Source organism: Curcuma longa, chromosome 3 (assembly GCF_044706935.1).
Source record: "Curcuma longa cultivar G26 ecotype Majalengka, Jawa Barat chromosome 3, ITB_CL_G26_1.1, whole genome shotgun sequence".
In the NCBI taxonomy this organism is placed as follows: Eukaryota; Viridiplantae; Streptophyta; class Magnoliopsida; order Zingiberales; family Zingiberaceae; genus Curcuma; species Curcuma longa.
Genome location: NC_133863.1, coordinates 1,895,088 through 1,958,171, shown reverse-complemented (window position 1 = coordinate 1,958,171; position 63,084 = coordinate 1,895,088). Strand labels below are relative to the sequence as shown.

At 36.6% G+C, this 63,084-nt stretch overlaps 6 protein-coding genes and 2 pseudogenes across 14 annotated transcripts; 3 read left to right on the top strand and 5 right to left on the bottom strand.

Moving 5' to 3' along the window:
- Window positions 1–7,344: 7,344 nt before the first annotated feature.
- On the bottom strand, window positions 7,345–25,083 carry LOC141824464 (ATP-dependent RNA helicase SUV3, mitochondrial). 3 transcript variants are annotated; one of them, XR_012601438.1, is made up of 18 exons: window positions 24,930–25,081; window positions 20,855–20,972; window positions 20,377–20,498; window positions 20,058–20,248; window positions 19,080–19,220; window positions 18,235–18,357; window positions 16,778–16,855; window positions 15,500–15,668; window positions 14,102–14,214; window positions 12,293–12,373; window positions 10,905–10,970; window positions 9,995–10,059; window positions 9,862–9,907; window positions 9,662–9,778; window positions 8,959–9,050; window positions 8,772–8,876; window positions 7,767–7,945; window positions 7,345–7,668 (listed from the first exon to the last, which is right to left on the bottom strand). XR_012601438.1 is itself a non-coding variant. In XM_074711759.1 (17 exons), the coding sequence occupies exons 1-17, from the start codon at window positions 24,985–24,987 to the stop codon at window positions 7,979–7,981; spliced, it is 1,743 nt and encodes a 580-aa protein (XP_074567860.1). In that variant the 5' UTR covers window positions 24,988–25,083; the 3' UTR covers window positions 7,796–7,978. The 3 variants fall into 3 exon arrangements, 1 of the variants encoding a protein (XP_074567860.1); XR_012601439.1 differs by lacking the exon at window positions 19,080–19,220 and having other exon boundaries at window positions 24,930–25,083; XM_074711759.1 differs by lacking the exon at window positions 7,345–7,668 and having other exon boundaries at window positions 7,796–8,036; window positions 24,930–25,083.
- Window positions 25,084–25,837: 754 nt separating this feature from the next.
- Window positions 25,838–27,999, bottom strand: LOC141824703 (uncharacterized). The gene is made up of 4 exons (XM_074712033.1): window positions 27,740–27,999; window positions 27,521–27,645; window positions 26,190–27,398; window positions 25,838–26,109 (listed from the first exon to the last, which is right to left on the bottom strand). Exon 3 carries the CDS (start codon window positions 27,343–27,345, stop codon window positions 26,797–26,799), a length of 549 nt encoding a protein of 182 aa, XP_074568134.1. The 5' UTR covers window positions 27,346–27,398; window positions 27,521–27,645; window positions 27,740–27,999; the 3' UTR covers window positions 25,838–26,109; window positions 26,190–26,796.
- Window positions 28,000–28,679: 680 nt separating this feature from the next.
- LOC141825600 (uncharacterized) lies at window positions 28,680–34,280 on the bottom strand. Of its 6 annotated transcripts, none has more exons than XM_074712981.1 (6): window positions 33,828–34,280; window positions 33,605–33,724; window positions 32,755–33,158; window positions 31,975–32,540; window positions 31,797–31,863; window positions 28,680–29,491 (listed from the first exon to the last, which is right to left on the bottom strand). In XM_074712981.1, the coding sequence occupies exons 3-6, from the start codon at window positions 33,134–33,136 to the stop codon at window positions 28,980–28,982; spliced, it is 1,527 nt and encodes a 508-aa protein (XP_074569082.1). In that variant the 5' UTR covers window positions 33,137–33,158; window positions 33,605–33,724; window positions 33,828–34,280; the 3' UTR covers window positions 28,680–28,979. The 6 variants fall into 6 exon arrangements, with proteins under 6 accessions (XP_074569082.1, XP_074569083.1, XP_074569081.1 ...); XM_074712982.1 differs by having other exon boundaries at window positions 33,974–34,280; XM_074712980.1 differs by having other exon boundaries at window positions 32,755–33,532; window positions 33,605–34,280.
- A 2,922-nt stretch (window positions 34,281–37,202) lies between these two features.
- Window positions 37,203–44,677, top strand: LOC141824034 (E3 ubiquitin ligase PARAQUAT TOLERANCE 3-like). Its single transcript, XM_074711267.1, has 15 exons — window positions 37,203–38,189; window positions 38,454–38,553; window positions 38,849–38,930; window positions 39,111–39,277; window positions 39,420–39,496; window positions 39,743–39,808; window positions 39,890–40,046; window positions 40,122–40,270; window positions 40,384–40,548; window positions 40,637–40,933; window positions 41,189–41,230; window positions 41,396–41,651; window positions 41,898–42,026; window positions 43,235–43,307; window positions 43,899–44,677. Exons 1-15 carry the CDS (start codon window positions 38,024–38,026, stop codon window positions 44,514–44,516), a joined length of 2,544 nt encoding a protein of 847 aa, XP_074567368.1. The 5' UTR covers window positions 37,203–38,023; the 3' UTR covers window positions 44,517–44,677.
- A 1,997-nt stretch (window positions 44,678–46,674) lies between these two features.
- Window positions 46,675–51,390, top strand: LOC141823342 (cysteine synthase). Its single transcript, XM_074710614.1, has 11 exons — window positions 46,675–46,817; window positions 47,897–47,949; window positions 48,053–48,162; window positions 48,277–48,334; window positions 48,729–48,992; window positions 49,071–49,208; window positions 49,331–49,382; window positions 50,038–50,117; window positions 50,413–50,472; window positions 50,586–50,666; window positions 51,098–51,390. The coding sequence occupies exons 2-11, from the start codon at window positions 47,908–47,910 to the stop codon at window positions 51,188–51,190; spliced, it is 978 nt and encodes a 325-aa protein (XP_074566715.1). The 5' UTR covers window positions 46,675–46,817; window positions 47,897–47,907; the 3' UTR covers window positions 51,191–51,390.
- A 1,495-nt stretch (window positions 51,391–52,885) lies between these two features.
- Window positions 52,886–55,027, bottom strand: LOC141823558 (putative serine/threonine-protein kinase PBL16; annotated as a pseudogene).
- A 510-nt stretch (window positions 55,028–55,537) lies between these two features.
- Window positions 55,538–59,605, top strand: LOC141823005 (YTH domain-containing protein ECT4-like; annotated as a pseudogene).
- Window positions 59,606–60,482: 877 nt separating this feature from the next.
- LOC141823527 (putative NAD(P)H dehydrogenase (quinone) FQR1-like 2) lies at window positions 60,483–62,660 on the bottom strand. Of its 2 annotated transcripts, none has more exons than XM_074710825.1 (3): window positions 62,388–62,660; window positions 61,565–62,307; window positions 60,483–60,881 (listed from the first exon to the last, which is right to left on the bottom strand). In XM_074710825.1, the coding sequence occupies exons 2-3, from the start codon at window positions 62,089–62,091 to the stop codon at window positions 60,653–60,655; spliced, it is 756 nt and encodes a 251-aa protein (XP_074566926.1). In that variant the 5' UTR covers window positions 62,092–62,307; window positions 62,388–62,660; the 3' UTR covers window positions 60,483–60,652. The 2 variants fall into 2 exon arrangements, with proteins under 2 accessions (XP_074566926.1, XP_074566927.1); XM_074710826.1 differs by having other exon boundaries at window positions 61,565–62,279.
- Between the last annotated feature and the right edge of the window lie 424 nt (window positions 62,661–63,084).

Sequence of the window (63,084 nt, the reverse complement as noted above, 5' to 3'; positions counted from 1 at the left end):
GTAGAAGAATTCATAGAAGTGAATATTAGGGATGACAATTTTCTCTGTGATACCCAACATGAATGAGGAGGATATAGAGGGATTTTTTTTTGGACTCGATTAAATCCCTAATGTCTTCAATGAATATGTCGTAACTTACCATTGTACATGCTATTTTTGTACCGTTACAATTGCCGATTAATTATCACAATATATAATTATGGTAGACATTGAATTTTCTCAACATGGGATATCTTTGAAGAAGTTATGAAGTCATTTAACTTCTTTTGCGGCTTTCTCACTATATAAACTCGATTTCATAGTTGAACGAGCTATATATACATGTTTGTTTCATAAATTTCCATAACACCACTCCACCACCGACGATGTATACATATCCACTAATGAACTTGGAGTATTTTGTGTTAAGTTTCCAATTTGCATCACAATAACGTTTTAGTATCATTGAATATCCCATATATATAACAGTTTCCAATGGTCATCATTTAAATTACTTGTAAATCTACTTAATTTGTTGATTGCATAAGTAATATCCGAACGTGTGCAATTAGTGATATACATCAAACTATCAATTATTCTCAAATACTTTAATTGGGATATGGGTTCACTATGGTTATTAGTCAAATGCAAGCTTAAGTCCATCGGTGTTTTTACAAAGGATAGATCATATACATTAAATTTTCTTAGAACTGTCTCAATATAAATGAGATTGCGAAAGGATAATTCCTTTTAATATCTTAGTGATCTTAATCTTGAGTATAACATCCGCTATACTAGATCTTTCATATCAAAGTTCTTAGTCAACATCTTTTTAGTAATCATAATTACTTTGTATGATGAGCATATTGTCTACATATAGACAGATTCTTACAAACGAATCAGATGTGTCTTTGATATATATGCATTTGTTGCACTCGTTGATTTTAAATCCATTTGACATCGTAGTTTTGTCAAATTTCTTGTGTCATTGTTTTAGTGATTGTTTTAACTCATATAGTGATTTCAGGAGTCTGCACATCTTATTTTCTTATCCTGGAGTCATAAATCTTTCAGGTTGCTCAATATATATTTTTCTTCTAATTCACCATTTGGGAAGGATGTTTTCACATCTATTTGATGTATCTCAAAGTTATGTATTGCAGCAATAGCAATGAGAACTTGAATGGATGTTATCCTTATCACTAGTGAATATGTATCAAGGAAGTTAAGATCTTCCTTTTGTTTGAATCCCTTTGCCACAAGTTTTGCCTTGTACTTGTCAATAATTCCATCAGTCTTATATTTCTTCTTTATGATCCATTTATATCTTAAAGGCTTGATTCCAAGTGGAATTTCCATCAATTCTCATTTCTCAAGTATAATTTTGCATGATGAAAATTAGTTCGTTATTGATAACTTCTTTCCAAAAAAGAGCCTCAGGACTTGATAAGGCTTTGCTTATTGTCATTGGTTCAGTTTCCAACATATAAGATATGAAATCAAGAACAAATATTTTTACTATTTTGGTCTCATTACTGTGTATGATTCTTCATTATTTCTAAGATTATTCATATTCATAGTTTCATGAGTTCTTTTATTTGAACTTTCTTCCTCTTTTTGCAAGGAAAGATACCTTCAAAAAATACAATATTTATTGATTCTATTGTTGTTCAAACACGTACGTCAAGAATTACTGATTTGTGCATAAAAAATTGATATGCACTACTATTATTATGTATCCAATAAAAATGCAATCGATTGTCTTTGGTCTTATCTTGCTTTGCTTTAATTTAGGCACTTTCATCTTAGCCAAACAACCCCCACACTTTCATATATCTATAAAAGACTTATGATCTTTATAACTCATAAAGATTTTTATCTTTCTTTTTGTGTGAGATTTTATTGAGAATATGATTTATCGATAAAATTGCCTCCCCCAACACAAATTCTGGGATAAGCCCGAACTTATCAACATATCATTCATCATTTCTTTAAGAGTTTGATTTTTACGCTTGGCAATGTCATTTGATTGATAAGAGTAAGGTATTGTCATTTAATGAATAATGTCATATTCTACATAAAATTCATTAAATGGAGCATTATATTTTCCTCCTTAATCACTTCAAATTATTTCAATTCGTTAACCAAGTTGATTCTCAAATTCAATCTTATAATGTTTGATTGTGTCTAAGATTTCATCTTTGCCTTTCAATAGATACATATAATAGTATTTAGTGCAATTATCAATAAAAGTAACAAAGAACTTTTTGCCTCATCTTGTATGCATAAATTTTAAATCACACATGTTATTGTGATTATAGAAGGGTCGTGCTTCTTTCCACCGAATGGAAAGGTAACTTTATCATTTTAGTTTCAACACATATTTCACATTTATGTGTTGGATCAACATTAAATGTTGACAATAAATTCAAATTCATAAGTTGTTACAAAGTGTTATAATTTATATGTCCAATCCTAACATATCATAAATTAAAACACTCGATCAAATAAGCAGAATTTATAATTTTATTGTCATTGAAATCATGGTGTACAACTATTACATTTATTTTGAATAGATCGTTCTCCATGTACCCTCTGCCTATGAATTGATCATTTTTTATTAATACATATTTATTAGACTCAAAAACTAGCTTGAAACCAGCTTTGATAAGAGCTGACCCTGACACTAGATTCTTTCGAATGTCATGAATATAAAGTACATCAATTAGTGTCACTTTTTTACTCTGAAGAATTGATTAAGAAAAATAAATAAATATCGATCCATCTAGAAGAATTGATTAAGAAATCACATTAAATTGCGTTGATCGTTGACCGTTGTCGGGCAGTATGCATGGCTTCTTGTGTACAATATTCATTTAGAAAAAGGAAGAGAGTTTATGTTGAAAAATTGGTTTTACTAATCGATAAATTGAATAGCAATATAATGACATTTCATAAATTAATAAATCATCATAAATCGATTTCTTAAATGAATGAAAAATTAATGTATGAGATTATATTTGAGTAACGAAGGACTCATTTACTCTGATCAAACAAAAATATTAACTCTTATAAGAGTTGAGTTCGTAGAAGTGAATATTAGGGATGATAATTTTCTCTGCGATACCCAACTTGAATGAGGAGGATATGGAGGGATTTTTTTTGGACTCGATTAAATCTCTAATGGTATTGTGTCTTCAATAAATATGTCATGATTTACCATTGTATCTGTGATTTTTTACCCTTGCAATTGCTGATTGATTATCACAATGTATAATGACGGCAGACATTGAATTTTCTCAACATGGGATATCTTTTAAGAAGTTATGAAGTCATTTAACTTCTTTTGCGGCTTTCTCTAAAGTTATAAACTTGAATTTCATAGTTGAACGAGCTATATATACATATTTGTTTCATAAATTTCCATAACACCACCACCACCGACAATGTATACATATCCACTAATGAACTTGGAGTCTTTTGTGTCAAATTTTCAATTTGCATCACAATAACCTTTTAGTATCATTGGATATCCCATATAATAGTTTCCAATGGTTATCATTTAAATTACTTGTAAATCTACTTAATTTGTTGATAGCATAAGTAATATTCGAACGTGTGCAATTAGTGACATACATCAAACTATCAATTATTCTCAAATATTTTAATTGGGATATGGGTTCATTATGGTTATTAGTCAAATGCAAGCTTAAGTCCATCGGTGTTTTTACAAGGGAAAGATCATATACATTAAATTTCCTTAGAACTGTCTCAATATAATGAGATTGCGAAAGGATAATTCCTTTTAATATCTTAGTGATCTTAATCTTGAGTATAACATCCGCTATACCTAGATCTTTCATATCAAAGTTCTTAGTCAACATCTTCTTAGTAATCATAAATATTTTTCTTCTAATTCACTATTTGGGAAGGATGTTTTCATATCTATTTGATGAATCTCAAAGTTATGTATTGCAGCAATAGCAATGAGAACTTGAATGGATGTTATCCTTATCACTGGTGAATATGTATCAAGGAAGTCAAGATCTTTTTTTTGTTTGAATCCTTTTGCCACAAGTCTTGCCTTGTACTTGTCAATAGTTCCATCAGTCTTATATTTTTTCTTTATGACCCATTTATATCCTAAAGGTTTAATTCCAAGTAGAATATCCATCAATTCTCAAGTATGATTCTGCACGATGGAATTTATTTCACTATTGATGACTTCTTTCCAAAAAAAAAGAACCTCAGGACTTGATAAGGCTTTGCTTATTATCATTGTTTCATTTTTCCAACATATAAGACATGAAATCAGGACCAAATGATTTTACTATTTTGGTCCCATTACTACGTCGTGATTCTTCATTATTTCTAAGATTATCTATATTCACATTTTCATGAGTTATTTTATATGAACTTTCTTTTTTTCTCTCTTTGTAAGGAAAGATATCTTCAAAAAATACAACATTCATTGATTCTATTGTTGTTCCAACATGTACATCAAGAATTACTGATTTGTGCATCAAAAATTGATATGCACTACTATTATTGTGTATCCAATAAAAATGCAATTTGATTGCCTTTGGTCCTATCTTGTTTTGCTTTAACTTAGGCACTTTCATCTTAGCCAAATAACCCCACACTTTCAGATATCTATAGGAAGACTTATGATCCTTCTATAACTCATAGAGTTTTATCTTTCTTTTTGTGTGGGATTTTATTGACAATATGATTTGTCGATAAAATTGCCTCCCCCAACACAAATTCTGGGATAAGCCCGAACTTATCAACATATCATTTATCATTTCTTTAAGAGTTTGATTTTTACGCTTGGCAATATTATTTAATTGAGGAGAGTAAGGTGTTGTCATTTGATGAATAATGTTAGATTCTATATAAAATTCATTAAATGGAGCATCATATTTTCCTCCTTAATCACTTCGAATTATTTCAATTCATTGACCAAATTGATTCTCAACTTCATTCTTATAATGTTTGATTGTGTCTAAGGCTTCATCTTTGCCTTTCAATAGATACATATAATAGTATTTAGTGCAATCATCAATAAAAGTAACAAAGTACTTTTTGCCTCCTCTAGTATGCACAAATTTTAAATCCCACATGTTACTGTGAATTAACTATAGAGGGGTCGTGCTTCTTTCCACTGAATGGAAAAGTAACTTTGTCATTTTAGTTTCAACACATATTTCACATTTATGTGTTGGATCAACATTAAATGTTGACAATAAATTCAAATTCATAAGTTGTTACAAAGTGTTATAATTTACATGTCCAACTCTAACATATCATAAATTAAAACACTCAATCAAATAAGCAGAATTTATAATTTTATTGTCATTGAAATCATGGTGTACAACCATTACATTCATTTTGAATAGACCATTCTCCATGTATCCTTTGTCTATGAATTGATCATTTTTTGTTAATACATATTTATTGGACTCAAACATTAGTGTGAAACCAGCTTTGACAAGAGCTGGCCTTGACACTATATTCTTTCAAATGTCATGAACATGAAGTACATCAATTAGTGTCACTTCTTTGCTTGACGTCATCTTCCGTACCACCTTGCCAAGACCAACAATATTAAGAGTTGTAGAATTATCCATGATTAACTTTCTCCCACTAATAGGGGTATAATTAAGTTGAAAACTAGATCTAGTCAGAGCCAATGTGTCGTGTAACACTAGTATCGATCAACAACTATCTTGGATTGTCCACCAAGTTGGCTTTAGATACAATGGCAGTCAAGTCCAATTCTGACATGTCTATTAGCACTGACTTATCTTCGGTCGTGTGCACTTGAGTGATTTTCTTTGGACGTCGATAGTCTTTAGCCTTATGATTCGGTTTGCCACAGTTGTGGCATGTTCCTTGGAACTTTTTGACCTTCCCTTAGCTCTGCCCTTTGCCAAGATACTTTCTTTTCTTACAGTGTTTGGTTTCATCAGATTTGTCTTAGCATACATAAATATTTTTATTATTTTTGATTGTTTGTGATTATCTTCTTCAATCCACAACCTACAATCAGATCCTCAAGATCTATCTCCTTTTACTTGTGCTTTAAATAAATTTTGAATTTCCTCTATGAATGTGGGAGTTTCTTGATTATCGCAGCAACTTGAAATGACTCATTCATTGTCATGCCCTCAGCATGCAGATTATATAGGATCAACTACAACTGTTGGACTTGAGTCATCATAATTTTGGAATCAATCATCTTGAAGTCTATGAATTTACCGACAATGAATTTTTTTAGTCCGACATCTTCTATTTTATACTTCCTTTCAAGAGATTATCATAATTCCTTTAGATATTAGACTATACACGTTGTATAACATGTTGTCCAAGTCATTGAGGATATAGTTTCGACATAAGAAGTCTTTGTGTCCCCAAGCATCACATGCCACCCTCTTCTCTTTGTTAGTCTCACCATGATATATCGAGGGGGCATCTTCACGTAGGAACATTGCAAGGTTCAACGTGGTTAGGTAAAACAACATCTTTTGCTACTACCTCTTGAAATTAGTACTTGTAAACTTTTTCGATTTCTCTCCATGTGCTGATGGAGCAGGAGCCATCGATGATGAATCCATCAAGATTGTACGAAAATTAATTTTAAACTATTGGATCTGATGGTGGTGGTGCAATCTAAGTATAGGTAGAATAACAGTATAATATTGTTTAGGCGAAATCGAAACTAGAGTTAGACTCTATTTCTTGATGAATTTTCCCCGCACACGGTGCTCATAGAATCCGACAATTGTCTCCTAAGATATAATGACTTTATCTTATGATAACAGCACCACAAATCACAAGATCTCCGAATCAAAGAAACTTCTTGAATTCTCCAAATGCAAATTTATATTTTGTGAAGGAGTAAAAAATCCTCTTAGTTCAATCAAAACTCATTCATCGAATTTGAATTGGATGATCTAGATCACATCCCTTCCTAAAGAATACAATATCCATTCATGAAAGAACACAATGTCCCTTCACTTGGATTTTATTTGAGATAGTATTTTGTCTCTTCATTTGAATGCATCCATTTTGAATTCAATAGTTGAGATTGACACTTTGATCTTCTGGTCCACTTCAGGATTTTGCTCCCCCATGCATGTCGTAATACTCCATGCCCATTATTCCATCTCCACAGTAACAGATTTGAATTGAGTTCTTGGAGCAAAGCTCAAAGAAGATGAATACCAAAGGACAAAGAAATAGCTTTCAGTTTTGTGAATTTGTTTCTCTGTTACTCTCTTAATGGCTGCTTCTACCAAACAGCCAATGACCGTTCTAACATCAAGATTCACTCTGGAACTTGGCAAAGCTTCATTTATACGACCAGCGGCAGAATTTATGGATGAATCAATAATCATATGATCGAGCAGAAAAAAAGGGCTTCTCCTTAAGTTGACCATCAAAATTTTCAGGAAATGAATTATGCACATGCCAGCCACAATGAGATTAACTGATATACAAACATATTTGTCTGAAAAAAATTAAAATTGGGCATGATGTTCACAAATAAGAGGTATCATTTCCTACATTGATGACTTTGTATTGCACAATAATGGGGATTTTGAAAGTCCCTATCCAATTGGCAAATCACATTTTAGTTAAAAGCTGATATAGCGCCTGGTTGTTCTCTTGTAACCCTTCTATAACCTGGAGGCAACAAACATAACCATTTTCCAAACGAGGAAAAAAGTTAGAAATGTGTAGGAGACAATTAGTAAGATGTTTCCAGCAGATATTAAGCATACCTAATTGCATTCAGAACTTTGTTGGATGATTTCCTTGCTACACAGCATAGAGGAGTGGTCAATTTGATAGTTGGAGGGAAAAAATTGGTCTGTAGCAACATGATTTGAATGCATCTAGAACTTGATTGGGCTCATTCTTGCTGAAGCCCAAGCAAAATGATTTTCGACTGTGGTTAGAGCTGCAGGAGCCAACATGAGGCAATGAGATAGTTTCAATCTTTAGCTGATTCCAACTGAGATTCTGCCTCTAGTCGTGGAAAGTACTTGCTCCTGTTAAAACATTGTAATAACAGTTTGAAATATAAAGATACATGGTCATTACAACTGAACATGGGGAAACTTGTTATCACGAAAACAATCCGTCTCAGATTATACATATCACAGTCAATTAAAAGTAGTCTATAACAACATGCCAAAAAATTCTTAACATAGTTCTCTTGGTAAATAAATAATGTACAGTTTGGTGGAAGTAGGAATGACTCGAAAGATCTTGCTAAAGCAATACAAAATGAATGTTTCATAAGTCAAAGATTAAACAAGAGACTCTCATATAAATTGAAAAGGTATTGATCATATGTATACATGCAGCCTAAGGCTTGAAAGGGAATGACGTTTTCATACTCCATTCAAGCATGGAGAAACTTCCACTGACAAGGCATATGGTTCTCTTTATCCACTAGCTTCCTGTCTGATCTTATGAAGGGAAAATATATGCAATCTTTAGCCCTTCTTGCCAGGCTGTATATATGTCAACTTATGTATGTCCATAAGGCTTGCCTTAAAATATTAAAGAATGTAATGCCTAAAAGAGAATTACTATGCATCGGAAATCATTTGAAATATAAAAGATGATGAGATGGAAATTAGTATAAAAATCTGGAATATCCAAACTACATCTATGGCTGTATAGTAAAACACGTACATATATAAGCAACAAGAGCATAAAAAACAATGTAAACTGAATGAGAATGAACAATTCTTCAATGACACAAACAATCATCTTACAGCATGGCCAACTGAGCATTTTTTTGCAGAGAAAGTGATCTCCCCGGAAACTTTCCTCTTAGCATCCTATGAAATCCAAGTCTCTCCAGAAATTCTTCAATTAACCTTAAAGTATCAAACACAGAAAACTCTATCACAACCATAAAGAGACAATTTCATCAAACTTCAATGCTTGAACAACACTCACAAACTACAAATAGCCTTCTGAGAGGAAGCCAATTCCCGGTCTGGAAATGAATCTTCAAGTCGAAAACTCAACCAAACATACAGTTCCAGCACCTAGCATTACAATGGAGTATTTGTTTTATTTCAAAGAATATGATTCTGCTGAATGGCAATGCAGATACTATTTACTAGATGTTAAGTTGGTTGGCTATCCACTTATTCCAAAGCTAAAGGTTAGGAAAGGCCCAATCTATACTTTCATGTTAGTGCATATTGTAATGGGCTTGTCCAAGCTAAGCATGTGAAATGAATAACTTAATTTGGGGCATATCCTTTTATTTACTGCTACTAGCAAGTATAGAAAATAGACCTGTTAGCTCTACTACAATGTTCTTCCAGAACACTTCTGCAATTAAAAGGATAATCTATATTTCTATATTATTAACAATGTCTACTAAACCGTTTCATATCTTTTTATAGAAGAAACAAACATTCAGTCCTAAAGGATTTAGGATTCATGATTTTTGAAATAACTACTGTAGTTTAACTATTACTTCCTTATAGTGAAATAAATCAACATTCAAAATATCAAACTACATTATGCATGAAGAAATGACATAAACAAATATTCAAAGCTATTATGCTGTTAATTAGTTAGCCAATAGATTGACCGCTCTGGGGAAAGGTGTCAGGTAGCATCTGAGAAAAATGTCAATTGCACTAACCTTGTGAACAGATTCAAGTTCCTTCAATGCAGTTTGTGATTTAGGCACCTGCAGTGTTCCAGGTGTAAATATCTCCTTGAGACGCACAACACCCTTTTTTGCATAATTTACAGCAAACTATTTTTTCCAAGAATATTCCAAATGTCAGTTTTCTGTTATCTAATTAAGGCGGTATTAAGAGAAAGGGGAAGTATCATTACCTGTGTTAAACCCTGGGCTGCAATCTCATCATTCATGTCGGCTGGACTGCAAAAGAAGTACAATCATTAAGAATGACATAAACTATATGTAAAGCATAATGTGCAGTACGGGCACAATTCCTAAAAAGTATACCTGATACAAAATAAATATTTCTCATATAATCCAAGGGGCAACTTGTCGACAACAGCTGCAACTTTCTGTTGCCAGATAAATGGTTTCACAGTGTCAAGCAAGTTGACAAAAAAACTCTTAGTAAACTTGAAACTACACGCCTTTAAATGGAACTGCTTAAACTGAGTGCCAGAAAATAATATAAGATTGGACAGCAGACTAGATGTTTGCATAAAAGGAATTCAAATGTGCATTTAAGTTGACTCAAATGTTAAAACTAGATTTATATGACCCGAAAACTAAAAAAGTTTAGGATGACCTTGGTGCGCCTAAAGACAGCCATAGACAGAATTTAATGAAGGAGAAGACCCAAGTAGCTATTGTATTTCTCCAATAAACAGTTGAAATGTAGGGTAATTGATGGCTTGATGGATAGATGAGAAAAAGTTCTGCTTCCTTGCTCCTCGTAGTGAATGAAAAAGACTTCAACTCATTCCAATGAAGAAAATGGAGGGAATCATATTGAAGTTGTTCCGATGAGAACAATGAATCATAGAAATCATTTTTCTTAATGTAGACAGAAAGATATATAGAAACAGAAAAAGGAAAAGTAGAAATCAAGAAAAAATTTCTTCTTGTTATTGTTGTGGATGAATATGCTAACAAATTGTTTACCTCACAATTCTGGTATCCAGTCTCAAAATTATGGTAACAACAATTGTAGCAACAAATATGAATTATATGGTAATCCTGATTGAAAACAATATAATTTGATCCTGACTACTACTTTTGTTGTCATTAAGTTATACTAAACCAAGCCTATGGTTCATGGATCAGTTCCTTTCTATCACATTGAAATTCTACATACAGTTCAAATTATGGATGATCCATATGAAAGGACTTCGCAATGCTCTTACAAAAGGCTACTTACTAGCATTTCTTCACAATCAGCAATAAAGTAATCTGAAGAGATTTTTGCCTTTTCCAAGAATTGCTCCTGCATTAAAAAATGTAGAATTTAAAACCATAATACATATGATAGGCTTAGTATCTAATCTTATGCTAATTTTAGAAACCATGGGAAATGGTATCTCTATAGTATCTTAAAAACTGAAAACAAGGACACTAGGATGATTCAACGACAACGACAACCAATTCTTTATCTCATGAAGTGGGGTTGTCTATATGGATCCTTTTACGGCATTGGATTTGATCCCTTATTATATCATTATCTATATTTAAATGAAGTTTATCCTTCAGATGATTCAGAAGCTAAATTTCATTTACTTCTGTAGACAAACAAGAGTCACTGTAATCTTATTTCATAGTAACCATAATAACAGAAATAATTCATATATCAAATGATCAAGATATTATTATATAATAGTTTTTTTTGTATCTACATTCAGCTCATACCTATACCTCTAGTTGATTCAACTTGTTTGACTATAACATCTATAAGACATTCTTTAACATATTCACAACAACTTAACCCATAAATTCCATTGTATATTTTTTTACAGAGTATTTCTTGTGCCCAACACTCTAACCCATAAAGCATAATAGATATTTTACTAGTCATATATGTATTTTTTCCATTAGCTTAAAGGACATGGAAATTTCACAAAACTTTAGAATATTGTCCCAAGGTATTGTGATATCCTTAGTTTCACAATTTGTTCTTTATTATTTTTTTAAAAAGTACTTTGATGGTAACAGACCATGAGTAACAAGATTTTTATTGAGTTTAGAAAGTCATGTAACTACACTGGTCAAAATTTGATTGGCAAGAATACCATTACCACCATGATCATTATTGGGCTTATTGTGCTACATCCAAAGAATGCATCATGCAGGTGATATAAGACATGAAATCAATTCAGATATGAAGTGTGTATACTTCAAACCCAATTAGGTATAGATCCTTAAGATAGCTTGTTCCTGCTTGCTGATAATTACCCTTAAAACCTATCTAAATATCTAAATTTATATCTTGATAGAAATCATGGTTAAATTAAGTTAGCAACCCTCCTTGTTTAAGAATAACTCAATTTTAGACCACATTATAATAAAGCTAGCACCTGATTCACATATACTAGAATGGAATTTTCATTGAGAACCACTAGAGACAATTGGCGCATACAGAAGTTTCATTGGTTGCACCTTGCATTATGATGGTATAAGAATTTCCTAACAAAAAAGATATAGATGCATTCCTATGATGCCAAAGGCACAAAAAGCTCAATCATAACACAATTCTCCAAACCATTCATAGAAACACATGATGAAAATGCTGAAGAAAACAAGAACTTTACCCACCAATATATCATGCAATCCAGCATTTGAATGCAATTGTGAGTATAAAGACAAAAGATCAAATGTTGGAAACAATCCAGCACGCTGCAGAACAAAAGAAAATATATAGTTAAACAATCAACCATAACTATAATATCACATTCAAAATGACCCAATGATGATTTGTTACTAGTAGTTTTTTTTCTAGCCATTTTTACATCCATCAGACTTTTTTGGTTTCTCCTCAAACATCCTTGGCCTTTTAGGTTAGTGAAAGGAAGACAAATTAAATTCACAGGAAATGAAGAATACTACATGATAACATAGTTTCTGCAGATATGATTTAGAAAGAAAGTTTAAATTAGTCAAATGAAATAATGAATGCATAACAATCACATGGAATCAACATGTTTATAAATCTTTTTACCTTGTGAATAATTTGAAAAGAAATTCACATCTAGTCGATGGATGCAAATTTGTAAAAACAGAACAGAGTTAGTCATGTACACAAGAATGCATTCTTTTGCAAATCTGTGAAGCAATCCTCAAGTTTGGCCCAGAACAGTGGTTAATCTAAACAGTTAAAAATTTTAGTTAGCTCACAAATAAATAGAACACTCAGAATACCTATGCAGATCTGCAAGCAGGTTAAAGTGATTAAGCATACTACAAGGCCAGAACATAGCTATGTTTTCTTTCCTTTCTGACCCATCAGACTAATTAACATTATAAAGTAGTTTTATTTCAAGAAACCATGATAACCTTCAGGCAGATTCATTTCAACGTGGAACCTCTTGAATTCATCCTATGATCCAAGCCAGCCAGCTGGCCTTTCTACCTTTTGTCTAGCTTTATTGTTATTGACACCATTGTACTCATGCTCATGATGCAACTTAGCATAGTAGAAGTACCCAAGGTTTAAAATATCGAGCCGTGCCGAGGTTTCGGTTCCGGACCGGAACGATACAGTTTCGGTACCATATCGTACCATGCCGGTATAATTTCGATATTTTTAAAATATAAAATATATTAACTAAAATAAAAAATTTAATCTAAATATTTAAAAATAAAAAATAAAATATTTTTAAAAAAATAATAGGATAATTTTATGAGATTTTAATAAAGCCTATTTAAATTATCCCCAACTATACTAAGAATTGATTATTAAAATCTTATTAAACCTAAATTAAAAAAAAAAAAAAGAACCACGACTAGCCACGCGCGCGATCGGGGGCGCACGCATCGGGGGCGTGCGCAAGGCATCGCCGGGCCCGCTGACACCTCTGGTGGCGTTGCCGGGCCCGCGCGACGCCTCTAGTGGGCCCGCGCGATGCCTGTGGTGTTGCCGAGGCCGCACAACGCCTCCGGAGACGTTGTCAAGGCCGCGCGACGCCTCCGGAGGCGTCTTCCGGCCGGAACGCCTGTGTCGGTGCTGGTCTGTCGGTGGAACAAAATTTTTCGCCGATATCGAGCGATACGGCTCGAGATTTCAATCCATGGAAATACCCACTATAAATGGCCTTATGGTCCTTAATTTATCATCGAAACACTAGAAATGTAGACTTACAACCCCTACATAAAAGAATCAACATTACCATAATGAAAGAAAACAGTGATTCCACTATGGCTGATTTTGCAGGTAGTTCAACATAGAAGACAATTATCACACTATCAGCTTCTCTGAAAATAAATGATATTAGGAGGAACAGTGATAATATATTTTATGCATGCATATACATTAGGTTCAAAAGCCAAATATTCTTAAAAGCTGATATTGCCCCTTGAATCTCCAGATAAATTTGGCTAATTTGACAAGTATAGCCAATAAATTACCTCAATTAGAGGAGATGAAGATTCCAATGAGGAATGGAGCAAAGGTAGATCTTCAGCATCAATGCAAGTTACTTCACCAGTGGAAAATTTAGATCCATACCTCCCGGCCCTTCCTAAAACAAGATCCTCAACATACTATGAGATGCACAGGGTAAATTAAATATAGGAGGTGCAATAATGTAATATCAAATAACTCAAAAAATAGGAAACTGAATTTTTTTTGGCATATTCGTCCAAGAGAACAATCGATTAGGAAGAGATCTGAAAGCACACAATCCAGAAAATTTCTATCTATATGGTAAGGAGGTCAACTTCAAGAGTGACATGTCAAATTCATCTGTCGAGACCTATTTGAAATTTCTATCACAAGGAATTGAACGTATACATTCAAGTAACCTTGCTGGAATATTGGATCACCTGAATGCAGCAGATGTAAGTAATCAAGCTGGAGCCTGTTATATCACACAACTTCTGGATCTTCTAGTTAACTTGAGTAAGACAAAGCACATATTTAACAAGAATAGAAGCAAATGCATGATACTTTTAGCATACCATTTTTTTCCATCAGTCAACTTTAGTGGCATCAACATTGGAATGTGTGCTCCCTTCCTCGGAGTTAAGATATTCATATGACTAGCCATTTTTAGAAGTTCATGTAGATATCTTTGTGAATTCTTGGCCAAGCATAGACATTTTCTACTATGTAGAAGCATTAATGAGACCATTAATTGTCTTTGCCAAGTGTAGGGTTACTAAAAAGAATTTATACCAACAGTTCATACAAGTCAACTTACTCCCTAATAATAAAGATTCAAGACAATAAAATGTTTGAGAATTATAGTTAGAATGGCCTGCTGCTGCTGCCACAACATGCTCTTGTTGGAGACCATCAAACTCTCAGAAGCAAGACCACCTCCAAAGTAGGTGTGCAAACTATCCAGATGATGAAGGATTTCCAGAGAATTGAGGACCTAATCAACAATGCTATATTCCTCAAAAGTTAAATCCCTTTTTATGTTTGCCACTTACCAACTTTCTTTCCAATTGTATGTGCCCCTCTAACTCCCTTGATTAGAATCTAGCTGATTCTTTGGTTAGATAAGATGAGATAAGGCATTTCAAGTCAATTTATTTACTTTCATTTACTAAATCTACAAGAAGCTGTAGAAAAAATTAAGATGGTGAAAATGTATCGCACAACTTTTTCCTAGCATGGATGGTAGGGTTCCCAATGGCTGCTACACAGTATCTACTTAACTACAGTTCAAAATGATTATAGACCTTCAATCAATAGTGAGTCACCATTCTAATCTTGATCTATTATCAAGCTTCAAGACATAAGTATGATCATCATTCTCTCAGAAATAGAAATCACGAGACCTAGAAACCATGTGATACCTGCAATCTGCTTGATTTCCGACACTGTGAGATCTCTAGTGCACACACCATCAAACTTTTTGAGCGTTGAAAATATTATTCTAGATATGTTGAGATTGAGGCCCATCCCAATTGCATCACTTGCTACAAGAACATCAAACTCACTGCTCTCATCATTAAACATTTTAGCCTGCAAGATTCAGAATTTCAATTGGCTGATAAACAGGAAGGACCAATACCAAAAACTCAAGATGTCAACACACTTTTCAAGTGGCTTATGCTTGCTGTAGTCATACTAGAAATGCACAAGACTTCAACATTAATGGTCACACTCTTGAAAATTGATGTCATTGCCACTTGCAAACATAAATATATGAAAAGAAAACTAGCATCAATCGCACAATTTTCTGGTTCACTTGAAGAAAGCAAGTTCTGTTTTATATAGGAAATTTGTGTTGTATCATTTTGTATCAATATAAGATATCACAGTATCAAACTAGTTAAGATGTTCAGGGGAAAACTATTTGATGTAAAGTTAGTTAACCTTTTTTAGGGAAATCCAATTTATATAATGAAAAAAACAAGCAGAAATCTTTTATGAATAATTTATTGACTATATGACCTAAGGTGTGTCATTCCTCATATTTGTGTGGCGTTGTGAATTTTGTTACTATAACTTGTGTTCCATAGCATTGCTGTGTTTGTCTTGTTTATATACGTTCTTCTGTATAATATTGCCGGACTTAATTCTACAGATTGTAATTCCTGAATGCTAAAAGACTTTGTATTTTCCTTTGCGTGATAATGATGCCATGGGATGGGAAACTTAAATTATGGTATAAATTTCATTACAGATACACACTGTAAGAACAAAACAACTTTTTGCTGTTGAGTAAATCATATCATACAGGCCATTATCAAACAGATTGATGTATCAAGTTACTGGTTCCAAATTTCCATCTTGTCATCCACTGATCTGCTCAACTATGAGCTGAAAGGCATGCTAGCTAAGTAATGCATCTGCAGTTGCAACTGGCCTTATGAGTTATGAGCAGAGACATGGGGATATGGATCCCTGGTTCATGTTAATAAAATTTGCATAATTCACTTCCAGTTTCAAATTCATAAGGTTATACATTATAAAAAAAGGAAAGAAACTGAGAAGGTTAAGTCAACTTCTGATAAAACAATAACAGAAAAGTTGGAAAATTAGGTTTGACTTTTGAGTGTATGCACCATTGAATTCAGCATGGAACACTTTTTACATAAGGTTGATAGTTAGAGCTAAGGAAAGTGCACCTGTTTTGTTCTAGTCTCTGGTGGCAATGAACCATAGACTACTGAGCAAAGATGTTTCCCTCCAGCCTCAACTCTCTTCTGCAGACCCATAAAAGATGAAAGTTGAGATAATGTGATACGACAATAACAACCAAGTCTTATCCCTCTAGGTGGGGTCAGGTAACATGTTTATATAGATAGCTGTAAGATATATATCAGACTCTCATAGTAATGAAAGATGAAAAAGGAAATGATCAGCATGCTGCAGAGTGTTCCTCTAGTAGATCTCTCTACAATAAAGTACAAGTACTAAATAAAACAATAACAGTTCATCTTTCTCTGTGATGGTAACATACATACGCATCTGGTAAATAGAAGATGTCCTATTAGAGAACAAATTCCAATAACGCTTGTTGATAAGTGAAATTGCCCTGTGTAGTTTAGAAACTCTACCATGTATTGGAGATTATGTACCAGTTCAACTAGGGATTACCTTGTGTTCCCTTATCAACACCACACTACGCCCCGAAGCATCCCAGGGATATTTCATGGAGTGCCCACCTTGGGCAAGACAAGGTGGTAGACTGCCCAATGCAAAAAGTTATAAGCTCGGCCTTGGTTCCATCAATCACAACAATTATTTTGCTTGATGTTATATTTCATTGTGCTATAAAAATATGTTACAACATATGATGACCCTCATACATGTCCATCCAACAATGTGCAAACTACATGAATCAAACTCCAAATTTTACAACTAGGCGGGAAGCAAAGAGTCTACTGAGATATAATTGAGAGTTACAAATGACATAGTTAACGAGAACCAAATTTGATGAGCAACAAAAGGAATGTGTCATGAAGTGGTTCAAAGAGGTGAAAACATCAAATGTAATAAAGTAGAAAAATAAAAGAATGCACATATTGCAACTCAGATTAAAAAAAAAGGAAAACTACATGTTGATATGCAATGTGGTGTGATAACGGATAATAAGTTGAAATAGTATATGTCAAATTCTTGGTTGATTGACACAAGCGAATTAGATCCACATAGCCAACTCTAAATCACTGGAACACATGGCTTCTTGTTGTAATAATTATTATTTCATATCTTGCATTAATTATTATTTCATATAAAACATGGAATTTGGGACATTTAACATTGGTTCGACTACAGTGGTTGAATATCAAGTGACACACAGTACATTGTATGTACCAGTTTGAGCATTGAACAATGTATGTGCAAAACCAGGATGTTGCTGTCATAGAATAAAATGGCTGTAAGGATCACTGGTTTTACCCAAGAACTATGGGTTTAGACTTCTGTGATTCAAATATATTATGAAACTGTAGAGAATAGATTAAAAGAAAGCATCAAAGTTGCATGTGAGGAAAATTATAAAGCAGTTGACAAATCGAAATAAATAGAATCTAGTTTTTCAAACTTATGAATTTGAAATATGCATAAAGTAAAATCTAACCTTTAGTTGATATATCTTCTGTCGTGAAAAAGTTATGACACAATCACCTTTTTTGATGTTAGAGAAAGATCCAAGAGGGACTTTGAGAGGAATCAATGGAGACAATCTCTCATAATGTTGTACCTGAGCACAAATACGTAGAAGAGGTGACACATTAATAAAAAAGGTTGAACGGCCTCTAAGAAAACTGCACATCACAGAGGAGTAAAATGACAGAGGTAAAGAAAGTATTATGGTTTGATGGATATCATAAAACAAACTTTTGATGCCAGCTGCATATCTAATGAGAAAATAGTAATGTGTGTGTGTGTATATATATATAGTTTGAGTGGCCAAGTATATTTGATAATTAACAAACAACTATAGCATTGAATATACATACATCTACTAAGGTTCCAGAAGAAGAAAACAAAAGCAGCATATCTACTCTACTCAAGTGATCGAGTAGAATGATGACCTTGTAGCAACCGATGCATTTCTTCTCATTTCTAGACTAAGGTAAAGATTAACAATATGGGAGACCTTTGTCTTCAGCAGGCAAACATTAATTTGCAACTAGGGTGCCCGTTCTCAAACTCCAAGGACAAAATCTTCACTTATAGGGGTACAGTTCAGGTATGTAACCATGCCTAGCACCATTTTAGCAGTAGCATGCATTAAAATTACAATTACTCTCTCTTGAATGATTATTTCATTTAGTCACATCTTATATGTCATGAGCATAAATGAGGGAAATGAGTAGGGACTAACAATTAATTAGTTTCAAAATATCTTTAAAAAATACATGTAAATAGTATTCTTTAGTTATTAGTTTAGTGTTCTGTCATATCAAAAACCTGAAGTACCTTGATCACATCACCGGTCACTTCAAGTATTCTTTTTATAAGAGGAACTGTTGCTGGATCTCCACAAAGATGGAGTTCATCAGAAGAAATTCCCAATAGTGCTCGCGTGAATGAAAATCCCCTTGTCCTACATCCCACCATCTACCAAACCAGAATAAGAACAAATATAAATGCAAATATGACATTTAGAGTAACATCACTGTATGTTCATATAACGCAACCAATCAAATCAAACAGCAGTAATGGTCAATACTACGACTTTGTTGTCAACCCAATAATGTTGAAGATTCAATAAGGAGAAAATACTAGATGATATAATAATTTTTTATACCAGGAAAAATATTTCATCTAAAAAGTAAAATCTTTTTGCATGTTAGCATATGCCATCAAGAAAGAAGCACCAGAACTGTTAAAGAAGATTTGACTAACCACTTATCTCAAAAGGTTTTGCTATAAAGGCAAGCCAAAGACTCATTAGCTCTTCAAAAATTGAGGCACAAATTACCATATCAGAACAAGCCAGAATCTCAACTCATAATTTGTGCTTAGATGTCATATAGAAATGTGATTGAAAAACCACCTAGCCCTAGAGATTAAGCTATTGAAAAGGGGTCTAGACACTTCATGGTTTAACAAAAATCATTAACAGAAAATGAGGTTTAACCCAGCAAAATATCTAAAGATTAAATATCCTAAGTGTGACTAAACTATAAATTCTAGCATAATGAGCATCTAGGAGAAGGTAACTTTGTTGATACTGTAACAGGAGCTTGTTAGTCTCTTCTTAGAACACCTTCAAAGCCAAGGGATCCTCGAATGCAGCTATATCTTCTCTAATAACTAACTTTCTTGAACTTTGTGTAAGACATCATATTTATTTTGTAAACTTGTGTAACAAGTTTTGATTTAAAAACACATCAATTTTTTTTATAGATTCTGATAATCATTAAGTAGTAAGTAATAAGATCAATGTCACACCTGAATTTCATCTATAACAGCACATTGGTAATCGCTAGTGATGTCAGCCATTTCAACAGTAAGAGAGCTGTGTCGGGCACCCTCAATCTCCTTCTTTTCTTGCCCAGTTATCAGGTTACAGGGAACATTTGCTTTGTTTAATCTTCGAGCTACCTCCCATGCCAACAATCTTAGAGGTCCACAATATACACCTTCGACAAATTAAACCTCTTTATATGTGGTTGCATCATGAAAATATACTCAAATAGTTGGAAGTTATAACTTGTTGTTGCTGTTGCCATATGAACAAAAGTCTAAATAATAAAAATTACTACTGTACCTGAGGAGCTTCTTTCCAAACTCTCTAGAGCAGTATATGTTTTCCCACTGTTTGTCGGTCCAACATGCAAAAAAATATTCCGCTTCTTTCTACGAGCAACAGGGTACCATGTATGAGGATGTCTGCAGCCAAATACAGAATTTGCAATAATCTTTCTTCAGTTAAAAACTTGATAACATAGTAAGTGGCACAGAGACAGAAGATCGTATCATTGCAAGATTGTTTTGTTAAAAAAAACTAATTATATATGATAAAACAACAAAACATGAGTAATCATGTTAAGTGTTTTCTCTTCTTTATCTCCCTGTTGTATAGCATATTTTATTTGCAACAGGCTCTGTATATATTTTCAGTCTTGTGTTGAATCAGACTTGAGGGAGAATAAGGACCTGAGCTTGATTTGAATAAAACAAACAAAAAATTACTTTGAAAATTCACCAATTAAAATAACTGGCATAACTGGATGCTCTCCACTTACGTCAAGTCTGTCAAGTCAAACTTCCCAGAGCTCCAGAAATTGCTCAAATGCCTCAAGCCAGAAACTGAATATAAATAAAAATAGGTGTCCAATTTCTTGACAGATAAAAACCTGCTACCTGCAATGAATAGAATTTATTCGACTGGTACTATCCATAAAACTTCATGTGATACAAACAAAACGTGATGTGCCTTTTGTTCTTAAGGAAATAAATATCTTCACTATTTTCTCAAAGAACTGAAACCAAAACCAGAAACGTTCCTAGTTAACATTGAAGACCAAGAAAAGAAAGTGAACGCATTAGGATATAAAAAATTGTATAAAATTAAGATCATAAGCTGGATTGAATTTTAGATTTAAAACTTGTCAATAATGACTATTCATTTGAACTAGATATATCAATAAGTTAACATGCTTTGATTACATACAAGAAAATTCAATGAAATACACCAAATGTATGAGACACCACATGTATGAGATAATTGTAGTTGTTCATTGCTAGGGACAGACAATTATTATTATTTCCACTGACATTATTCTACCCTCCTTTGCAAATGCTTCAGTTAGCAGAGATGTAAGATGCAATTGCCTGCAGAAGCATCACAGGATCTAATTCAATCTTCAGATCTCACCAAATGACAAATGATGGCTACATCAGAATGCTAGAGCACTACATGGTTCTCACAAAGATCTTTGCCAGCTTTACCAATTACACTATCATTCAAAATTAGCATTGTCAACCAAATCCATTTTACTATTACTTCATTTAGCACACCCCAAGTGGACTCCGCTAGCGCTGACATGTCATGGAACCAACAAAGGCAGGGCAACAGTCTCTGTATCAGCTGCTAAACCGGACGCAACTATACCACAAAAGTATCATTTACGCGAAATACACAATGAATTTTTCCATAATTGTCACTTTAAAAAACTATTCAAGCTATAAACAATTCATAGAGAAAAAAAAACAAATTGCCCAATAGATCGTAAACAAAGTCATACACCACTAACAACAAAATTAAAAGAGACACAAACGAGAAACTATATAAAAGCCTAACTATATAGACAAAATTAAATAGTAAAATCCCAAATTCCTCAAAAATAGAAGCAGCATAAAGAAATAATTGAGGAGAATATTAATGACAAGCAGACAAAGATTAGTGAGTGTGGTTAACCCCATGGACTCTCCCATTCTGCAAATAGAGAGTGGTGCAATATATGTAAGACTACCAAAGGCGGCTAACACATCACACAATGGACAACTACTAAAATGGTCTGGAAATCATCCTGATAGGCCAAAGCCTTTATCTAAATATAATCATCATTCACAGAAAAGACATACAATGTGATATTATGTTATATCTAATGTCCCAAGTCTTAGCCTACGGTAATAGTCTATCAGCATGCACCACATGGTAGAAACATCATCAAATAAATAAAAAAAATAAAAATGCATGTAGATCGACCTAAATTACCATATACAAATCAGCATGTAAGGATAATAGTAGAGAATAACAAGACATAATTAGCATGCAAATAAATTCATAAATAAGCAATAAGATTAACAACATATGAAACCATCTATCATGAAGCACATCTCCAACAAAAGTAACTAGAGTGCAAAAAGAATAATACAAGTAATTAGGGGTGTAAATGAGCTAAGCCACTCGCGAGCTATTCAAATCTCAATTCACAAAAAAGTTCGTTCGATTAAGTTAACAAGTCGAGCTCGAAAACATTATCGAGCCGAGCTCGACCTTAACAGTATTTGGTTTGTGAGCTCGCGAACATGCTCGTTTAGAGGCTCGTCAATATGTTCGTTAAAAGTCTCATATATATATATATATATATATATATATATAATTTTTCTATGTTGCGCTCCTTACCCCGCGCTCCTCGTCCACGACAACCCGACCCCCGCCGCTGCCGCTGCCGCTTCGCCGTCCGGCCACCGCCGACCACCGCGTCACACCCGATGAACGCGCAACTCGCCGACGCACATCCCCGCACCAGATTCCGGCCAGATAGTGGCCGGATTAATCCGAGCGAATTTGGCCGCGATTTGGTCGGAAATCGCCTGCCAGTGCCGAGCGGCCGATTCCGGCCAAATCGCGGCCGGAATCCGGCGCCGAGCTGTGCGCCGACGAGCTGCGCGTCCATCGAGCGTGATGTGGCGGCCGGACGGCGATGCGACAACGGCTAGAACAGGGCTGGGTCGGGTGGGAGCGCACAGGAGCGTACAAGAATGGACCGCAGAATCGCAAAACTGTATATATATATTAACGAGCCGAGCTCGAACTAAGCTCGATTCACATTTAATTTCATTACGAACCAAACTCGAGCTTAAGAATTAAAGCTCGAATCAAACTCGGGCCGAGCTCGAGTTTAGGGAAAACGAACCGAGCTCGAGCCTCTTAATGTTTAGCTCGATTCAATTTGATTACACCCCTACAAGTAATACAAGCAAACAAGGAAACAAGATAGCATCAGGAATTCAGGATTTCCCATAAGAATCAATACACCAAACTATGACCTATCTCCTCACAGATTGCTCCTAGTCTAAACCAACCTCCCAATTCCACCGCAAAGATACAAACACCAGACTAAACAATTGTATTGCCCTTATCTGCAATACCAAACCACCATCCTTTATTCTCACCACCAGCTTACCAACCATCAACTAAACTACCCTTTGCCCAACAAACACACACAATCCAATTAAGCCCTCGATGCAACATAACCCTTCTCTAAACTGTTAATTGTCATAAACCCTTTAACTTGGCAACCAACAAATAACATCAAGACCACAAAATCAACCTCGATCGTGAAACATCATCCAAACAAACATCCCTTAATTGTATAGATTGCTTGACTATCTTGCTCATGACAACCTGCAATACCAACTCTTGCCAACTCTTCCATTACCCTTTCTTACAATTTCACATGATTCAAAGGAAAGAGAAGAGAAACATGTTTGAATCACACTTCAATTAATCAGAACAATGCTAAATATATTGTTGTAGGTCGGAGAAGAAGCTTGCTCGCTGCTATAGAATGTCCTCCACTCACTGAGTTGCCAAGGGTGAAAAAAGACAGCAAGGAAATGATGTGTTACAATGTCAACAGAACAAAAATTCCATGCAAGAAACAAGATCTTACATAAGGGAGCACAAGCTTTTATCATCATGAACATAAACTCACTACTGCCAGAAGAAGGAAAACAATAGAACTTCCTGCTGTGCAGGATAAAGGGAATGTTGCCAGAATTGAGACACATGAATACGGACTGCTGCTATCAGGGACTATGAGGGGGAAAGAGGGAGTCACTGTTGTTCCTCTTGTCGGTGGAGAATCGACAGTGGAGGCTGCTGTGCAAGTCAATCCTCAAACAGCCTATCTAGCCTCAAAGTAATCCCAAATTGAATCCAATGACCACTAAAATAGCACTTGAAGTCTCTGATTCAGCTATAAGAACCAGACTTGCAATAATGCATCCTTAATTAACTCCTCTAAATCCTAAACTCCTAAATAACCCTCCCAAGCAAACATCATTAGCACAAGTATTCCCTGGTAAAGTAGCTTTTCCTTTCATTAGTTGTTCATAAAGAAGAACCAAAAGCGAAAAAAGGGAAAACAAACAGATATCCAGTTCCTTACTCCTTGTCTCCAACTTTTTGTAGCCACCACGAACCGCCAACAAACAAAGAAACAAATGTGTTCTAGATTCCATCATGAAGTAGAATAAAAATTGTACATTTACATACTGAACCTTCCGTGCACATGAAGTACCCTAGATATTAGCGATTTCAATCCTTCTCAGGCTACTTATCAAACAGGCATTCACCTGAAGTTAAAAAAAAGTGTCAAAATAAAAGAAAACAGAATACTATCATTCCTTCCCTAAAATTTTACAGGTTCCCAATCCAGCCAATCGAAAGGTGTCAGTAGCCATACTACAATCTATGCAGAATCATGAAATCAAGAAAGAACAACAGCGCCACCAGAAACAGCTCAATGTGAATGACGAAGTAGCACAATGGACCAATAAAATAATATTAATATTAATATTAATAACCTCTTAACTTAGGCGCAGCGCAGAAGAAAAATCTCGAGCGAAAAAGGAAGCGAGACATCTCGGCCCAGTAATTCGTCTGGAATCCGTCCGCGGTCGAGAAGGAATGGCGACGACGAAGAAGGAATAGCCAGGAAATCAGAGCGAGAGAGAGAGAGCCGCCGGTATCTACACGGGGAGCCACCAGGAGTGCTCTGTTTATTCTTAGCTCTTGGGGAAGTAAAGAAGCGTCGAGAATAAATCACGGCCGTCAATATCATGAAGCGGAAGCGGATCAACTCGATTGACCTAAAACGTAAAAAATAAAAAATAATAAAAAATGGAATTGTTAAATTGAAAATTGAAGTGCTTGCTACCGTAGAATTAAACTCCTGCGATAGAGCCCTTTTATACGGTACATGTTCTTTGTTTGCATCACATTATCAGCCAGCCGTATACATTGGGTATTCTTTCTTTCCAACTATTAGACCACTCCTAATCTCCACTATTTGTTTTGTTCTTTATCTCAATCGAATTAGTATTGTTATTTTTTAGAACAAATATTAATTGCATAGACTTTGCCTTCATATCATTGCTCAATCTCATTCCACTTCCGCTCCGTACTCTAAAAAATTTTACAATCCACCATTAAGGCTTTTTGCACAATGCATTAAACAACTTAAACAATGCATAAGTCAAGCCAATTTTTAGAACCTGACGCTGGATGAAAACAAAACCAATCAGCCCCAACTAATATTCAACTAAATAAAACATTTTATATAAAGGTCTTTTATATTGTGAAAAGCATTCCTGTCTATTTTGTATATTTCTATAGATGAAACATATGAATAATTATCTTATGGACAAAACTAAGAAACAGTTATTTCTATATACTCCTCATCTATTCCTATCTTTAGGAATATTCATTCAGTTCTTTGTTCATTCCATAAACCAAACACGCAATATCATGGACATCATAATTCTTACAAAGAAAAACTAGCATTGGAGTATTACTAGAAAAAGGCTACTTAAAGCTAGTCAAATCAAGCTCTACATGGTCCATTATTAAAATTGAAGGTTTTCTTAAAGCACAACTAATTCCAAAAGTTAGCCCAGATACGTAGCAACATCCGCAGTAGCAAAAATGTTCATCAGTGTCGCCAATTACGATCTAGGCTGCTGTATTTATCACCAACATAGGGCTCTGCAACAAAAAGCTACACAATTGTCTGAAATGTGTGGTACAACAAAATAGTGTTTGTACTGAAGAAGAGAGCAATGTACCTTGACGTGGTTGAGAATAAGCTTCTAGTGTGCACCAAACTCCAGAGACCTCTTAAACTGGACGAAGATACAACTATTTGATGCAAAATTTACCACTACTGATTACAGAAGATCAATCTAAAATGGTACTAATGAAAAGCAACTATAGGCTATGCATGGCGATAGATAGGGAAAGAGATAGATCAGAAGTACACCATTACACCTCTCACTTCTTCCTTGAAAAAACGGGAAGTGACAAGGTTGTGTTATTGATATCTAAAGATCAAACAGGGCTAAAAAGAAAATGAACAAAGGAGGAATTATAGTGACATAGACAAAGCACGGAGAATATTGCAGATTATAAGGGAGACTGCAGTTCCTAACTACAATCATTTTTTTTTAAGGGAGACTGAATCACCACCTAAATGCTACAAAGAAGTAATATATTTCTAGGAAACTTCCTCTAATCCCTTCAAATGCAAGTTCAATACTGAACCTAAAATACAATATAGGACTTATTCCTACTGAAGCTTAGTCAACTTTTAATCTAAAGCTAGAAAATTCAGAAGCAGACACAACTATGATTAACTATCTACATGTACTAAAAAGAGGTTGAACAGAGTCTCCCTTAATGATCTTCAATATCCAACTGGAGAATCCGTCTCAAGTTTTCCGTAGCAATGACGGTGTTGAAAAACAAGTTGCCGGCAGATAAAGGGGAATCTTTAGTAGGAGAGGACAGTGCAGATTTTGAAAGAGCGGGATGTGTACCAGTAACTATTGGAGTTTGAAGTTCTAGAGAAACACTGCGATTCTGCCGAAGGGAAAATTTTGGAATTGGCAAAGAACTTGGGGGAGGTGAGTTTGAGTAGGCAGGGCCTGCCCACCGCTCAGAAAAGGATACGCTATCGTTGAAGGTGGCTACTTTTGGAGGGGTGTTCAATGAAATAGTTTTCCTCTTAGTTCTTTGTTTTCCTTCTTGTTCTGAGTGAAAGCCAGGAGATTTCAGCTCATACTGGCCATAACAATGGCAAACCGGAGAGCAGGGTGACGACAGAATTCGGGCAGAAGAGTCAAAAATGCGGAAGCTAAAACCTCTAAAATCTCTGCAAAGTTGTGATTTGCTTCTACCGCAACATTTACTGCGATGCGGCACAAATACAGCCATAGTCTCCATTCCAGGTGAAATTTTTGCCACAGAACTGCCCACCAACTGGTTCACAGTAAAACCTAGCCAGACAAAGAGAATCTAAAGGTCATATACATATGACTCCAGGTCTCCAGCAAAGAAAAAAAAGCACCGCCTCAATATCAAGATAAAAAAAATGGTAAAACCTGTGCGTATGTCATACCTGCCGAGATTCAGTTTAAAGCAGAAGGAATCGCTCACAGTTCGACAAACAAGTCAATTTTACTGTCGATGATCCAACACCACTCAAATCAAAACCAGGAACTCGAAAGAAAGATCTTCCACAACCTAATCGACCGACAAAGGGAAAAAAGGTAATCCCTAAACTCAAATGGGAGCATGTCAAACATCGCGGAAGCACGAGACATACTACTTTACTCACCAATTCACCGGGCAAGAAGACGTCCAACAACGAAGTGAAATCCGCAGAAAGAAACGAAGACGACAAGCGAACCTTTAACCAGCAGAGATCCTTATGGGAACGTCCAAAATGATTGGGAAACCAGCACTAACGACATCAACGGAGTGAGAAAGACATCGACACAGAACCACGAGGGACTCCAGAACAAACCCTGGAGAAGATCCCTCTCGCTCGACGCTCGCTTCTGTTGAAAACCTTCCACGGACCTGAAACTAGACGCAAGCTCGATTTAAGATCTTGGCAAGTCCACGCACGGCGCATTCCCAGGTTGTGGACCAGACACGAACCCATGATGCGCAGTTCGCATAGGGATTTCTAGGCGAGAGATGATCCAGCCATCCCCAGGTTTTTCATCAGTGCCTTAGTTTTTTTAAAAATAATTCAGATATTTAATTTTTTTAATCGATTAATTTTAAAAATAATAATTTATCATCAAAATAAATTAAAATAAATTAGACAAGACATATCCAAATGACTACATTCTCCACCACCACACAGTAATTGAGATTCAAAAATCTCTATATACTCGATTATTTATTTGAAGACCTAACCATCACACAGTGTCCTGAAACCGCCCATGCCATTTATTGAGCTTAAAAAATTATACATATATAAAATATTTTATTTAAAAATTAATGATAAAAAAATCATCTCTTCCTTTTTCTCAAAGTTAGGATTTTATTATTATTCTTTATTATTCAATATCTTACCATATTGTACATGTTCGATGAGAGAGGACTAGAATGTGTCGCAAAACTATGACCAATAAAAATTGCCCTTGATTCACACAAGGGCAGGAGGGTGAAAAAAGAGGAATAGAAAGTTTACTCTTAGCAAGTGAAAATAACAAATAGTGATATTTTGATCTCGTACTTTTTCCGATCGCATAATTGCAACTGTATAGTTGATCCAAAATAGTATAATTGATCATACAAGTAATGAACAAGTTTAAATGATACAGAGAGTGCGAAAAATAACAGAGTAAATAATATTTGGACAAAGTGACTAGCCTTTTCTAAAGGCCCATAACATTGTCGCGCACAAAGCCTTACTGCTTACAGCCTGCAAAAGCAATAAAAAAATTTTTTTCCTTTTTTCACGATGGATAAACCAATCATCCTGTTCTCGTCAAAGAACATGTAACGCAGGAGATACAACACAATTGTTAGTTTTAAATGTTCAACCACAGCATGGATCGAAGTTAGTCGCCAATAACTAACTCATAGCAATCAGCAAGAATATTTTTGGGGGTTCTCCCGAACCCATCGGCAACTTTCATCATTTTCCTCAACTTCTCTTCCTCGAACTTTATTTGATCGACTCTGTGCAAGACATTCGACAGAAGCACATCGGAATGGCCTCTGATGGGCAAAGGTGCAGGATCTGTTAATTCAGATCTTTCGTAGTCGAGCTGTTGATACAAGCTTAGAAGGAAGTCCTTCTGAAAATAAAGCATTTGCTCTGCCTTCCTATACTCCAATTGCTGAGATCGTCTTAGTTCTCGAAGAACCTGATCGATTTCACTTTCTAGCTTTTCAGAAATCTTATCGGATTCTGATGTTATATAGACAGGTTTCTTGGTTCTCTCATCATTTGCTTCCAATCCTTGCAAAGGTCCAGCTATGGTTATGTGATCATTTTCAGTTTCTTCTTCCTCTTTGATGTCAACTGTACCTGAGACTGGTGTATCATGCCCATTGTTATACAGCTTTCCTGCATGTTGACAGCAGCATTGAGAAATTAACTAATTCAAGCAATCAAGACTTCCAAATCCGCATCATCCATAAAAAACAACGCGTTGACCATTAAGAAGTAACATTTATAGCATAGCAAATACAACACAAACTGAGGTCAGATATTAGGCGGAATAATATGGCCATCCCAGAAATCTACAGATCGGTTCCACATTGCCCTCAAAACAAAAAGGTTTAACTAGTCTCTTGACTATTAGGTGGCATAAGCTCATGGGGAGAACAGAAGGTGCAATGGAAGCCAGTAGCACAATCAAGTTATTGTACTGATGCTCTTAACATCTATTGTTGAATGAGATCGGGAATGAAATGACAAGCCAAATGATGCATTCTATTACTGTATTTAATTAAATGTATAAAGCTTTGAATGTTATATAATCATTATGTTTGTCAAATTCTTTCGCCAATTTGACTTGGTTAATTTATCTTTTTTGACGTGTCCAATCTACCTCATCCATTCGACACATTTGGTTTGGTCAATCAACACAGCATGCTTAACTTAGTTAATCCACTCAACACATCCAACTCATTTGATTCACTCAATCTATTTCCCTCAATTGACCGGGCTTGAGTAGCTAACACATTTGGTTTGGTTGACCAACACAGCATGCTCAACATAGTTCACTCAACACATCCAACTCATTTGATTCGCTAAATTAGTTTGACCAACTTGACTAGATAATCTGATCAGTTTGACTAGTTTGGCCAGTTTACTTGGCACAGCCAGCCCACCTAGCCAATCTAGTTCCACATGACCCAACACAGTTTGCTCAACCAACTAGATCAACCCATCTACCCTAACCGGCTCTATTGGTGGATGACCTAACGACTATAGTACATCTGCTGGGTCATGGCCATTCCAATCAACTGATCAGCGGCTGATGATCAGTGTGAAATAATTGTTGAAGATGAATGAAGGAAGGGGTCAAGGAGAATATTTGAAGGTTAAAGTTTCAAGATATAGTTGTTGTTAATCTTAGCCTTATTGTACACTCCCCCTCACTCTTGAGTTTCACTTGTAAATCAACGAGCTTGCAAAAGATTTCTTCACCTCCGGAAGTTGTCCAAGACGGAGAAAACATAGCGATGCCTTCAGCTATGAAATAGGAATGAGAGTTCCAACCCATATTAAATTCCCGAGTAGCGAGTTTAGTTCTTGTCTTTTCATTTCCACTGCATATTTGTATTGAATTAGCCTTACCAAGTCCTCCGGCATCTGGTCGTAACAATATGGTGATTAAACAGCTCAAGGTCCTGCTCTACTTATATCATCTCTTACACATGTGATGGTTGTGATTATGTTGGCCAAACATAATATTGATAGGCATGTGGAATAAACAATTATGTTAATCACGCCAGATATAATATTTATTATGGCAGATGGAAAAATAAATTTTAGTATGAAACTCATTCAGATGCTATTCCTACAAATAAGGCATACAGGAAAATACTCTTGCTAGTATGTTAAAAGTTGAGATGTTTGTCATACTTCTCTATTTCTAGAGTTCTTTCTATGAAATTTTTTACTTCAATAGACTATGAAAGTGTTGTATTATTATTTCTAGAAGTAAACAAATACACAAAAGGCTATCAAAAGTTGGGTCATTCCTAGATCATGTCAACAAGATGTGAACATTGTCAATCCAAGTATTGTGTCAACATGACACAAAAACAGATGGTAGTTATTCTAGGATATCACTAAACGACTACCCAATACCAAAATACTAAACCACAGTGTACACTATCTACACCAATAAATTTCTGAAAATTGGTTTTCAAGATAACGACTTGTGTTAGAGATTCGGTCTTTAACTGCAATACTATTTTAGTATCATATTGACATTCAAATGTATGATACTTGGTAGCGAATTAGAGGTGAAAAAAGGATGGAGATGAATAAAAAAGAACTATATATTTAAATTCAAATTTTATTTTCCATTAGAAATGGTATAGTTTTGACATTATCTTTATAGAGACAAACTATATATATATATATATATATATATATATATATATATATATAATCTCAATTCATCTTAATATGTGTTTTAGCATACCAAGGGGTATTAAGTGTTGGTATAAAAGGATACTCATTCACATGATTAATGATTAACACAACGACACAAGAGACAATATCTACACCGATTAGTATCATTATTCAATAATTTAATAGAATAAAACGTTTTCACAATTTCACTCAGCATAGTCCAAGATTTGAAACCATGCTATAAGTTAGGATATCAGAAATATAAAAAGGAAAAGCAAACCTGCAGGAGGTGATGTAGCATTATCTTCTTGCAAAATTCCATCAAGATGGAGAACTCCATGATTAAGCTGGATTAAACATCATAGATCATGCTGTTGAGAAACCCTAAATTGAGAGGATGATAACAATGGAGAATACTTCCAGTGTGAAAAATATTATTAGCAAGATATCAATAGTACCTGATTGATGGCTACTCCAATACGATTCTGCAAACTCTTGGCTCTTGGTTGTTTCGAGCCACGCAAGATGCAAAAACCCAATTTCAGGAGTTTTTCTATGTCTTCCTTGGAATCAAGTGATTCACAAACCTTGATAAGCTTTGTCAGAAAAGGAATTAGATTAATTTTATTGTCACAACGTCGACAGTAATACTCGGTATCCAAGCCAATGCTTCCTCCAACAGTACCAGCCATGTAAGCACGAAGAGCACATTCCACATGTGCCACATGCCCACATATATATTGGTTATCCAAATTTGCCTCACATCTTATAAAAGTACAACCTCCACATGCTGAATCAACTGTCTTGCAGCACAAAATACAACAACAGTCGCGGCAAAAACCAGCTTCACTGCAGCAGATATTGCAATCCTTAGCAGGAAGAGTATTGGTTTTCTCCTTAGATTGCAAACTGCACATTTTGTTTCCAGCTTTACATTCACCAGACTGGTCTTCTAATCTGGACTCAACTTGTTCGTCCTTAACAATAGAGGATGGCGATATATAATTATTGATTTCTGCACCTGCTAAATTATAACAATAAGAAAAGTTATGCAGTGGAATAGGATGGTTAATGAAATGTTTGGGGGGGCACTAATTGAAATAAATCAGTATGGATTATACAACAAATGAGTAAAATTAATACTCATATTTATTACCAAAGAAGACAGAAAACCACAAGCAATCAGTAGAATAAAGGAAAATCACAAAAAAAAAATCATATTTTAAAGTTTAGAATACCTCTCGAATCAGAAAAATTCGCAATAGGAACCCGCCATATGAATGAAGAAAAGAAGGAATCAACATCCACTTGTGGAAATTCCTTTCGAATATATTCTTCAAGTGATAACCTGCTTTGAAATACTGGCTTCTTACCGCGTGATTTTGGACAAGAGGGTGGTGCGCAAACAGACCTATCAAGCCAATGGCCTGAGACGCATTTCCTATTGCCAACCTTCCAACGCCATAGATCTCCAGGACACGGCCAATCTTCAGGTGCATAAGGCAACCCCATACCAGATGAACCACCAGCGACTGGTATTGGAACCAAGCGGTTTTCCTTAATTTCTGGTTTGGATTGACTTACGTCTGATAAATCAACGTCTACGGATTTGGTTCCCATGCGAATTACTAGGTGTGAACACCTGCAAAGAATTCATATAGATGGCTGATCATGCGGCATGAGGCACAGGAAATGTCTAAAACTGAATACTTTTGTCCCGGCAATAATGGGAAATCTGGGGTTTCATTCTGATGAACTCCCCTATTGTATTCCCTAGAGATCAGAGGTTGTATTTAGTTTGAACTTTTTTGTCAAACTTTCGAGGCGATCTCAGTTAATAAGTTAGTAAATTTCCAGCGTAAGACGAAAACAACCCGTTGTATTGAGAAACAAAAGCTCAATAGCCATCGGAGCCAAGGTGATGAGAGATCACCAGAAATTCTTTCTTTTTCTGCTTTTTTGGGGTAAAAGATCACCAGAAAATTTCCCTTTTTTAGCAAGAGATCAACAGAAATTCTGCTAGCGAAATAATATACCATGTGCTGTCAAAAAAAGGAAAAATGAAAGCAAGAGATACTCGGCAAATACCTTGCCGGCAGCTTTTATTGAATCTATATGGAAAGACGGGAAGTCCTTTGGGTCTTCAACGTAGATAGAGAGATTGTTGGCACATCTGATCAAAGAACTAGGCGAATGTTGTGGTGAGTCCTAAGAAAACGGATTAAGTACAGTATTATTTTACTCGCACAACGAACGATCCGCGAAAAATGGTAGGCTTTAAATGGAGGAATAATAAAGGAAAGGATCTAACATGAAAGGGTTGAAATACTGATCCCCTATTTTCCCAGGAAAAAATGAGAAAACCAAACCGGAACCCTTGCTCGTCTTCTACTTTTTCCCCCCTAAACCTCAAAATCGGTGGAATAAGAAAGGTGGAGGATTTGGAGTAAGTAATACTTTCGAGATTTATCTGTTCATGTCGCGAAACCCCCCGCCTTCTTTCTCTGTCGCCGGAGGTTGAAGTCAGACGATTCTGCGCGTTGCCTCACCAGCACGCGTCGTACGCGACCGCACTGCCGCCGGTGCACGCAACACTCGATGTCTATCGCCGGGCGCGCGGCATGCGGATCGCTGTCGCCACCGTGCCACGCTGAAATCCAGGGGAAGGAGAGGAGGCCAAGGTTTTCTTCACGGCGGCAGGGGAGACGGAGATCAGCCACGGGCGTAACGCGGAAGCCGATGTCCTCGCGAACGCCAAGCGTGGAGGGGCACGATACGCATAGGAACTAGGGCAGCTTAAGAGTCGGACGGTCAAAAGACTGATTTTAACTAACGTCTTAAATTGAAGTTAAATTGCTTTGGGAATGGGCAAAAATTAAAAGACACTTCAAATTACACAAAACAAGTTAAAGGGCGTTCCATTTTCAAAAAATATATATATATATATATTAAAAAGAGATTTCTATCAATAATAATAATAATTAATTTTTTTCCCAAGATCGATTTTACGGATTCAATCATTATTTATATTTATTATTATTTATTTTATTTTATTACTATTTATTATATTTATTTAATATAATTTATTATCTAATTGAAATACTTATTAATTATGTATCTGTGCGGTCTTAAATGTTAAATGAGTTTCTTTAAAATATTTTTTAATAGGTCTAATTCTGATTTTACATATTCACGTCCTTTACCCCCACTATAATATTTTCTATTTTATAATTTTCATTTACTTGTGTAGTTATTTATACTGAACATAATTGAGTTGATTATAATAAAATAATCTTATTGAAATAAAAAATAATTGAATTTCAGTGAAACTAAGATGATATTTTCTTTTATTATGGTCAGTTATAACTTTCCAATTTATCTTCTTATATATAGTCATGAAATTCATCATATAAAGCTATTGGAATGATAAATTTTATTTTTTACTAAAATATATTTATTTTATAATTTAACATTCAACTAGTATAATATAGGAGGTTTAAATAACATTTTATTAAAAAAGACTTTTAAACTTTAGAATATCTCGCCGTCACAAAAAAAACGTTTAGCATCTTTTTCATTTTAATAATTTTATTGTATCTTATATAAAATATATATATCAACTCATTCATTCTTTTATAAAAAAAATTCTTAAATATTAACTTTCAATAATAAATAATTTTTCCCCTATCTTAATAATTTTATTATTATGTTAACTACTACTAAAATTAAAATTTATATATTTTTATCTTTATTTTGTTAAATTAAAAAACCTTTCAATGTCTACTACTAATATTTAAGTTTAAAATTTTCTTATGTCATGACCATAATAATTAAACAAGTTAGTCAACAATGCTGACAGATTGATTATGTGGTGTGAAAGTTATCTGAATCCAACAAAACCGAATGACTTCGATATCTTATGCACCTGTTTATGCAAACAGGATGTGAGACCAAGAGTTGGAGTGCCCGAATCACTTTCAAACTCCAGAATGATAATAATAATATTATTATTATTATTTATTTTTTATTTATGAAAAATTAACAAGTTAAGTAAACATTTTTCCTTGAAGGCGACTTGCTCATAAGGTTTGAGATTAACTCATATAGAAAAGGTATATATCAATGCGACAAAAGGTGACTTGCTCATCTAAGGCGCTTATACGGTTGGCTTCACAGTCATTTGTAAAGAGTATTTTCTATGATTTAATTATGATTCGACTCTTGCTTAATATGATAATTCTGAAAGAACTTGTAAATTATAAACCGCATAAGTTTTATAAATTGAATAAAAACTTGGGTAATTAAAAATACAAGAACAAGAATATAGTTTCAACGAATAACATGACTTAACATATTAAAATATACAAATAACGATAAGGAACCTGTTTGGAGGGTCATTGTCCTTGTCCTGCAATGTCAACTGCTTGATTCTTGTGGGAGAAGATAAAACGAAAGTGAAAAGAAGGTCTTCAAATGGAATTAGGATGATGACGCCGTAAAACCTTCGTCAATAGGAAATGAAGGTAAGATGTCAATTCACCTAAATCCTCAGGGACCAAACTCTTATATAGAAATCTGATCCGTTATCAGACTCATAGATAATAACGGAACAGATTGACTTATTCTATATATTTAATCCTTATCCTATAATACCGAAATGAATTAACAAATTCAATAAATTTAATCCATATTCAATAATACCGGAACGGACTAACAGATTCTACATATTTAATCCACATCTAATAATTCAAAATCCGATAAACTTTAATTACATCACTTAAATATATTCGATTCATATCCGCATATACAAATTATAATTAAACTCATTTTTAAAAAATTAAATCACCAATTCTACTACATAATTACTGGCTCGATTAACACCCTGGGCGGCTAAAATTACTGGCTCGATTAACACCCTGGGCGGCTAAAAAGGCATCGATAAAGAACATGGTGGCTATGGACAATTCAGGAGAAAAGGACCTTCTTCGGGGAAAACAAACAAAGTCGTCGATCGATAGCCATGGGAGTGAAAGAGAGAGAGCAGGGAGGGATTTTTTTTCTTAAAAAAAAAAATATTTAACAAGAACTCTTCGTGGCCATTTGGTTGAGTTAACTCCTTAACTGACCTATCATATTAGTCAATTAGATCATCCGAGTTCAATCAATTTAATGATTAAGCCATCATTTAAGTCAAGAACGATTCTAATTCAGTTATATTTCTCTTGACATTTACAATCAACTTCATCAAAATTGCTTTGGCTAGTCAAACAAAACTAATGAAGTTGCATGAGGTTTGGAAAACATGTAAATTTGGATTTTGGAGTTGAGAGGGACTGGAACTCTATTATTTAAAAACAATATTTTTTTAAAAAATAATATTTTTCTTTAGAAGTTAATAATAATATTATTTTTTAAAATAAGAAAACATAAACAATGTTCACAGATCAAACAAAATCACAAGCCTTCCACCAGTTGCCACCGTTCTCCTCCGAAGCAACCCAAAAACGCACCCAAATTGTTGACCACCCTCCAAATGATGACGCAGCATCTTCTCGTGGGTCCAGGGGCTTCTTCCGGGCCACCTTTCTGCGGTACCACCAATTCATCTCTGGCCGGGTGCGTCTTTTACGGTGCGCATTTAGCCAACGCCGATTCTTATCCCATACCATAAAAAACTCGCCCCAAATCCAAAAACCAATTCTCTCACTTTCCTCTTCTGCCCCTTCTCGACGCCTTTCTCCTTTTCTTCCTCACTCTTTCTCCATTTCTACTTCTCTGTCCCCAAATCGCTGAGCCCCGATCCAGTTCTCCAGAATCCCTACTTTCCTCGCAAGCGATCCTCACCGCCCTAATTTCCCCATCACCATCCGATTCTGGGCGGCAGATCTACGTGCCGCCTTCAATTCGTCCTGAGATTCGCCGCTCGAGGGGATCGATCTAGGGTTTTGTCTCCGCTGGAGTGGAGGGGACTTCGACCCAGAAGGGTCCGTACTTCGCAATTTGCCGCCTATTCGACTGGAATTTAGCCCGATCGATACATCGCTGCCACCTTCCTCGTCCAGATTTTGGTTTGTTGGTGTTGGCCACTCGAGCGAAGGGGCTTTAGCTCGGCGAAGCTTGTTTCGAAGCGGCGACCAGTGGAGATTGCGTCTTCCAAGAAGTGATCTAGTGCTTTTCGCCATCATCTGCGAATAGCTGATTCTGCTGCGTCCACCGTCCTGCCCGTACGAAGGAAGTCTTTTTGGGCTATTTTCCAGATGGATATTGGAGATATTCTTTAAATACAGAGCCTGCCGGCCCTCCCTCCGAGAATCATTAGAAAGGAGATAAATCTACTGTATACAAGTCTATGATTTCTGTTGTTCTTGTTTAAAATCAGGCCTACTTCTTTATTCTGGCCTTTAATCAGTTTGCGGTTCATTTTTACTGCGAGAGTTTTGTTATTTTGGGAATTATTATTATTATTTTTTGACATTGGACCAGAGAGAAGAATAGAGAAAAAAAGTAATGGCTGTGTATTATAAGTTTAAAAGTGCCAAAGATTACGACTCAATTCCCATCGAGGGGCAATTTATATCTGTTGCCAATTTGAAAGAAAGAATTTTTGAAACCAAGCTATTTGGAAAGGGCACTGATTTCGACCTCATGATCTCTAATGCGCAGACTAATGAAGGTTGGTTCTTTTCCTGGAGTACTACTGTTGAATCTGGTTTATTAGTAGTGCGTTTTGGTAACTAGCAGTTAATAGATATGGTGAAGCTATATCTTTTCGGTTTAGGGAACATTGTCATTTAGTGATGTGGGTTGACTGTTCTCAGCCAGTTATGCTCAATTTAGCGGATATGCTTTTATTGGAATTTTCTCTGGGTTTGTGGAAGTTCAAATAATTTCTTTGGATTTTTATGAACTTTTTGTTCCTCCATTTTTTCGGTTTCAGAATATGTAGATGAAGGAGCAATGATACCCAAAAACACTTCGGTTTTGATTCGTCGAGTGCCAGGACGACCTCGGAAGCCTATTCTTACTGAAAGAGACGAGTACTCTCTTGGATCTTATTACTTTAGTGCATTCTGTTAGTGTTTTCCTTAATTGTGTTAATCAGCAACAATTATTTTATGATGAGAATGTTGTGATGATCAGTGTTTTGAAACTTGGACTGGCTAGTGAACCATTTTCCCTGCCAGTTCTCTGTTTTTCTGGTTGAACACTGGTGATAACAATAGAAATTTTGAACTTTCCAAGTTTGCTGACGTATAGATACAAGGCTTAAACTCATAATTATCCTTTCATGTCTAATTGGAGATGCTAAGAATATAATATACAAATCTGCAGGCCTAAAATTGTAGAGGACAAGGTGGAAGAGCTTCGACCAGCGAGCAGCATGCTGGTCGGGGATTCATCTACTAACAAATATGTAAGTTTATATATTTCTACGATAGACTAACAAGGTCACTGTAATATTTCTTACTCTCTGAAACAGACTTTTAGCTTTTTTTGTTTCATACGATTTTCTTGTGTTGGTTGTGGGGAGCTCAATTAAACTATGTTTGGCCTCAAGGTAAAATGGCTATAACACAATATTGGAATTTTGCAGCCTGATGAATATGAATGGGATGAGTTTGGAAATGATCTGTATGCCATTCCTGATGTAAATCAGTCACAAATCAGTATTCCTGTTGTCGATGTTCCTCCTGTAAACAATGTTGACGAGGAAAGCAAACTTAAGGCTTTAATTGATACACCAGCTCTCGACTGGAATCGGTCAGTCATATTTCTTTTAAAATATTTATGTCCACTAGCTAAAGCTTCAGATAGAGAATAGTAAAGCTACACTATATACTTTGTTTAATCACAATTAATATTCAGATTTCCCTTTCTAATTTATTTGATTTCTTTTGTTTAGTCAAACTCAAGAACCCTATGGTTCTGGAAGAGGTCATGGAAGAGGCATTGGTGGCAGGACTATGGGCCGTGGTTTTGGTAAGTTTTGCTTGTCATTTCCTTTAACCTTGAGAGGTTCTTGTTGCAATGTTTATGATTACTTAATTGTATCAAATTAATTGTATCAAATAAGAGACTCCAAATGGTAAACTCTGAGTCTCTTCCTGATATGCATATTGGTTTGCAACAGAGAAGCCCTTCAGTTTATCATGTTGTATGTAAATTATAGGTTTATATAGTTGATTAACATGTCCACTGAAAAATTGTTTGTTTGGGAAAATAAAGGACGTGGTATGCTTGAACGGAAGACACCCCCAGCTGGTTATGTCTGTCATAGATGCAAAGTGCCAGGTACCATACAATTTCCTGGCTTTTAGTCTTCTTGGCAGTCAAAACCCACTTTCAAATTAAGCCAGTGACACTTGTGTGTAGGCCATTTTATCCAGCATTGCCCCACGAATGGAGATCCTAACTATGATATCAAGAGGATGAGACCTCCAACAGGGATTCCAAAATCAATGTTGATGGCTACTCCTGATGGATCCTATGCTTTGCCAAGTGGTGCAGTTGCTGTTTTAAAGCCAAATGAGTATGAAATTATTTGTACAGTATCTGTAGTTTGTCAAAATATATTGCATAACTCATGATAAATTTTGTTACCTAGAGCTGCATTTGAGAAAGAGATTGAGGGTTTACCGACCTCTCGTCCTGTTAGTGATCTTCCTCCTGAGCTGCGATGCCCATTATGTAAAGAGGTAATGAAAGATGCAGTGCTAACTAGCAAGTGCTGTTTCAGGAGTTTCTGTGATAAATGTGAGTCTCGTTGTTCCTGCATGTTTGTTTTATTATGTCATAATTTTTAGTTGAGATTTTTAGCTAGTCAACATATCATTGAGTAGTTTGAGTTTATTTGTTTTTGTAATAAGGTATTAGAGACTACATTATGTCAAAGTTGATGTGCATCTGTGGCGCTACTAATATATTGGCGGATGACCTCCTTCCAAATAAAACACTCAGAGAAACAATTAATCGGATATTGGAATCAACAACCAGTAGCACAGAAAATGCCGGAAGCCTGGTTAATGTCCAAGGTATGTAGTATAGACAAGCTCAATTGTGGATTCACACTCTAGTTTTGTTGTATCAATCATAATGACAAAAAAAAAATTGCATTTGCAGATATGGAATCAGCTTTTCCAGTACAGCCAAAAGTTCCATCTCCTACCCTTTCTGCTGCTTCAAAAGGCCAATCTAAGCACCCTCCCATGGATCAATCTTCCCATACGAAGGATGGGGAAGTTGCTAGTGAAATTAAAACAGCAGACAACGAGTTGAATTCTTTAGACAAGCAAGCTGCTGTAACTGCAAATGTATCTGAGGCAACACCAGAATCTCTTAGCAAGGGGCAAAAGTCACCAGAAAGTGCTCCAGTGGTGACTGAGGATGTCCAGGAAAAGCAACCTGCTGGAGAACAAGGTAAAAACATTTTTCTAATCATTAATTAGTCTATCTGTTCTTTTAGATACAAAGTTGTTGTAGACTAGTAATTTAAATGGTTTAAACTTTATCATCATCATCAAGCTGTTTGTTCTCAACTATTTTGATCAGTTAAATGAATTTTATCACTTGCTATACATTTGTAATATTGGTTCTTTTGTTTGAGCATAAGTTGAATAGCAGAATTGATTTTTGATTTATTTTTCTACTGGTTTCTAACATATGATTTTGCAGGAAAGAAGAAAAAGAAGAAGAAAGCTCGAGTTCCTGCCACAGGTTTGTTCTCTTGCATTGATTCGGTCCCTTAATTATATATTGCTTTTACGAGGGTGACAACATGAAATGTATTGCACTTTAGACATTAGCTAACTACTGCTTTTTCAGGGGTCAAAACATCCTAAATGTTTTTATTAACTCCATTCTTCTTCATCTAAACTGCAGTTGCTGATATGCAATGGAGAGGCTACCCAGATGTTGGAGCTGAAAATTTTGGTATGCCTTTAGCAGCTTCAGGTTACAACCCTTACTGGGGAGGTGGGATGCCACTCGGAGTTGATGCCTCCTACATGGCTCCTTTTGGTGCTCCAATTCCATTCATGGGTTATCCACCTGGTCCCTTTGATGTTCCATTCGGCGGAGGAATGTTTCCACAAGATCCATTTGCAGCACAAGCTTATATGATGCCAACAGTTCCAAGGTGTGTTATTGATTGTTGAAAGTTAATATAATGGTTGCTAGCATGCTTCTGTTGTTTTAGATCTAGAATGTTTGAAGTGCTATAACTAGATATGATGAGTAAGTTCCTTTGAAATTCTGTTTCCTTGTCTGCATGTTGTTATATACTCTCTTGTGTGTCAATTATTTTAATAATGTGGTAGTCCGAGTTTGGTCTTTGTCAGCCTATTGTTGATGTTTATTTGACAAAAACTAATACACTCTGTAGGGATCTATCTGAATTAGGCATGGGTAGCATGGGCATGCCTCAGGGGGCTCCAGGCATTAGCAGAGAAGAAATGGAGGCCAGGAAGGCAGATATAAAGCGCAAGCGAGAAATGGACCGACTGAATGAAAGGTAATCACATTTTGCAGTATCTATGTTTCAGTAGGTACTCAGTTTGTCGTTTTTTTTCCCTTGGTGATTTGAAAGTTTCAGTTGTTTAAGAAGTGACAATTCTGTCTATCATAACACACCCAATCGGGCTGGGCAAGAGGGGATTAGACAAGTTGAACAGGCTGGAGGGATCAAATGGGTAGATAGATCATTGCGGCTGAGTGATCGAGCGAGCCAGAGGGTCCAATTATGTCGAATGGGCTGAGCCTTAGGGATTGGTTGAGTCGGGCTAGCTAGTTTGGTCAGGTTAGCCAGTTGAGCTGGACAAGCAAGGAACGACAGGTCGAGTGGGGTGTGAATATTGGAATGACTGATCAGGCTAGACCGGTCAGTCATGTGAGTCAGATGGGTTGGTTAGGGCGAGCAGGATGGAAAAACTGATTGAGTTGGGCAGGCTTATTGGTCTGAATGGACAGACAAGGCTTAGTCGAGATGGGTTTTATTAACCAATCGGGTCAATCGGGCTTGGTGTGTTGGTCGAGCCATTCTAGTCGATTGGATTAAGTTGTGATCGGATTAAACGGTGAGTCAATTGAGCCTGACAGACTTTTCGGATAGAGTGAGTGGACTGTCCGGGGCATGCGGATGGAGTTGAGTGGGTGGGCTGGGTCAAATTGACTCCACATCAAGCTTGTAGACCAATCAGTGCAACTGAGTTGGGTGAGTTGCACAGGCCAAACAGGTCTGACAAGTCTAAGGGGGTCTGTGAGACCCAATAGGTCGCTTGCATTTAGCCAAGATTATGCGAGCTAGATGAGGCAGTCAAAATATAACATATTTTTTGCTTTGGAATCAACCATAAAATATTTATTTCATCAATCGAACAAATACCTTTTATATTCTGTTAATTTTTATTTCATTCCTCCAGTAGCTATTTGATTATTTCATTCTGTGTACTAAACACGATGTCTCCTCCTATCGAGTGGAACACCCTGGGAGAATGTCCGTTTTCATGTCTTTCATTCTGTTTAAGCTGCAGCTGTGGTTTCTGTTAAGCAGTGCTCTGTGTAACAGAACGTAGCAGAACATGAATGCCCTCTTTAGTATAACTAGCTTCTTGCAGCTATATACTGCATGCTGCAAAGCACCTTTTTCTTATTGCTTTTGGTACCTTTGTCATTTAATGGTCTTCGCTACCTCTGTCACTTAATGGCCCTCAATGAAAACAGGGAACGTTCCAGAGACGGGGAGCCCAGAAGGGAGTCAAGCAGCATAAATGATGCTTCAATGAAACCAAAGCCTGTATGTTTCTTTTTGTCCATCATTGTTCTTACTCGTTTTTGGATCGATGGTTCTATTACCTTACCGGCATTAAACATAAGCTATTGCAACAGCCTAGCACAACACAATACTAATAACAACCGGTGCACCACGTATTTATTTATTCCACTTTATGCATTTCTGCGAAGGATATAAACCGATGAAGCCACCAGTCACACCGTCCGAGTTGTAACATCTTGCAGTTAAGAAAGTGGCTGTGTTCTAGGCACTCGTGGAATGAATGATCCATTCCGAGGGTGAAAATTAGTGCTACATAGCCGTTGTTTACTTTTGTCATGCTTCAATTTGCTCCGCAATTAAAAATTTTAATAATCAATTATCATATTCATTGAAAAGTAAATCAGTAATTAATTGTTCTGATTAGTTAAAAAGTGATAAGAAACTTCCGGTTGCCTTTTGAGGCCTAACTGTTCCCAGTTTAAATCAGACCAAGTCTGGCGTGATAGTGCTGGCTGTGGACACGGTGGCCCCCACTAACTAGTGGACGCGGTTTTAGTGGTGTAACTTGTAGTCGAATTCTAAATTGTTTTCTTTTTTTGTTTTTGATTGCAGCGGCCAATGTCCCACCCGGAGCGGTCTGGCCGCGACCGGTCTGAGAAGTCTGCAGGCACGGACCGGCACGGACCGGTCCGCGAGCGCGAACCTACGCGGCATTCGCCGCCTCGCCCTCGCAAGAGGAAAGTCGCAGACCACGAGCAGACTTCCGAAGCCGCCGCCGCGGCTGAAGCTGCAAAGGCGGACAGGAAACAGAAGGCCAGCGTCTTCTCCCGCATCAGCTTCCCCGAGCCTGGAGAGGGAAAGAAGAGGAAGGGCTCCTCTTCGTCCGACGTGGCGCCGAGGAACGGGCTGAAGGAGATTCCGGCAAGCCACAAGTCAGGCTCCGATGGGCACCGCGACGAGGTGAAGCGCACAGGGAGGAACTCGTCAGGGAGCGCGAGAAGGGGAAGCAGGGGGCACGACTACGAGTCTAGCGAAGAGGACTACCATTTCAAGCGGAGGCCCTCGTCGTCGTCGTCGAGGAGGGAAACAACTGCAGACGCTGAGGAAGAACCGGCTACCCGGCCGTCGAGGCGTTCCCGTGAGCGCGAGTCTCAGGAGCGGGGCGCAAGGGATCACGGTAACGACCACGGCCATGAGCGTGCTGCCAGCAAAAGGAGAAGAGAGAGATAGGTGAGCGAGAAATCGTTGCGTTACCTGTGATGAATCGGAGCCGATGACGCTCTCCGGTCATCAGTCATGTTATTACGTGATTATCGATGGATTAAGTCCACAATTTCATAAATGAGAATTCAATTATTAATACCCTGAAAATTTTTCTTTTTGTTTGCTGATGCTGATTAGTGCCGTGCCATGGAATTTTGGATGAGTATCGTGTAAAATATTGTAGGTCGAAGAAAACAGGTGGAAGTTTGCTCGGCGCCGCCATTTGCATTACCGGCGCCATGCTACGAGTCGGCACTACATGCGAGATCTCCTTGGCAACTCCTTCGCTTCCTCGCATTGTGTGTGCGCATTAGCACCGCCATCATACAAACGTTTCCTCTTTCTTTGCGATGCGATCGATTAGTAACATGAGTCAGGGACAACCGAGAAGGCCCGACCTTGGCGTCGACGCCGCCGGCGACCACCGCGCCTGCCGGCTCCACGAGCTCTCCTGCTCTGATATCTCGCACTCAACCGAAAGCACGCCCACAAGCACATCGTCAGCGCTTTCGCCGATCGCCTCCTCGCCCTCGCCGCCGGCGATAGTGGCGACGCCGCATGATTCGGAATAGCCTCCTACGTGATGTATACGACATTGACTATAAACTGCTCGATATCGATCGACTTATTTGCTCTATCAAGAAGTGTTCTTAGATCCTACTGTTGACGAGAACACTTTATTTGGAATTCCTTACACTCTGTTTGGATGGGGTGAGAGAAGGTTCATTAACGGAAGGGGAAGGAAGGGGAAGGGAGGGAAAGGAAGGGGAAGGGAGGTATTTATATTTTTCTTGTTTGGGAGGAAGGGAAGGTTCATTAACATAACATGTGCTACCTTGTTTGGGAGGGAGGGGAAGGAAATGAAGGTTAAATATATAAAATTACAAAAATATCCTTACTTGTTAAAATATATCTATAATAATTTAGAAATAATTGTTCGTTAGGTATTTTATTTTATCTAATGCCTTATAACTATTCGTTCAATGAGTTCGTTAATCGAAATTATAAACTAAATATATAAAATTATAAAAATATCTTTATTTTTTAAAATAAATCTATATGTAAAAAAATATATATAGCTCATAAGATTAACAAAAATTAATATTTACAACTTAAATAAATAAAAATTTTAAAAAATAATAAGTAGATATATAAAAAATATGTGAAATACAAAATTTATACATTTTGGTACGATAAAAGATAAATCAATATTTTTATATATATTTTTATAAAAATTTACTTTTTATATATATTTTTATAAAAATTTATTGATGTAAAAATTTACGACGAAGGTTAACATCGAGGAGTGCGAGTGACGACTACGTTATGTGACGAGGAGCAACGGTGCAAAAATCTAATAGATAGTTATTTTAATAATTAATATTTTAATATAAGAGTAAAATTGGAATAAATATGTTTTCACATTTCCTTCCCCTTCCTTACATCCCAAATCGGAGTGTAAGGAATTGTGTCTATTTATGGCCATGCAAGAGGAAAGCTTACCCTTCCTTCCCCTTTTCTCTCCTTCCCTCACTTCTTTACAAACAAGGTTACAAATTCCCTTCTCCTTATTTACCCTTCCTTCCCCTTCCCTCACCTCCTCCCAAACAAGCCGTTAGTGTGTGCAGGGCGCTGCAACTATATATAAAACAGGGCACAGCAAATTGATCTAGTGGAAGAAATAGTAGAATTGTCTTAATTCACCAACGATGATAAAAATATTTATCTAAATAAAGTAAAAAAAACATTAATTTTTTTAAAATAAATTGATATTACCCTCATTCTTTTTTAGTGATTTGATACGTCATCGATGATGAAAACAGAGTATTTTTTCCTCCCAAAATAATAATTATTTTTGTACTATGATTATTTTTTCAAATAATTATCGTTAAATTAAATTGATAGTCACGTAAAGTGGTTTGCTTCTGTGATTAAAATTTTCAAAGTTACTTGTACTCATTAAGAAAAAACTCGCTTGTTCAAATGTGTAACTATTGGCAGTCTTGTGGGGTCTAGTAGTTGAGGCTAATTTTGTTTCCGGTATTTCTTGGGTTATCGTTCAAAAGAGTAGTTTTGTTAACTTGTCCGGCACACAATCATTCCCAAAAATGATAAAATAATAACAGATGGAGTAGTATCGATAGAAACCATTCTTCCCTATAAAATCGGCGGGGACCGGAGGGCGATCGGTAGCAAAGGCGAGGTTTGGATCTGATATTTTTCTCGCAAAGGAGGATTTTCGATCTCGTTTTTCTTCGTTAGACCACGGTAATCATGAATGTTCATTTTGTGTTCTTGTTTTTCAGTATGATTTGGTTGCTTTTGTAACTCTGCTTCCGGCTGTGAATCTGACTGTTTATTTGATCGATACTGAGATTATTACTTGTTCATCCTGTTGTTTGTTCTGGACTCGACATGTGAGGTTTCTATGTGATTTTACGGCGATCTAGGGTTGTTGTTTAGTTTGCCAAAACCTTGAATGGGCTTTTGGCGATGGTGATCAATCCCTTGACGTAAAATTACCTTTTAGTTAATTTACCACTTACAAAACAATAATTAAAACGCTTACATCACGTATGGCACCGGTTTGAAGAGAGAAAAAAAAAACACTCTAGGGAGCTCACAGCCGATCATTCGCGGCTGCAAAATGCCAGGTTGGCCTCATGCTCGCGACTGCGAATGCTCATGGTTTGCCCGTGAATTCATGATGGCCGCGAGCTCTTCTTTTGCCATGGAGAGGAGAGGAGGGAAGATGAAATTGTGCCTAGGCCGTTTGGCCGTGAAATTATGGTCGCTGCAAGCTCTCTATAGTCAGGCGCCCTTGAAATTGCAGCCAGCTAGACGTATGCGTGCGATCTGGCTGTGAAATCCCGACCACCACGAACTCTCCGGAGTTGAGCCACCCCAAAATCACAGCCAATCGGCCATGAGCTTGCAGCCGCGAATGCACATGGTCTAGTCGCAAAATCACAGTCGCTACTAGCTCTCTAGAGTTTTTTCTTGCCAGTCTGATTTTTTACTTTATTATTATTATTATTATTATATATATTATTTTTGCCATGGAGAGGAGAGGAGAAAAGATTCGTTTTAATTTAGCATAGAAAAAATCGGTGCATTAGATTGAAAGAGTGTTTTGGAAAACAAGCAGCGTTCGTTGGTAAATGTAAAAGTTAGATCATTTTAAACATTTTTTTTAAATTGAATGCTTAATATGGTAAATTGACATTACTTTTTCTTTAGGATTGAAAATTCATGACATGACCAATAAACTTTTTGGAATAAAAATATGAAGTCTTTTTTCGAACTCATGACAGAAATATGTTTAACTTTTGTTGGGAACTTTGCAGCTAAGCTAAAAATGGGTGAATCCAGTGCAGAAATAGCAAAGGATGTAACTGAAGTACATTCTTCTCCTTTATCTCTTTTTCTCACCTTTTTTTTTCCTGACAGAAAAATGTTAAGTATTAACACTCTTGCTTGTCTCTATGCCGTCTAATTTTCAGTTGATTGGAAAGACCCCGTTGGTGTATCTAAATAAGGTAGTAAATGGTTGTAGAGCCCGGATTGCTGCGAAGCTTGAGATGATGGAACCTTGCTCCAGCGTGAAGGACAGGTTTTTTTTTTCAATGTTCATGGCACTCGGTTTCCTTCCACCTGAAACTTTAACATTTCTTCATTTTAGAATTCTCAGTGACTTCAATTAACGAGGCATTAATTTTCCTGGCAGGATTGGATACAGCATGATTGCTGATGCGGAGGAGAAGGGTCTTATCACACCAGGATTGGTAAATCACTTCTTCAATCTTTTATTTTTGTCTAAAAGAACAAGGTAAATCTTTATTTTACCCCTGAAAACTGACCAGAATTATTTGTTAGTTTGAAGAAAATAACTTAACGCTATTAATCCTCACTAGCAGCTTAAAATTTACAGCAATTGTCCATGCAAACTAAGTTTAGTCTCTTTAATAAATCCATATTTAGTGATCCTTCAAAAAAATATATTTATATAAATCTTAAAAGAAGTCTGAGCTATAGTAAGGCATGCTACGGTGCTAAAAAGAACTTTTGTCTGTAACCAATCATGTAAACAACGAATTGCTTCTTTTTTTGTTATTATCCTATTAAGTCTCTGAATGTTTTTATTAAATAAGCATTTGAAAATTTTTCCTCTTTGTGAAGAGTGTCCTGATTGAGCCAACTAGCGGTAACACTGGTATTGGACTGGCTTTCATGGCTGCTGCCAAGGGTTACAAGCTTATCCTTACAATGCCAGCCTCAATGAGTCTTGAGCGAAGGATTCTTCTTAAAGCTTTTGGTGCCGAATTGATTCTCACTGATCCAGTTTTGGGTATGAACGGTGCTATCCAAAAGGCTGAAGAGCTTGCTGCAAAGACACGTAATTCGTATATTCTTCAGCAGTTTGAAAATCCTGCTAACCCTAAGGTATATATTTGTGATGCTGTTTATGAAACTCTTTGCCTGCTAAAGTTGTTAAAATTTTTGTTTGGCTTATATGTGTAGATTCATTATGAGACAACTGGACCAGAGATCTGGAAAGGAACTGGTGGAAAGGTCGATATTTTGGTTTCTGGTATTGGAACAGGAGGCACAATAACTGGTACAGGAAGGTACCTCAAGGAACAAAATCCCAACATTAAGGTAGTACGACTGAAAAATGGCTATCTAATGTTATCAGTTTCAGCTTCTACACTTTTGCACAATTTTGTTTTCCCTCATTTGCATGGTTTATCTGCTCATGTTTTATTCTTTTCTATGTGCAGCTTTGTGGTGTGGAACCAACTGAAAGTCCTGTGTTATCTGGAGGAAAACCTGGTGAGTTAAAACTTAATCAGGTGTTTTCCTTTCTGTCCTGACTTTTTCTTTTCAGTAATTTAAATTGGTAACCACAGCTTGCTCAAAAAAATGTGTAGCTTTATATGCTAATTAGTCCTCCCATCCTTTGTTACACCTAAGTGTCAAACATGAGTAGCTTTATACGCCCATGTTGATGAACTTAAAAATAATAAAAGCTTGAATTTTGTCTTGGTCAATAAGTATCCTCTTCGAATCACTCATACTGCTTTGATTCAGCTGGAGATGATTTTTGTTTTTTCATTCGGTATGTTGCAATGTTCAACCAAGAATTTCTTTCCTATGCTTCAATAGACTTTGAAAGAGTGGGCACTTGACATCTTAATCTTTCATTGCATTTTAATAATGTTCCCTTAAAAAGTAATTAGTTGGGTGATTCTCTAGCATTTGGTGAATAACCTGTATTCCTTTTCTTTTTACAAAGTTATACCAAGTTTGTTCTTATTAATGATCCAGTTCATGAGAACATACTAGGCATCCATTCAAGGGAAAGAAGAAACAAATTTTATATTAATTTGTAATTCTCAGTAGAATAAGTGATTGAATTTGGCCTACTTCTGTCATTGGCTCTTTTGCTTGTTTGACCAATTTGATTTTTTTGAAACAATAATTTCAGGCCCCCATAAAATCCAAGGGATCGGAGCTGGTTTTGTCCCTGGTGTTTTAGATGTCAATCTCGTTGATGAAGTTATTCAAGTAAGTTTGAGAAACTAGGTCTTATAGCTTTCTGGAGATTTTTTTATCATCATCGTTAATAAGCCATACTAGTCTTATTGAAGTTTTGCACTAAAAAAGTGTTCATGATGCTAAAATAATTTGACCTTCAGACTCAATGACGAATCTTTTTGTTTCCAGTTGCCATCTGCCTTTTATCTCTTCTTTTGAGAGCCCACCCATTATTTTTTTATGTTGCAAAAGAACAACAGTGCATTATGCTACAAGCAAATTTACAAACAATTTTGATTGTTCTATTTTACACACTGATGGCCAGGTCTCAAGTGAGGAATCCATTGAAATGGCAAAGCTTCTTGCACTCAAAGAAGGGCTGCTGGTGAGTATCATTTTCCGAAACTTCACACAAGATTCAAGTTCTTCCTCCACTCTACTCTATAAAAATCTATCAGGACCATTTTTGTGCTGATGCAAGTACAATATATATTGCAGGTAGGCATATCATCTGGTGCTGCCGCCGCTGCAGCCATTAACATTGCACAGAGGCCAGAAAACGAAGGAAAACTCATTGTTGTATGTCGCATTTTACTTTTTTCACCCAATCTCTATATAACTTGCATTCTTCTCAATATAACGTATATGTTTGAAATATAAAAGAATCAAGTGATTCTTAGGCAATAACTATTTATCAGAAAAAGTTCCCACTTGGCATACCATTTCATCTTTTCATGCCCATCTCAGCCATTCCCGTCTCTGACTGAACAATATCGGATTGGTATCTTGATTACTATCTAGCTGAAGTCCTCCATTTTAAGTAGGAATCATCCACGTTTGCACTTATCATTGCCTGGAATGAATAGAAAAGAAATTTTGAGGAATAAAGAGAGAGAGGGAAGAACTGAATAAAAGTGTATAATTTTCTTTGTATATTCTGAAGATGTAAAGTGAAGGAAAATTTGTTTTTGTGCATTCGTTTTAATTGCTCTGTGTATTCTTTGGTGCAGGTCGTCTTCCCCAGTTTCGGTGAACGCTATCTTTCGTCTGTGCTCTACCAGTCAATTAAGAAGGAAGCCGAGAACATGGTTTTTGAGCCATGAAGTGTTTTTTTTTTAATTTTTGTGTGCGCTAAGAATCCCCATCAAAGCAATGCCATGAAAGCAGTTGGCAGGGCTCTACCCTACTGCAATTCTTGGCAGAATAAATTCTACCTCGTTTGAATTGAATTTTAGCAATTTACAATAAATATGGAGTTGCTGTATGGTGTAATTTTCAAGTTTAGATTTACTGGATTTGTTAACTTCCTGTTTACTTGGAAAGACGAAAATAAAAATTAGAAAAAAATTAGTGAGAAAATATTTAAAAAGAGAACTGGAAATCATGCCTTATATTCATTCACCATAGCTGCTCTTGATAGCCATGGAATCATGCCTATTATTTTTTAAACTTGAGGCTAAAGGCTAATCAAGGAAATCATTTATGGGCAAATAATTTTCTCTTCTTGATTTCTCATTCATATTCATCTATATGATATTGGCTAACTGTAACTTCAGAGCACACGCTTTTCTTCAGTTGGAACAGGAATTTCAAATGGCTACACTGGAATCATAAGCAAGTCTAGTGACCAAAGAAGGATTGAAGCAAAGTATCCAGCATTACGTTTTAAGCAACAATTAACAGCTTATGTTGAGAAGATCTATGGGATTATCCGTGACAGTCTAAAGAAAGTGATTGCTCCATTCTTAGCAATGTGCATACAGGTCTTTCTCCAAGAGATGTGTAACTGTGTATGATTATAATGAATAATACCTAGTACTTAGTATCAACTAAAGTGACAAAAAAAATTATCTACAGGCACCCAGATCTTCCAGAGCTAGATCAATCAGGGGATCCTCAAAGAGCACTAATTCCAATTTGATAGTGAAACAAGCATCAAGTGCTCACTGGCAAGACATTATTAAGATTTTGAATCATACACTATCTATACTCGGTGAAAACTATGTAAGATATATTTGTTCTTCTTTCATCAGTTCATCAGAAGAATTAGCATAGATAAATAGTCGGACTTCAAAGATTGAAGTGATGTAAAAGTCAGAGCTGATAAAGGTCTGTTTTCAATATTTGCATGATTCCCATAACATAAAATTCTCAATGTGTTCTTACAGGTGCCTAAAATAATAATACGCAAGACCTTCAGCCAAGTATTTGCATTTATCAATGTGCAATTATTTAAAAGGTACCATCTGCTGTAGTTGCATTGCATTCCACATTTTCTGTAGTTTATGCAGTTTCCACTGAATCATGAACGATTTTGGTATTAGAGAAGAGATTGAGATTTATATCTCATACAAGTACAACACAACTCTATGCAGTTTGCTACTTCGTCGAGAGTGCTGTTCATCTAGTAATGCAGAATTTGTAAAGGTTGGTCTGAGAGAATTGGAGCAATGGCAAATTGTTCACTAATGATGCCTTATATTCATAAAACAAACACATAATGGTGGATCAAAGACTGATATCACGCCTCTATTTGCAGTTTGCTGGAACCTCATGGGAAGAACTTCAACACATAAGACAGGCAGTTGGATTTCTGGTGAGGAACATCACAAAGATTAGACAATTCCACCTGTTTAAATGTGGGCAAGAATCAAAAGGGCGTGGTAAATTGTAGCTTTTCCCCCCCTCACAATTTTCTCTGTTCCTTTTTTGGGACGTTGACTCGTTATTTATGTAGGTGGAAGATGTGCTTCTATTCAGCTGCCAAATTTGACTAAACTGTGTGCGTGTGCAGTATCTAAGAACAAAATAGACTTTTTGAGTGCTAGATTGGAAAGTATCTAATGCAGTCACGCATATTATACACTGGATTTGAAGAGGGAAATAACACGGATTACAGAAGAGGTTCCAAGGAGTCCACTACGTCCCTCATCAGAGGCCTGGCCTTGGGGTTGTGGTTGAGGCAGTGGTAGGCCAACCTTGCCACTTTTTGAACAGCTCTCTCAGGGTAGTTCTTGCCCAACCTGGGATCAACAACAGTCAGCACCCTCTTATGAGTCAGATATGGCACAACCCAATCCACCAGAGCTTGCTGACGCACTGGCCGAGACTTGTCCAGTGACCTCTTCCCTGTTAGGAACTCGAGTAGGACGACTCCGAAGCTGTAGACATCGCTCATCGCAGTCAAATGGCCTACAAACATGAAGAGTTTTTAGGATAAACCTTGGCAGTTTGATCAAAAACATCACGAGCTACTTCAATTCTACTTTGCCAACTAGCACATCTATATCTCTAATTAGCCAATGGTGGGTTTAGATTAATGGCTCTAAAGGTGGCCTTCATAGAGTTTCTTATAAGTTTTGTTTGTTTCAAACTAAAGTTTCATGTACCTGTTTTCAAATATTCCGGTGCTGCATAGCCATAGGTCCCCATTATTCTAGTTGAAACATGAGATGTATCTCCTACTGGACCATTCTTTGCAAGACCAAAATCTGAAAGCTTTGCATTGTTGGCCTAAGTGTAGGAAGGGTGAGAAAAAAGTTTATCATTGAGAAGATGTAGCAATGGTGTCGAAGAATTTGAGGAATTTTAGATGACTAACCTGGTCTAAAAGAATATTTGAAGTTTTAAAATCGCGGTATATGACTGGTTTTTCAGCCTCATGGAGGAAAGCAAGCCCTTTTGCAGCATCAAATGCAATCTTCATTCTGATAGCCCAAGGAAGGCAGCCAAGCATTCCTGTTAAATGGAACTGATGAACTTTCTTTTCATTGTCAAAAGACGGAAAATTACTGCTCTTGCGAATCTATTTTATTGATGTTTTCGAACAGTTAAACAAATAATACATAGGAAAATAGGATTGACTGAAAATGAAAAGAGAGAGAAAAAAAAGATTGTACAGAGAGTTTGTTTAACCAAAAGTTTTTCTTTAGGTTAAATGAAACTATATTGTTGAATATTGCAAAAAGTGAACAGGTGTCTTTCAGAATTGTCGAACTGTATAAGAACAGAAAACAATTATTTAGCTATATGAACCAGTTAAAATAGGAAGAAAACTAAGGATAACTTGCACCAAATAGAAGCATGGTTACTAAAAGATAAAGATAAGTTGGAAATTTCAGAGAGGAACAACTTACTAGAGAAGAGATGAGATTCCACACTCCCCCTTGCCATGAACTCATATACCAAAACTCGCTGCTCGCCTTCGCAGCAGTAGCCGATTAATTTCACTAAATTCGGATGCGAAAGTTGCCCAAGGAATATAACCTCAGCCTAAACACATCAAAAACCAGTCTTAAACCAATAGAAACGACAGGAAATATCGCAGGAAATCAAGCTGAAAATAACTAAGAAGAGTTCCTATATGTCTACCAGCCACTCTCTGTGACCCTGGAAACTGTTTTCAGCATCATGAACCTTCACAGCCACTTGCACAGGTGGAAGCCCCTTCTTAACATTCTCTGTGATGAATCCCATGTACACACACCCAAAGCCTCCGATTCCCAAAACGTTCTCCCTCTTGAAATTTTCAGTAATAGACTTGAGTTCACTGAAAGTGAACAATACCAGAGGATTCCCTGCAGCTTCCTTCCTCAAGTCCTCCACCTCCTTTGCGTTCTATGGCAACTTGCTGATATCCTTCTCCTTTTTCGCCCTTGGACTTTGCACTTGTGGAGATTCTAATAAAAGGAAGGAACCAATTCTGAATCCAGAAAGCCGATCAGTATTCAGAATCATAACTGAAGAAGTACTCACCTTGCTTTAGAGAGTCAGAGACTCTTCTCCTAGAGGGGTTTGCCTTACACCCACAATTTCCCATGATTTCCAGTAGAAATCTTAACCAAGATTGCATGATCATTGAAAGAGCCCGAGAGCTTTGGCTGCTTGAAAGACGAGGGAACACCGGTACATAAAGAGTTGGAAGTACCGTCTGTGGATTGACCAAGCAAAGACTGTAATCGGTCTAAGTTCCATTCAATTATTTTGAGGTGAATAATTTACAGACAGAAGACGAAGGATAAGATTGTGACTGCCACTGTAGCTAGAATATTGGCATTTTGCGCTGATCTTTTGCAGTAAAATAGAAGTCCAACTTGGCCAGCTGAGAATTAATTCGAACCACCTCGCGGGTCCAAAACTTGTGATATTTCCTTTTCGGTGAAATCATCCTTCTGAATAAATGAATAAAGTTTCGGAGTTAATTTTTCTGTTTAAAGCGTTATGATTGAAAAATACAATAATTTATCGTTAATTTAATTGCTTTAATTAATGGAAACCACACACGCTATTTCAAGAACTTCTGGATGCGGCGCAATTTCTGTCTGTGTCAGTGTCTGACGCGGCGGAAGACAATTGGCTATTTTTGCTGATTGGTGTGCTGGCGAAGCCACGTAGATTTCGATCCGCTGTCGGGGCGAGTGCGAAATGGAACGGGGCGCAGGCGCTGCGAAATGACGCAAGCACAGGTGCGCAGGCGCTGCGAACGTGGAGGTGCGTAACCGCGTTATTTGTAGTGATTAAGATTATTAATTAATTGATTAATTTCCTTCATATTTTCGCATTTTAGTTTAAGGATTTAAGCTTAGTTTCTTGATTTCATGAGAATCTACAATTAAATTATGAATATTAGAATTTGCATGTGAGTTAGTGTTTTTTTTTCTGATCCAAATTAAATTAGATCAATATTTCGTTACTCAAATAATTTTGAATAATGTTTTTGTATTAATTAATTTATTCTTCGAATAATTGTTCATGCCAACTTATATTTTTAGATATTATTATATTTTATGCCAACTTAATATTGGTTTGTATTGTTATTATACTTTTTTATATTCTAAACCAAATATAATAATAATATAATCTTAAGGAAAAAATTTTATCTTTCATGTTCTGAATCTTTTGTTAAAATATTTTGACGGTTATAAAATCATCAAAATATTTTCTATATTTTTATTACTTCATTATGATAATCATATGGAAATGAATAAAATACGTCATAAGAAAACAGAATAGTCAAACTATTTCACATAGTTTACTGACCATGCCAATGAAAGATGAACAGGGCTTTGGTCAAAGGGCAAGACAAACAGAATGTACAGTTTCTACGTTGACAAGTCAAACTAAATTTGGTCAAAGATCTCGTGGTTGTATTCCTTTTGGATTTACTCAATATCTTCCAAATTAGAATTCCAGATGAATAAAATATAAGAGATTAGGTAATCATGTAAAAAAAAACCAAACATTAAAATATTGTAATAATTAAACAGAAATAAATTTAAAAAGCATCATAATTTAAATTACTATAATAAATATTATAAAGTGAATTTTGAATAGGCATAAATTATGCAATGAATTTGCCAGATAAATAAATCAGAAAGAAAATCATTTATCTATTTAAAAAATAAATATTTAATTCTATACTATTATTTATTTTAAAATATTTTCGATTTCATTAATTTAAAAGTTAAGCAAGCCATAGAATATTATTTCTATTCATTCATCAATTTTTTAATTAATGAATATTCGACCCTTACTACTCAATCCCTAAACCAAAACCCTTCTTCTTCTTCTTCTTCTCGATTCGTGTTGAATCCCTCGAAGCCCCGCCGGTCGATCGCACCCCCCCTCCCCTTTTCACGAGGAGATCATCGTCCATGGCGTCCGTCGCCCCGCAGCGGAACGTATCCTTTCTTCTTTTGATCGGTTATACTATGAATGATTGATCTATTTTCATTTCTTCCTTCTTTTTCACTTTCGATGCGTACCCGGTTGAGGTTTTGGGGCTAGATGATCCGCGCGTTGATCTTTTTTGTGTACATTTTGCTTCTTAGGGGTTGATTAGGGTTCTTGTCTTGCATGGTGGAACTTTCCAATGGGGAACCATTGGTTATGGAATATTTTTGGTTTGTCTGGTTCATATTATCCTTGACGCTTTTGGGCAGAAGCTTCAAATTTATTACAGAAGCTGTATTTGGATCCTCAGCAGAAGTTCAAAGGTGCTGTTGAGGCTACCAAACAGGTGGTTTTTACTCGTCGATTTTTTTTTTTTGTCTTTTAGTGTTTCTGGATGCTCGAGTTTGTGTTGATAACTATTTTATCTGATTGTTAGGTTTCTTCAGTCCAAAATGGTTCAAGTAATACTGATGCCTCAAACATGCCGATTCCTTCAGAACGTTCGTTGACACCTGTTCTCTCTGAATTCGTGGATTCTGGTAACTTCTATGTGCCCTGCTGGTTATGCACATCCTGCTTATTTCTATGGAGGTAATGAATTCTACTTTGAAATAGTCGTCACTTCAGTTAGTTGCTTCCATATGCGTAGTTATTTGACTGTTATCTGTGATGCATTTTCCAGGCTATGATCATGCTATCGGTGACTGGAAAGATTACCCCAGATATGTATATCAAGATGTTGGGCAGGTGACTAACATATATGTGTCATTAGAAGATGCATAATATCTCCACTAAGCAAGATTTTTTATATGTATTGTCGGTGGGTTAGCTGCACTTACTCTAGTTTGCTCGTAGTAAGATAAGTTCCTGTAATTGCTAAAGAGAATTCAGTGTGTGTAACTAAATGTAAAGCACATTATTATTTGTTTTTTTCTTTCATTTGTGGAAGGGATTCTTTGGTGACTTGCATCGAGGATATGGATATGCTCCTTACAATGCTTATCCTTCTAATGGGTCAGCAGCTCTAACAACGGGGCATGATGGCCAACTTTATGGGCAGTGACAGCATCAATATCGAGTTCCTATTTTTGAGTCGCACACTCCAACTAGTTCAACTGACCGGGGAGAAGCTTCTACTGCTTTTTCTGCTGATCAGACCTCAATCTCTCTGGATGCACTTTTTCTGCTGATCAGACCTCAATCTCTCTGGATGCACCTAAGAACCCTAGTGGAGTTACAAATGGAAATACTAATATTGGGAGGTCAAGCCACCAAAATTTGCCAAATGCTTCACGATGTAATGGAGGTTATCAGGACCTTTGTTATAGGTTTGATGGAATGTGGTCGTCTGTAGCATGGTATGCCAATGGGCATCCCAGGCCAGCTACAGCCAGACCTCTCTCAACTAGTTCAGGCCATAATGCTAATAACTGGTCTGCAAGAAATCAGTACCAACAACCTACTGCCCACGGCATGGTATGTATATTTAGCAATTATTATTTATGCTTTTTAAAGATATATTTGTTATTTGTTTTAGTAAAACTGTTTGCTTACGATTGTGGTCTATTATTTTGGTCACCAGACGGAGACCAAATATTTCATCAATGCTTTCCTCATGGTACTATATTCATGTAATTTCCAGGGAATGAATACCCATAGGTCAGCATCTGGAATACTTCCAAGTGCACCTCTTGTTAGCAGAATGTATCAAACAAATCATATATGTGGATTGAGGAACAAATTTGGATATGGACAAGGGCATATACTTATGGACAGGAAGCATGATCCTAGGAACCGAAGAAATGTCTTCAGTGATGCAAGCCAGCATGGATTCAATGAGCCAAACAGAGGTCCAAGAGCCAGCCACTACAATAATCAAAAGACTGGTCAGTCTACTATGGTTATTTTGGGGAAGAGTCAAACTAGAGTGCCTCTGGACAGCAAGGATAAATTCTTTATCATAAAATCATACAGCAAGGATGATATTCACAAAGTATCAAATACAACCTGTGGGCCAGCACTCTCAATGGAAATAAGAAGTTGAATGCGGGATATCAGGAATATCAGGAAGCTCAGGAAGAAGCTGGAGAACAATGAAGCATATTACGCTAAGAACAATGAGAACAAACCAGTTACCAACAGTCGAGACACTCAGGAGGTAAATATCAATGCGAGATTGTAATATATATCTCTGCATGAATACCTAAGATTTTGATATTCTGAATTTTGTTGTGCAGGTGAAGCTAGAACAGGGCCTCCAGATGCTTAAGATCTTCAATGAACACACAAGCAACACATGTATTCTTGATGATTTTGAGTTTTATGAAGATTGCCAAAATTCTATGCTATATAAAGGGGCAAACCAACACTTCCAGAAGCAGGCGAGTTGTTTTTCTATGTATTTAACTTGTGGAAACTGTATGTGAGCTAATTAACCATTACCCTTCCTGTGTTTCAGGTCTGGGATGTGAAGACTAGTTATCCACCCTCTAAGGGTGCAAGTGAAGTTGACAGTGTGCTGGGATTGCAAACAAATTCTGGTCTGAAAAAGGAAGCAGTATTAAAGGAACATCCTGCGGCTGTGGATGCTGGTGATGCACTGAAGACTGAAGATTGCATTTGATGATTATGACTTGGTCAATCGTGTTGTAAAAGGCGCTTGAGCTTATTCTCTCGTAGCTGCTGTAATGAGCTTCAATTATCAGTGCAGTCTCACTCAGGTGTTACTGGTTACGTTCGATGATTGCAATTTAAATCCTGATAAGACTGCAGTTGATTCGGAAGCGTGATGGGATTTTGACCGATGGAAGCCAGTAAGTTGGTATGGCTTCAACAGCCTGCTCCGTGGCCTTTTTTTGATCTTGTCCTCTAAACCGAGTTAGATTTCCTTTTCTTCTTTCTGCCCGTAGGTTGATGGTTTGCAGAGAGCAATACACTACAAGTTCTTTGCTGTCGTAGATAGGCTTTTTTCCTTCCTTTTTAGCCTTTTTTTCTTGTTCTTACGTTTTGCTCACCATTTGGTTTTGGAATTAGTGTTGAACTACAATGAGTGATGTATTGTATGGAACACCAAAGGGCATCTTTGAACTTTCAGAGATAGAATCTACTGGTGATAATTTTTGTTACGTGTTACTAGGAAAGATAATGTGTACTTCTAATTGTTGGTCTAAATAAATTATCATTTAAATCAATAAAAAAATATATAAATTCTTAAGAATTTATTTTATAAGAATAAGATGCAAAATTTAGTAGTTTTTTTTTTAAAAAGTTACAGATTATAAAAATTATTAATATTTTTAAAATTAGCTTTTATAAGTTATATTACTTTTAAATACTGTCCTTATTAATTATGTTTTAGATTGGATTGGGTTCAATGTTGTCTTGTCAAACATGCGACCAGTCGTGCAGTTGATATTTTGTAAATCAGTTAGTCTCATTCATTATCCCTGACATAACCGATATTCACAAAAATTTTCCACCGGTCGATAAATCATTACAGACAAATTAAATCATTGTAAAAAAGATCAATCTACGAGCTTGAGCCTAGGAACAATGCACTGGTGAGTCAAAACCAAATGGGCATGCAAAGAAATCAGCTGAATCAGAGTTGAGGACATTCCAGAGGCAGTAATCAACTCCATAATATAACCGTGCAAAATGAAAGATACTGCCAGTACCAGCTCTTTATCACCCTAACTTTGCTATTTTTCCAAACAATACACGTGAACCAATAAAAATGTTGATAAAAACCCCTAGTTTTGACGAGTTCACAAGGAGAATAACTAAAAAAAAGCATTCAACAATTTGGTTCTTTCTCGGGAAAAAATTGGAAGAGATCAGAAGATACATGGGAAATCACAGAAGACGCAAATGGATTTGGCAACACAAAAGAATCAATGATGTCCCAGAGCCTTGACTACATTAGCCATGTATCTTCCCTGGTGCTCAGCAAAAGCATACTCAACGTCACTTGGCGTTCTAGTGCCATCGCCTGCGAAAACACCAGCACCATACGGAGAACCACCTCTGATCTCATCCATCTTGAACATGCCAGCCCCAAATGTGTATCCGATGGGAACGAAGAGCATTCCATGGTGTGCTAGTTGCGTTATGGCAGTCCAACTGTAATGTAAAAGTAAATTTACTAACAAACTAATGAACCTAATGACCTAGCATTGTGCTGACAGATTTCAGAATCCGATTATCTGTAGTTTCTCAACCAAGGATAGATACTGATCTAGTGTCACCTAAACAAAAGCCATGTAAATTTACTGTAAGGATGCAGCATGACAGATAAAACTACATTTTTCTCAAAAATCTAATCGTCTGAAACTCCTTACAGTTGTATATTTATCACAATAATGAAAAGCAATCAAAGAAAGCCACTGAAAGATTTTAAAGCATGTCTCGGGAGGAAAAAACTTGGGTCAAAGCTCCCTTGTCTCTGTTCATTACATGATATTTGTTCCACAACAATCTCAAAACACATGGTGGAGGGGAGTCTTCACTCAAGTTCTATCCATATTTAAACTCAGGCTTTTAATTTCATGGCAATTTTTTTGGAGATGTCTAATGTTAATCCTTTTCAATAACTATCACTAATTTCTACTTGAGCTTGAATTTAATCACAGAAATGAAGCAATAAATCATATTCCTCATGAACCATTAGGTAGTAACTGGAAATACAATAGTATGAAAAGATCATATTCATGTTCCTTTTTTTTCCCTTAATTACGAGACAGATGGTAATTTTAAGCACTGCATTAGCAGGAAACGTAATAGAAATTTAAGAGTGAGACTCTTACGCAGTAGTTTCTTGGCCGCCTCCTTGCGTTCCAGTGCTCACGAAGAAACCGGCTGGCTTCCCGGCCAGCTTCTGCTCCCTCCATAGCTGACCCGTGGTATCAAAGAATGCCTTCATCTGCGCCGCCATGCTCCCGAACCTCGTCGGGAACCCGAACAAGATACCATCCGCCTCCACTAGCTCTGCAGCGGAAATCTCTGGGATGCCCGGGTCCTTCGGTGGCGCCTTCATTTGCTCCATGATCTCCGGCGGAAGCGTCTCAGGAACGCGGTATAAGATCCCCTCGACGCCTTCGACGCCGTCCACCCCGGTCTTCATCCTCTTCGCGAGGCCCTCGACGTGGCCGTACATGGAGTAGAACACGATAAAGACCTTGAGCTTGGCCGGCGGCGGCGCGGCGGCGGTCTCGACGCTGCTTCGGCTCCTGTCTTCGATGGGGATCGGAGCATCCCTCGCGGCAGCGGTTTTCTCCGAGGAGGCCGCTTGACGCCGTTTCTTGCTCGGGACGCAACCTCCTCCTTTCCCCATTGTGTGTCTTTACCGCTAGTTGCAGACACTGTAGTAGTAGATCAGGGAAATGCTTCCAGAGATCCGAAGAAGCCCAAAGCTTGTCAGATCTCTGGAGATTTGGCCTGTCAATGGAAACTTCTTCCTCTGCCGGTCGTTCTCTTCCAAAAAACGCTTTCTTATCGGGACTTCCTTGAATTAGTCATCCCCTGAAAGCTCCAATTCGACAAGAGACACCTGGTGATCGATTAACTTCTCAAATCAATCGTAAATGACGAGAAAACGAGCGAACAAAATTTTCGCAAGTAAGCAATTACCGATCAAATAGAGAAGCCGATCGAGTTCCTCCGATCTGAACCAATCAGGGAAATAGAGCAATTTTCTCCCTCGATCTAAGCTTGTTCCTCGCTCGTAAACGAAGCAGACGCGAATAAAACGGATCTATCGGTGAAAATACTCACCGGTAGAGAAAGGAATGAAAAATTCGACGACGGGTGTTCCTGGCAATCGACTTCGAGATCTGTGAGCGGCTGCGCGATTCGGAATCGCACAGGAATGAGATGATCTCGAGGCCTACTGCTTCGCTGGCTTCAAATACTTCCAAAGAGAGATTCAATCTGCGGAAATTCCTGATGAGCTCCACACGCCATTCCGGTTCGGGTTCGACCCAATCATCTGTCCGCGACCAACAGCGTACATGAAATTCTAGGCCTGGGCCGACCAATCTCCAAATAAAATGTATTCATCGGACCGGGTTCAACGCACACAGACCGAGCAGTTTTGTCCCTCAATCATCAAGATTATTTTTATTGATATAAAATAAAATAAAAAATTGAAAGAACACACCGTACTTATGGAATGGCACTTATTGTTTTAATAAGGAATAGTTGTTAAATATTTTTAAGAAAAGTGTTTAATAACCTTATAAAACTCAAAATTAGAAAAAATAAACATTAATAAAGAAGTGCAACTATGCTCATTTATGTCAAGTAATTTTAGTGGATAGTACTTAAC

Excerpts from the sequence above, each read along its gene's own strand:
- LOC141824464 (XM_074711759.1), bottom strand. The coding sequence starts at position 24,987 with ATGTCTCGCTTCCTTTTTCGCTCGAGATTTTTCTTCTGCGCTGCGCCT. Across the intron at positions 20,499-20,854 it reads TTTGACTTGACAGACTTGAC|ACATCCTCATACATGGTACC; the intron begins GTAAGTGGAGAG and ends ATTTGGCTGCAG. Across the intron at positions 10,971-12,292 it reads CTGGATTGCATGATATATTG|GAGCAATTCTTGGAAAAGGC; the intron begins GTGGGTAAAGTT and ends TTTTTAATGCAG.
- LOC141824703 (XM_074712033.1), bottom strand. The coding sequence starts at position 27,345 with ATGGAGACTATGGCTGTATTTGTGCCGCATCGCAGTAAATGTTGCGGT.
- LOC141825600 (XM_074712980.1), bottom strand. The coding sequence starts at position 33,136 with ATGGGAACCAAATCCGTAGACGTTGATTTATCAGACGTAAGTCAATCC. Across the intron at positions 32,541-32,754 it reads GAATTTTTCTGATTCGAGAG|CAGGTGCAGAAATCAATAAT; the intron begins GTATTCTAAACT and ends GTTATAATTTAG. Across the intron at positions 31,864-31,974 it reads TTGGAGTAGCCATCAATCAG|CTTAATCATGGAGTTCTCCA; the intron begins GTACTATTGATA and ends TGTTTAATCCAG.
- LOC141824034 (XM_074711267.1), top strand. The coding sequence starts at position 38,024 with ATGGCTGTGTATTATAAGTTTAAAAGTGCCAAAGATTACGACTCAATT. Across the intron at positions 38,190-38,453 it reads TAATGCGCAGACTAATGAAG|AATATGTAGATGAAGGAGCA; the intron begins GTTGGTTCTTTT and ends TTTCGGTTTCAG. Across the intron at positions 40,047-40,121 it reads GCTGTTTTAAAGCCAAATGA|AGCTGCATTTGAGAAAGAGA; the intron begins GTATGAAATTAT and ends TTTGTTACCTAG.
- LOC141823342 (XM_074710614.1), top strand. The coding sequence starts at position 47,908 with ATGGGTGAATCCAGTGCAGAAATAGCAAAGGATGTAACTGAA. Across the intron at positions 49,383-50,037 it reads GTTATCTGGAGGAAAACCTG|GCCCCCATAAAATCCAAGGG; the intron begins GTGAGTTAAAAC and ends CAATAATTTCAG. Across the intron at positions 50,118-50,412 it reads TCGTTGATGAAGTTATTCAA|GTCTCAAGTGAGGAATCCAT; the intron begins GTAAGTTTGAGA and ends ACTGATGGCCAG.
- LOC141823527 (XM_074710825.1), bottom strand. The coding sequence starts at position 62,091 with ATGGGGAAAGGAGGAGGTTGCGTCCCGAGCAAGAAACGGCGTCAAGCG. Across the intron at positions 60,882-61,564 it reads GGCGGCCAAGAAACTACTGC|TTGGACTGCCATAACGCAAC; the intron begins GTAAGAGTCTCA and ends TTTACATTACAG.